This window comes from Carettochelys insculpta, chromosome 2 (genome assembly GCF_033958435.1).
Source record: "Carettochelys insculpta isolate YL-2023 chromosome 2, ASM3395843v1, whole genome shotgun sequence".
NCBI classification, from domain to species: Eukaryota; Metazoa; Chordata; order Testudines; family Carettochelyidae; genus Carettochelys; species Carettochelys insculpta.
The window spans coordinates 273,922,043-273,982,653 of record NC_134138.1 but is presented as its reverse complement, the minus strand read 5'-3'; the positions used below and the strand labels follow the sequence as shown (position 1 = coordinate 273,982,653).

At 46.9% G+C, this 60,611-nt stretch overlaps 2 protein-coding genes across 4 annotated transcripts; one reads left to right on the top strand and one right to left on the bottom strand.

Annotated features, from left to right (window-relative positions):
• Window positions 1-5,262: 5,262 nt before the first annotated feature.
• Window positions 5,263-47,157, bottom strand: LOC142008346 (uncharacterized). The gene is given in 14 exon segments (XM_074985526.1): window positions 5,263-8,307; window positions 8,310-9,383; window positions 11,830-11,943; window positions 12,246-12,353; window positions 12,947-13,028; window positions 13,852-14,250; window positions 23,418-23,667; window positions 28,080-29,178; window positions 30,594-30,707; window positions 31,121-31,180; window positions 31,312-31,425; window positions 33,307-33,433; window positions 36,926-37,306; window positions 47,021-47,157. Coding segments are annotated over 14 exon segments (4,125 nt in total). The 5' UTR covers window positions 47,045-47,157; the 3' UTR covers window positions 5,263-8,128.
• On the top strand, window positions 18,886-60,057 carry LOC142008167 (zinc finger protein 783-like). 3 transcript variants are annotated; one of them, XM_074985215.1, is made up of 5 exons: window positions 18,886-19,017; window positions 51,120-51,704; window positions 55,194-55,314; window positions 56,740-56,841; window positions 58,178-60,057. In XM_074985215.1, exons 2-5 carry the CDS (start codon window positions 51,339-51,341, stop codon window positions 58,708-58,710), a joined length of 1,122 nt encoding a protein of 373 aa, XP_074841316.1. In that variant the 5' UTR covers window positions 18,886-19,017; window positions 51,120-51,338; the 3' UTR covers window positions 58,711-60,057. The 3 variants fall into 3 exon arrangements, 2 of the variants coding, with proteins under 2 accessions (XP_074841316.1, XP_074841315.1); XM_074985214.1 differs by lacking the exon at window positions 18,886-19,017 and adding an exon at window positions 49,659-49,697; XR_012644093.1 differs by lacking the exons at window positions 18,886-19,017; window positions 56,740-56,841 and adding an exon at window positions 49,659-49,697.
• Window positions 60,058-60,611: the final 554 nt, after the last annotated feature.

Genomic DNA, 60,611 nt, shown 5'->3' with positions numbered 1-60,611 from the left:
CACTAGGGAAAGTCTCTTTATGGTTTGAGAATAAGGGCCATTCCATATTTAGCAGCCACCTCTGTCATTTCAGAAAGGAGGATGGTCTCTAAGTCCAAGCTGTCTGAGGAATTGTCCTTATATCTTCTGCATTATATAAAATCCTCTTTGCAGGGCTGGGCATAATAGTAACACTACAACTAGGTGCGTGGAATGGACCACACTGAGAATGTCTCACTCACACACCCAGGGCAGATGGCAAGAGACAGGACAGAAAACACCCCATCCCCAAGAGGTGGTTTTCTCCATAATGAAAGTCCTTAGACCAGTATCAAAAAAGTTTCGGCAGTCCCAGCCTGAATAGCAAGAAGCCAAACATAGTCCCCTTTCGGCATCCTGGCCCTTGGCTGTCACCCAGAAGAACAGGTCTAAAACCCATTTCACCATGTGTGAGGTTCAACTGATCCTAAAGAACTAGACACTTACCTCCAGGTCAAGGTGTCTCTCTGATCTATGTGCCTATCAGGCTACCAGCAAATCCTTAGTAAAGATTTAGAAAAAGGAGAGTTGCTGAATGGCTAAAGAATCACATACATCATATCTATGACTTCTGCTGTCTCTCTCTCCGTCTGTCCAGGCAAGATTCTACCATGTTTCCCCTCCCTCACACTGTGACTGTGTCAGACCCAGCCACTCCCTGGCCAGCATGGGGCCTGGCCTAGGCCCCCCGCCCCCTGCACCATGCCAGCCCCTCCCCCCACCCAGCATGGGGCCGGGCCCCCAACAGAACCCCCCTGCACTGTTCCAGCCCCAGCCCCTCCCCCGGCCCCTCCCCCGGCCAGCGAAGGGCCCAGGCAACCCCAGCTGATGCGACCTCCTGCACTGTGCCAGCCCCTTCCACACCCAGCATGGGTCCTAGCCCGCCTGTAAATGGAGCCCCTCCCCGCCCCCGACCCCATGCCAGTCCCTGCTCCTTCTCCGGCCAGTGTGGACTGCGGCCCAGCACCCGATGGAGCTCCAACCCCAGCCAGCGTGGGGCCTGGCCCATAAATTTTCTCCCTAGAACTTTCTTCCAGCCCAACTTCTGCTTGCAAGTGGAGCTGCAACGGGGCCTGTAGAACGAGTGATCTGCAGTGTTCGCGGCTCAGGACGATAGCAGTGATGTAACAGACTGACGGCCTGCAAAATTGTCTCTCAGGCAGCCGCCAAAAGCTTGGAAGGGCTTCAGTCCATAGCTCAAAACACTCCTCTTACTGGTAAATCTGCACCCCGAGAGCTGGGCAGCTCAGAGGCAAAATGTCTTTTATCTCCTCTGCTGTGTTCCTGGAAAGTTACTCTCCCAAACAAAGCCCTCAGGCCACGTGCACAGGAAGTTACAGGCCCAACATGGAGTCCAAGGTCGCAGGTTTGTGACACATGCTCTTGCCTGGTTTGCTGAATAACAAACTGTCTGAGGCATCCACGGGAAAGGCCTACCGGATGAGGTGAGTTTCTTGAGTGCCCCGTGGTGAGAGTGGAGTGTCCTTAATAACGGCCCATGAACACATAGCCAGGGCAGCTGACAGACTTCACCAGGTGGCTGGGCAGGTCTGGATGCCGAGAAGGGGAAGGGCCTTGGGCAGGGCTGGGGTTAGCCTTCCCCAGCCAGCCCTTCAGCACCACCTGATATGCAGTGATTTAAAGGGCCCTTGGCTCTGTCTTCTGCCATTGCCGTGGTGGTGGTGGCCAGGAGCCCTTTTAAAGAGCTTTTTATTTCCCCGTCCCTCCCTGTTGGTGGGCCCACACAGAGCTGGTGAGCCTCCCTGGAGGGTGTCACCCAGGCACACAACACAGGCTTGAGAGGCAGACAGATAGACAGTATTCCTAACGTCAGGTATGCAAATGATACGTGGGGCTGATCAGGTCAGTCATGATAGACTGTAACTTTTCCAGTGACCTCTTACAGGAGACACTCGGTATAATACTTATCAGTGGGGTTGCCATGTTAGTCTGTATCCACAAAAACAATGAGAAGTCCTGTGGCACCTGAAAGACTAACAGATAGTTTGGAGCATCAGCTTTTGTGGGCAAAGACACACTTCGTCATCTGCCAGCTGTACCCACCAAATCCTCTCCCAGCTGCTGTCTCACCTGCTGACCCCTTGTCATGATCATGAGGGTTAGCCAGCAGTCTGGGAGTAAAAGGGTTAACCTCCTTAGCCAGGTGGGGTTGGCCTAGAGGAATGTAGGTAAGAATTGAATTTTTTGGCTCCTCCCTTTTTCTGTCCTCTGTTGCTTCTTGTTCTTTCCAGCCATGAGGGAGACAGACACAGAATATCTCCCTCCAAGAACAGGCCCTCCAATCTTCTGTAAGTAGGGTAAAGTTTAGATAAGTCCCTTAGGCTTTATTGTTTTATGGTGTGGGAAGTGAGATCTGATGTCTGTGCACTTTTTAGAAATGTTCTTTTACTCTCCTTGTAACTAAGTTCTAACTAAGTTCTAGGCCCATGGTGGAGACTCCCCATGTGTCTTACTTTGTGACTCTTCCATCTAGTCATGAGGCTTGCAACACAAATATTGTTGTAATAATAAAAGTTATCTTTTTCTTTTTGTTAACCTGGTATTGGTTAATGTTTGTGTCCTGTTTTGTTTTTTTTTTACTTTTGGGGCTGAGATTTCCCAAGTAGTCTCTCCCTGGTTTCCTTATTATTACTTGGGTGGTGGCAGCGAATTTTATCCCCAAAATCTAAGGTTTTTAGGATTTTGGGAGGAAGTTTATACTAAAACCTGGTAGATAAGGTTTTGGAGGTACGTTTGCTGGCCCCCACTTCAGGATTTGTCTTGCTAGAGTGGGGAAGGAGCCATGACACCCCTTTTCTGTCAAATCAGGGGCACATCAAGGAGACGCTTCCTTTTATAAAGGTGATGCCCAGACTTGACCTTTCGGTACAAAGGTGATGGGTGCCTTAGAAACACCTGGGACAGACACAGCCTAGAGGAGCTGCGCAGGGGACCCAGGTTGAGCTTATGGGGTGACAAAACCCTGCAGGACAGAACTACCAGTGCAGTGAGCTGGACCTTTGAGCTAACCGAGGTGCAGCCCCTCCTGCCAAGATCTCCAAAGGTGAGAGGGTGTCTCCTGAGCATTTCTCCTGCTCTCATGGGAACTGCATGGGGCACTGGCTTTGGCAAAGGGATGGTTTTCCTCCATCTTGGCTATATCAGCTTCACTTTCTCTACTTGCTATTATTTTGCACACTCAGCTGGGGGGACCCACGCCAGGTAGAGGGGCCCCAGGGTGGCTAGAGGGGCCCCCAGTTCGGCTGGAAGGGAGCCCAGGCATTCAGAAAGGCTGCCCCTGTTTTTTTCCCCTGGGTATCCAGAAGCCTGCAGGGTGGCTCTGCAGAGAGACCCCTGGTGTGCGGGGGTGGCAGAGCTGACTGAAGCGCCTCCCATCGGCAGGGCCATTCTCTGTGTGGCTTCTGCGCTGGCGGGTTAGGTTGGAGACATGGCTGGAGCCTTTCCCAGGCATCCCAGCGGTCGGGCCGCTCCCTGGAGTGGATTTTCTGACACGTGACCAGTTTGAAGCGCTGGCTGAAGCCCTTCTGGCCCCAGGCGCAGGGCCACTCCCATGTGGGGGGTCCACTGGTTTTGGATAAGGTGGGACCACTGGCTGAAGCTCTGCTCACACTGGATGCAGGCATGGGGCTGCTGCCCCAGGTGGGTCCTCCCCCGTGAGTTCTCCAGTGCACCTGCAGCTCCTGTGCAAGCCAGCTGCAGGACAGGGGCAGAGATGCTCACTGGTGTGTGTGCTGTGGCGCCAGGTGAGGGCTAAGTGCCAGCTGAAGTGTTTCTGCACTCCAGGCGGTGGGGGGGGAGGGGGATGCTCCCCCAAGTGTGTACACTACTGCCAGCTCCTGCCTTCTCTACATCTATATGGTCTGCCCTATTGCAGTGAGCTTTGGACATCCCCGGCCTCTCCCACCCCTGGGGCAACCAGCTCATTCCTTGGGGGACCCCCTTGTGTGGGGCTGACCTGGGCAGCCTCTGCCTGGTTGTTCCCTGGCTCTGGGAGGTGCAGCTTACCTGGCTTGAGGTTCTTAAAACCTTCCCAGTGACATCGCTCCTCTGTCCTCCTCGTGCTGACACCAACTGCCAGCTGAAAAGCCACGTCTATGGCAGGGGTCGGCCGATTTACAGTGGTACGGACAGAGGGAGCAGGGGGGATGCGCTCTGGCCCCAGCCCTGTGCCACAGTGAGGGCTCTGGTGGGAGGGGGGGGTGTCTCCAGCCTTGGTCCCATGCTGCAGAGTGGGCTCCACAGGGGAGAGGGCCCTTGTGGCAGGGGCTCTGACCCTGCACTGCAATAGGGGCCCCATACCACGGCAGGGGTTCTGCAGTAGGGGCCCTATCCCTAGCCCTGTGTTGTGGCACTGGCTTTCGTGGCAAGTGTTTTGTCTTCAGCCTCTTCTAGTTCCCGCCCTGTCCCATGCTGCATGGGAGAGGGGGAGCAGGGCCGGAGCCCTGTCAGGTGCCACTCTAAATCCGGTTGCATGCTGTGGGTGCCATGCATGCCAGGGGCTGCCGGCCCCTTCCCTAGACAGATGTGCTCATCCCTGCCCTCCAACTTTGCTCCAGGCAGGGGACAATTTAATCACATAGTGTGGAAAGGAAGTTAAGACCTATTTCGACAGCCATTGGACATCAATGGGCAGCTTTCCACGGGGGGAGGTTCGCTTTTAGCAGAACTTAAGTGCTTCAATGCAGCTAGAGCAGGGAGGGCCAGCTACTCCAGAATGGGACACATGAGTGAAATAAATACATCCTACCTCTGGTCTGAATTGAAAAGTTAATGGGAATTTTGCCAGGACGGACACATTCCAGGTTAAAGCCCCAGTTAATTGTGTAACAAGTCCTTTGTTTTGCTGACCCAGTCGCACTAGAGATTCATGCCCCAGTAATGTTGCCACAGCGAGCTCTTCTTTGCTGGTCTCTAATGAAAGGATGAGAGGAAAACGTGTCACTGCTTTTTCACTTCTTTCTGGGGAGCTGAATTTGAAAATACACTGTCTACATTTGTCTGTTTAAATAATTTATTTAACTTCACTCCCTCAAGTGGGCTTAGATTCCAGCTGTGTATATTAAAACAAGCCTATGGGCCCTACCTGCTAGCATCTGTATGCTCACACAGTCATATAACCCTCCTGGTCTCTGGGGCGCACCCCAGTTGTCTCCTGCTGTCAGATTAGCCATCTGGAGTCAGGATTCCCAACACACAAAATCTGGCACCTGCTCCTTGGTTGCGGAGTTTCAGAGAGGGATTTAAACAGTGTCACACTTCTCCTTTGCAAGAGATTGCAAGAAGCTCTTAAGGTGGGACTGGAGGCAGAGGGCAGCTTGCATTTCCCTCTCCATCTGCAGCCCCTCTCCCCTTCACCATCATGACCCCTCAAGCCAGGATCAAGAGGGTTGTTCCTCATAACTTATTCATAAATGATCTGGAGAAAGGGGTGAGTAGTGAGGTGGGAAAGTTTGCGGACAATACTAAACTGTTCAAAATAGTCAAGATGACAGCAGCCTGTGAAGAACTGCAAAAAGATCTCACCAAATTGAGTGACTGGGCAACAAAATGGCAAATGAAATTTAATGTGGAGAAGTATAAAGTAATGTACATCAGAAAAAATAACCCCCAATATTCAATATGACGGGCTAATTTAGCTACAACTAATCAGGAAAGAGATCTTGGGGTTATCGTGGATAGTTCTCTGAAAACATCCACGCAGTGTGCAGAGGGAGTCAGAAAAGCAAATGGGATGTTAGGAATTATTAAAAAAAGGATAGAAAATAAGACAAAGAATATTTTACTGCCCCTATATAAAACTATGGGACACCCACATGTTGAATACTGCGTTCAGATGTCGTCTCCTCACCTCAAAAAATGTATTTTGGCATTAGAAAAAGTTCTGAAAAGGGCAACTAAAATGACTGGGGGTTTGGAACGGGTCCTGTATGAGGAGAGGTTAAAGAGACTGAGACTTTTCTGTTTAGAAAAGAGGAGGCTGGGGGGGGATATGATAGAGGTCTATAAAATCATGAGCTGTGTGGAGAGGGTGAATAAAGAAAAGTTGTTTACTTGTTCCCATAATACAAGAACTAGAGGACACCAAATGAAATTAATGGGCAGCAAGTTTAAAACTAATAAAAGAAAGTTCTTTTTCACACAGCGCACAGTCAACCTGTGGAACTCCTTGCCCAGAGGAGGCTGTGAAGGCTGGGCCTAGGAGAGAGTTCAAAGAAGAGCTAGGTAACTTCATGGAGGTTAGGTCCATAAAAGCCTATTAGCCAAGGGGTAGGAATGTCACAGGCTGGAGATGGATGGCAGGAGACAAGTTGCTTGATCGCTGTCTTTGGTCCACCCCCTCTGGGGCACCTGGCACTGGCCACTGTTGGCAGAGGATGCTGGGCTAGATGGACCTTTGATCTGACCCAGTAATGGCTGTTCTTATGCCAAGAGCCATGTGGGTGTAAGCCTGGCTTTCCTCCCAGCATTTCTGTAAGCCTCTTGGGCTCGTCCGTAGGAATCTCCACCTCTTGGGCTCTGCTTACTTCTGACGGTTCCACAATACCCACTTTAAACAAATGACCTTGTAAATCAGACCCGTTTAATTTGCAACCAATGACTGTAATTAAAGTCACCCATAAGCCACTCCCCCATTCTGGATGTAATGACCTAGCCCAGAAGCCAGACAAGAGAGGTTGTTGTCACAGCATCGCAAGCATTTGTTTGTATTTTTCCACTTGGGTAAATTGCAGATGAGTGGCCACTGCTAGGGATGGTCACTGAAGAACAGTTACATGCACCCTTCACTTCCCTTTCAAGAAGCTTTCAGCCAGAAGCAGCTGGAATGCTAACCGTGGCTTCAACATGGAGTAGCTCACAAGTTCAACCATTCACTTACCTGAGGCTGACACCACTCTAAGGATCACCTCCATTTTAAAAGGCGGGGGGAAGGAAATGGAGACACAGCTGTGAAGGGATCTGCCCAAGGCCAGGAAGGCAGGGAGAGGGGCTGAAGAAGAACAGGCTTACAACAATGGCTTGTACCCAAGAACCTATTTTCACAGTAGCCGAGCTAGGGCTGGCTCCAGCCCCAAAGGCCATACATGTCCTGTCCTGCCTCTAGAACAGAGGGGGCACAAACGACACCTCACGGCCAGACCTAGCCTGCCAAACCCTTCTGTCTGGTCCCTGAGCTGCTGGCGCTCTGTCACCCCTCTCCTCTGGCCAGGCAGTGCAGCTGCAGTTCTGCCAGCCCTGGTGCTCTAGTCATTGCAGTCAGGGGCGGGAAGCAGTGGTGGTCCCTGGGGGGAAGCACAGGGGATTGACAAAGCCAGGGGACAGCCGGGGGGGGTGGGCGTTGTCTGGGAGGCAGAAAGTCCTGGGGAGGGAGGAACAGGGAGCGAGGGAGGGCTGCACGGGGGCTGAGGTTCCTGAGGGATGGGCCACGTCTGGCTGTTTGGGGAAGACACAGCCTCCCCTTGCCTTTCCTACTTGGCCTTCCATTACAATTTCTGAACCTCAGTGTGGCCCTCAGGCCAAAACTTTTGCCTACCCCTGCTCTGAGAGACATGCACACAGGGCAGTAGCTCATTTACCTTCCATTCTCGCCACAGAGTCCTTAGAGAACCCCAAAAAGGGAACAGGGTACAACCCAAGGAGCTCCTGGCTCAGAGAGAAAGGACAAGCGCCAACCAGAAACCAGGGGGTCATAGCAAACTACATGTAAAACAAATGTGTGACAAGAACTCGCCCAAGACACCAGCTGCGGATGAGAGAGACCCCTGTGCCGTACTGTATTTGCTTTGGTTGTTAGGAGATGCACAGCAGGCTGGAATCTATTTTTTCATTGAGAAACCCAGGCTCCCATCTCTGGGAAAGCCTCTGGGAGACCAAGTTCTGCTCCAGGAGCCCTCTAATGGTCTTTCAACAGCTGCTTATACTGGAAGCGTCTCCTGTATTCGCTGTACCAGGGAGGCCTCCCTTCCTTGCAGACCTGCCAGTGCTTCTGGGGGATCTCCTTCTGGATGATGCTCATCCCACAGTCGACTGCACTGCTGGGGCTGTGTGACCGCAGAGCTACTGGAGGAGACGGTGCTTCTGGATGCAGTTTTTAATCACACTTTAAGGCCTGTCTTGCATGGCCCCGCCGCTGGCAGGTGAGCTGCAACCAGCCTGCGAAGCCCTTCCCACAGTTGCTGCATTCACAGGGCTTCCTTTTGCCGTACTTTCTCCAGTACCTGAAGCCGTTCTCTGTGAGCCAGCTGCTTTGCCTGCCCCTGGAGGGCCTCTGTCGGAGTGGCTCCGCTGGTGGCTCTGCAGGTCCTGCTTCCCCAAGAAGCTCCTCCCGGAGGGGGTGCCCCCATGCGGTCCGTCCTCCCGGTGGAGGCGCTGGTGATTCCGCAGGCGGTATTTCTCGGTGTAGCTTTTCCCGCACTTGCTGCACTGATGCGGCCGTTGCCCTGCATGGACGAGCTGATGCCGGAGGAGGCCGGAGTGGTAGCTATAGTTCTTGCCACACTGGGCGCACGGGTAGGGCTTCTCAGGGCCATGGCTCTTCTGGTGCCGTAAGAAGCTCTCCTTGAGGCGGAAGCTCTTCCCACACTGGAGGCAGCTGTAGGGCTTTTCACCGGTGTGGAGCCGGTAGTGGTCAGCTAGCTTGGCTTTCTCGCCAAAGCCTTTCCCGCATGCCGGGCATTTGTACGGCCACTCACCTGTGTGGATCCGCTGGTGCGAGACGAGCACGAACTTCTGGCTGAAGCTCTTGCCGCAGGCGGCGCACTGGAAGGGCCGCTCCCCGGTGTGGCTGCGCCGGTGGTTCTGGAGGTGCTCCTTGCGGCTGTAGCTTTTGCCGCACTGGTCGCATGGATACGGTCGCTCTCCCCGGTGGATGCGCTGGTGGCGCAAGAGCGCCGAGTGGCACTTGAAGCTCTTCTGGCATTCGTCACACGGATAGGGACGCTCCTTGGCGTGGCATCGCTGGTGCTTGGCGAAGCTCATCTTGAGGGGGAAACTTTTCCCGCAGTCGGCGCATGAGTAGGGCCGCTCGCCTGTGTGGAATCTCTCGTGTGAGAGGAGAATGTCCTTGCGAGTGAAGTTCTTGCCGCATTTAGCGCAGGCGTAGGGGGCTTGTTCGGCATCGCCCTGTGGATGGGCAGCAAGAGTTTTCAGCTCTCTGATGTCGCTTTGATGCTGAGTAAATTCCCCCACGTTACCTGGGGAGCTGACTGAAGTGCAAGGACTCTCTGAGGCTGCTTCCCATTCAGCAGCCTGGAAACTCTCCTCTCCTTGCCCTGGATCAGGTAGCTCTACGTGTCTAAGGTCTTCCTCAGGAGGCTGCTCCTCTGTTTTGATCATGGGCTCAACATCTGCTGGTACAAAAGAGAGAGTCCAGATTTTCATTGGGCTCAGCTGGAGGATGTCTCCAATACATAATGTAGAGAGGGCTGGCTGCAGTGTTAGTCTATAAGGGGAAAGGTAGATGAAAGGACATCTTCCATTACAGGTTAAAAGCAAGACAGAAGTTTTATGGCCAAAACATTTTCCTTTGGGGCTTTTCATCTGGGACCTGACAGCACAAATGTATGTTCCACTGCAAATCTTTGCCCACAGTGCCTCTAATTCCCCATCTCTTTCTGAGCTGATAGACACCTGCTGGCTTACTCACATTTTCCCTCCCACACACATGCAATGGGGAGTCAGGGCAGCCAGGACGTAGTTTGAGATTCAGAGGTCAGCTGTGAAGGTCAGCACAGCAGTGGGAAATCAGGTTTTAAAGGTGGATGAGGGATGGGATTTATCTGTAATATTCTCCTGGCCATTGGCTAGAACACACTTCAGGGTTTGGAAACAGGTCTGCAATCAGTGAGTGCAGGGTGTGCATGTGGGCACTGGGTGTAATGTGACCCCTTGTGTACCCACCACATGCCATACCTGGTGACTGAGCATCTGCCATTTAGCTGCTATTTAATGCTGATACAGGTAAAGTAATACATACGAGGAAACATAATCTGACCCAACTCCTCAGACAAAGTAAATGGGATCAAAATTAGCTGTTACTCCTCAAGAAAGAGACCTTGGCGTCATCATGGACAGTTCTCCAAACACATCTACTCAATGTGCAGCAGCAATCAAAAAAAACTCAGAGACTATTCAGAGTCATTTGGAAATGGATGGAATGTAAGACAGAAAATACCATAAAGCCTCTCTATAAATCCGTGGTACACCACATCTTGAATAATTCATGTAGTTCGGGTCACCCCATCTCAGCAAACACATTAGAATTGGAAAAAGTACAGTGGAATGCAACAAAAATGATTAGGGATCTGGAACAACTTCCATTTGAGGAAAGATTAAAAAGATTAGGACTGTTCAGGTTCATAAAGAGACAATTAAGAGGAGATGCAAAAAAAGGTCTATACAATCATTCTCTTTCTCCACACCAGTCATAAGGACTGGTGCTTATCCCTTCCAACAATACAAGGATTAGCTTGCCTGATTAAACTAATAGCCAGCAGCTTCAAAACAAAGATAAGACTTCCACACAGAAGCACATTATGAATCTGTGGCTCTTGTTGCCAGGATGTTGTGAAGGCCGAAAGTACAACTGAGTTAAAAAAAAAGAATGAGATAAGTTGATGGAGGATAGGCCCAACAATGGCTATTAACCAAGGTCGTCGGCAGCACAACCTTGTACCCTGGTTGTCCCTAAACCTCCGAATGTTAGGGTATGTCTTCACTATGCCAAAGATCGACCTGCTCAGGGGTTCAGTTATGTGTGCCTAAGAGGAACATGCAAAATTGGGCTATCTGGGATGGACAGTGACCCTGTACTCCTCAAAATCATGTGGAGTGAGGGTTGACTATCTAACCTGCTCTTAAATATCTCCAGCAATGGAGACTCCACAACCTCCCTAGGTAACAGTTCAGTGTTTAACTAGGAATAAAGAAGTGTTTCCTAATGTCTAATCTAAACCTCCCTTGCTGCAGTTTAAGCTTACTGCTCCTTGCCCTATCCTCAGGGGCCAAGGAGAACAATTTTTCTCCCTTCTCCTTGTAACCCTCTTTGAGATATTTGAAAACTGCTATCATATTCTGTCTAACTCTTCTATTTTCTAAACTAAACAAACCCAGTTCTTTCAGTCTTCCATCATAGCCCATGTTCTCTAGAACTTTAATTGTTCTTGTTGCTCGTCTTTGGACCTTCTCCAATTTCTCCACATCTTTCTTAAAATGCGGTGCCCAGAACTGGTCACAATACTCCAACTGAGGTCTAATCAGTGCTGAGTAGAACGGAAGAATGACTTCTTCAACACTTTTTGTTTTGTTTTCAACACTTCTGTTAATGTGTCCCAGAATTATGTTTGCTTTTTTTGCAACAGCATCACGCTGTTGACTCATATTTAGCTTGAGGTCCACTATGACCCCTAAATCTCTTTCTGAAGTACTCCTTCCAAGACTGCCACCACTTATTCTATATGTATGAAGCTGATTGTTTCTTCCTAAGTGGAGTACTTTGCATTTGTCCTTATTAAACTGCATATTGTTTATCTCGGACCATTTCTCCAGTTTGTCCAGACCATTTTGAACTATGAGCCTATCCTTCAAAGAAGTTGCATCCCTTCCAGTTCTTGTGTTCTGTGATTCTGTACTGGGCTAGATGGATCCAGCATGGCCATTTTTATATACTCACAAAGGCTAATTACAAAGATATGACAGATGAGCGAAAACAGAACTACAGGAACTCAGGAACGTTTGACTGCATTTCCAGCTCTGCTGATTGTCATTTCCCAGTTGTTTAAATCTATTGCTCACCCATTCTAAGCTCTGCAGGGATCTCTCTCTCCACTGAGTCCTGCTGCTCTTTGATACACAGCTCCTCCTCCTGTTTAATCCAGGATGAAATCTCATGTGCGGGAACCGGAGAATCTGTTCAGGGAAAGAAGAGGGCAGTGTTTTCCCACAGAAAGCTATGCAAAGGGTTTGAAAAGCAACCTCCGTCCAAAACCATTTCTTTCCTGAATAAACGTAAACAGGGTAATAAAGAGGATTCAGAGCAAACTGACAGAGGATCGATAGGCAGAACCATCAGAAAGGGCAGTTATTAGATTTAGAACTTATTGGGGTGGAGAAAACATCTAGGGTTAGAACTGTCCTGAGGATACAAAACCCTGGGACACAATAAATTCTAAGAGCTCACCAGGATGTTGGCGTTTTGACCATCTCCTTACCCATGCTGCGCTCCACGGGGATTTCTGGCTCCTCTGGTTCCTTCCTGACATTTGGCTCCTCTCCTTGTTCAGTCTGGGACAGGATGCTGGGTTTGGAAATCGTAGAGTCTGTCCACAGAGAAGAAGAATGCAGGGTCTTTGGTTTAAAATCCCATTGTGTGTAATGTAATTAAATACCCATCCCTCTGCATCACTGGAGGCAGCTGTGCTTATGAACCAAGTTGCAGAAAAGCATGTGGAACACTGAGATAGCTGGTGATCAGAGTCCCTCTAATTTTTTCCATCCAAGGTCAGAATAAATGTTGTTACATGCACAAAGGCATGTGTGAATGTGCACCACTAAATTGAAACACATGCCACTCAATGTGGGTGCTGTGGGCTCCCTGCAGATCAACTGGGCAGCATCCGAATCTCTTCTGAGCAGCCGTCCAAGCGCTCTGCTGACAGCAAACACTGCTGGAGCTGACATGGACTCCCAGTTGCAAATTCAGGGCTCATCAGATGGAGAAAAAACAACACACTGTGCATAAACATCTGTGGGCAGATCCTCACATGGCGTAAAGTTTCACCTCTCCATTCATTTCAATGGATAGTTTACACCAGTGAGGAGCTGACCCTTGGTAAATAACTGTGGGTTAGCTCTAGCTCAGCCTTTGCCCCATCGCTAAGCCCGTAACAAGGCAGTGAAAAGCGATCCTTACCCAGGGAGATGAGAGTCTCAGAGTTTCTCTTCATCCCATTCTCGTAAATCTCCGTCTGCCAGCGGTCTGCACTCTCCCATCCCTGCTCAATGAAATGCAGAGATGAATCAAACAGTCCCCGGACTGAAATCACAGGTGCTACGTGTTTTCCCCAGGGGCGGAGAAAGGCTCCAGCAGTGGGGAACTACACTGATAAAAATAGCAGTATAGACGAAGAGATGGCACTGCCGGGGTGTGTAGAGAGACTTAGAGATTCTGGCAGGGTGTTACCCAGGGCATCATGAACTGGGCCTCACTGATTAAGTCGCTGTTTATACCCAAGTTGGGCAGCTTTGACACAACCTAGGTGTCCCTAAAGAAGCGATCAAGTAGCTTCACTTCACCCCTCATTGGTAGACACATCTAACAAGCCAACAGCTGAATGTGAACAGAGGAAGAACTATCTCCACCCCTCGGGACTGAAGGCCAGACTCTCGGACTGTGGAATTTCACCGCTTTTAGTAGAGCTACATCAGCAGAGAGTGTGGCCCTCAAAAACAGAGAACATGAGAAAAGACACAGATGGAAGAAAACTTCACTCACAGGTTAGCTCAGTGAATGAAGCGTATAAGGACCCCTCCTAACTCAAGTCTCTGGAAGATGATCCAAAGCCCCAGTATTCTGAATGCAAAGAGTCAGACGATAAAGTCAGAGAGTTACATAAAGGCTAACTGGGGAAACCAGAATTAAAGGGATAGGCAATAGTCTTCCCCCCAAATTTTATTCTTGGGTACAAAAGAATCCATCAACAAGAGATCCAAATCAGCAGTGCCTTAAAAAACCTACCAGACACCAGACACACACACCCCTTTGATATCTGACAATCAGCTTTACTTCTGCTCTTTTGCACCAGTGGACTGTGTTACCTTAGAAACTTCTCCCTTAGAGCCTGGCGGGAGCCTCAGGAGCCAGAAGTTACTGTTGTTCAGCTGGTTCTCCATGTTTTCCAGCCTCCTCTGCAGCAGCCCGTATTCCTGGATCAGAGTTCCCAGCATGGACCATTTACCCTCCAGCTGGTTCCAAAACTCCACTACTGTCTTCTCGCAGCCAGATAGTTTCTTTTCAGCTGCCCCCATTCTCCCCTCCAGATTCAGCAGCTGTGCAGCCTGAGAGTCCACCTTCCTCTCCATGGCTTGAACTGCAGCCACCACCGTCAGAGAAATCTCTGCAGTTTGCAGCTGGGTTTCTCTTGCGGGGGTTTCTTCTGGGACAGTGGATGGCTGCAAAGGCATCTGCCACCACGACTCTGTGTCCCATTCTGGAGCCTATTTGAAGGGACAGAAGCAGAAAGACATCTAGCAAGGCAAACACCACACAAACTGCTCGCATACAAGAGGGCTACTCAGCACTGTCTGAAACTGGATCTTTGGTCTGAGAGAGTCACTTTCCAGATGTGACCAAGTCTGTTGATATTTTCATCCTCAGCTGCATTCTAAGAGGTTTTAACTCTGGCAATTTAACCCACATCAACCTGGAAGTCGACAAACATGAAAAACAAACTCCACCTGCAGTACCATTTCAATTTGCTTAATTAGATTTGGATGTTTTCCCAAAACGCCCCAAATGGATCTCATCAGCAGGTTCACATTTTTTGACCTCTTTTTGGCCAATAACTTCATTTTATGAAACAGGCTTTGTAGATGGTCAATACTCTGACTGCTTGTGGACTTTCCCCTGTATCAAAGCACTAAATCACCACTCTTAGCATCTTTGCTTAAGTTTCTGCATAGAGCATGACAAGGAAGTGCTTCCAACAAAACAGTCTTCTAGATGAGTGACCCCCCTGAGACCCAAAACGGAAGTACAGGCTGAACCTGTCTACTCCAGAACTCTCTTGTCCAGCAACATCCATATTCACTTAGCCGGATAACCACTTATCATGGGCGTGGCAAGTTTCCAGTGGTTCCATAAAGTTTGTTTCTAGCCAGCAGTCCTGGCTGTCAGTGTTCTTTGCCGTAATTTAGTTGAAATTTATCCCTGAATGTCTTTCACGAGCACAGTGCAAGTGTTGGTAATGCTGCTAGACAATACTGAACTCCTGCGGTCTGGCAAATTCTCTCATTCAGCACCAGTCAGGTCCCGAGGATGCCAGACTAGAGAGGTTCAATTGGCAGTACAAGGATGGTTTTATGTTTAAAGCACTGGGCAGGGACTCAGCAGATGTGCAGTTTATTTCCATCTCTGCCAACAATCTCCTGGCATGAAACTGAACAAGTTACTTTTCTTCCTAGCTCAGAGCCCCATTGTAAAAAGCCAGGGGGTGAGAAGAGTTCCTTTCTCCTATCCTTTTTCAGCCTTATCGGTTTGAGGCATGGCCTTTCTCTCATGATGTGCATATACAGTGGCCATCACAACATGGCCCTGATCTCAGCTGGGGACCCCTACCAGAAGTAGTAAGATGCACATCCTAATGTAGGGGTGGTCAAGACATGGCCCACGGGCTGCATCCAGCCCGCCAAGCTGCTGGATCTGTCCTGCAGCCCAGCAGGAACCTCGGGCAGGCAACCTGCCTTCTGTGCCTCACACACTATCCAAAGTGGCTGGCTGTAGGGGTCATGTGTTCATGATACATGGCCAGGGGGCTCCACATGCTGTCCCCGCCCCCAGCACAATCTTGCAGCTGCCATTGGCTGGAACCCAGCCAATGGAAGCTGCCTGCGCCATGCTTGTGGCACAGGCAGTGGGCAAAGTAGCGCCCTTCACCCCGTGGACACGCAGTGTCCACAGACACATGGCACCCGCAGCCAGCCACTGAGCAGCCTGTGGGGAGCAGAAGGCAGGGAGATTGCCTGAGATTCCTGCTGGGCTGCTGGCCAGCAGCTGCCTAGGTAAGCTTGCCTCAGGCACCCCAGCCCCTCCCTGCAACCCTTTGCTCCCCCTCCTGAACTCATACCCCCTCGCAGACCCTGCACCCGAATCCCCTGCAGGTCTGTGTGTGTTTTCTTTGGTGGAACACTTTCACCTCCCAGACATTCCGAAAAGGCTTTAAAGGTAGCCACCCGCTTAGGAAACACAGCAAAACTCGATCACCAAGGGAAACAGCTGAAGTGGAGCGCACTTGCAAATTCAAAACCATACAATTAGGCCACATTAAGGATCTGCATTGGTTAACACTCTCCAGAGGCAACTTTTCCTCAACGGGCATTCGCACCTCCCCATCAGCTACACTGACTGGCCTCGATCACCCTCATTTACAATGGATAGTAACTTTTTGCAGCAATTTTCTTACATATAGATCTGCCTTTGTAGTTTCACTCCTGTCCAACTGATGAAGTGGGTTTTCCCCGTAAAAGCTTAGGCCCTAATATATACGGCATCCTTCTGTCCTGTAATAGGTGGGTCGGTCTCATATTTGGGATACCAAAAAGGCATCCCTACTTATTTTTTCAAAGGGACTAATTGTCCTGTATTTGGACCCTCCCACGGCTGACCTAATCTCCCTGCAGTTGCATAGGCGCAGCTGCTGGTGGGAATCACTTCCCCGAGTCTCCGGGAAGAAGGGGAGTGTGGGTGGTTGCCACATCCCTTCCTGTTTTCTTTGAGCTCACAGGGTGCACTGGGGGCTGCTGCTTCCCTGAGCTCCCAGGGAGGGCTGGCAGCTGCTGCTTTCCCAGGTCTCCAGGGGAACTCTGGGGGCTGCTGCTTCTCCAGGGCTCCCAGAGAGAGCAAGCAGCTGCTGCCTCCTTCCTGGCTCCCCGGGGCTTGGTGGAACTGGGAAGAGCCAGTCCTTCCCCCCATATCTGGCACAGGAAGATATGGTTGCCCTACTAATATATGTCCATTAGTCTCTAAGGTGCTAAAGGATTCCTCATTGTTTTTACAGATACAGACTAACACGGCTACCCCCCTGTGACTCTTCACTCAGTGTGGTTCGTCCAGGCATAACATTTGTTCCCCTTGGGCAATTGGGGTGGGCTGTCTTGTCTGGAGATGCCATCACAAAACTCAACCCGTCCCTTTGTGCTGGTCACCATTGCTCTGAAGGGAGCCGTACCTGGGAGAGTCACAGTAATCTGGGATTTGAGGAGGGGAAGTCAATCAGGGAGGATGACAGGGAGCAGGATTCCTAGTAAGCTGTGCACTCCTGCGTCCACTCAGGGAGAGTCCTATGCTGCCCAGCTAATTTAGCAGAGCGCCTGTGTCTAAGGTTATTGTTTCTGAGGGTGCACATTCACACCAGCCTTGCTGCGCACAAAAAGTGTTATTCCTCACATGGACGGAAAAGATTAGCGGCAACACTGAAGAGCAAGGGGGAAAGAAGAATTCCAAGAATCCAGCCTCCACCGACAGAGTCCTTGCAAGAAAAATTTCCTTCCACCAGCAGCAATCTGTGTTCAGTTCAGGAAATGAGCTGAAATTTAGATCTCTTTCCCCAGTTCTAACTGCAAAATTGTGCAAGCAGGAGCTGAAGAAATGCTTCCCTCACAGCTAGTTGGAAGTGGCGAGATGCTATGGGTGCATCTATGTAAACATAGTTTGTTCCTGTTTTGCTTAGATCTTCTAGATATTCAGCAGTTGGAGAGGTATTTAGCTAATTGTTATCAACTTAATTTGTGACCCAGCACTTGCTATGGCTGTATTTAATACAGGGATAGCTGAAATATGATTACCAATGTTCGTAATTGTTGCGGGAATACAGAAAAGCAGGACTGTACTAAATCTGTTCCAAAGGAAAGGGCTCACAGTTAGCAGAAAGAACCTTGCTAAGCCAGGGCTGGACTTTCAGAGCTCTCTAAGAGTAAGAGGGGTGATGGATAGTTGTTCTGGTCAGAAGGCTACATGTTGTCTGCAGGAGTACTACCTGGACTGGTTTGATTGGTTCCCTGCACTGTTCAAAGACTAGAGCTAAACAGGTGTCATTAGGAGCCTCTGTCTTCTGTTAATTGCTGTGGAGCACTGTTTTAGGCTTACTAAGAGTTGAAATCACTGGGATCCAAAATTGTTTGAGACTGATGGTCAGAGCATGGATGGTGACTAACAGCCAGCAGCGGGATGAAGAACACTGTGAGCGCCCAGCAGGCTGGTGGGGGAGAGCAGCAACCAGGCAGATGGGGAGTGACGAGCAGAATGAGTAGGATGCCTCTTTACCTCCCCCCCGGCCCCCGGAAGGGGAGGTGAACTCTGTGCGTGTGCCTCTGAACTCCAGACCTACAAAGGGGCACTGTCCAACCTACTTGAGGTGGGATTTTTACTCAGGATTTATGTTTATGAACTCTGTTTGCAGCTTTTTCCTAAATTAATGCTAAGTTACTTCCCTCCTTTTTATTAAATGTTTATTTTCTACACTCAGACTCTGTGCTGGCGCTGGGGAAGCAATGCCTCTCAGAGATGCCCAGGGGAGGTACGTGACTTTCCCAGGTTACTGGTTAGGGGGTTCAAGCCAGTTCTGTGTTGGATCGATGAGAAGAAACCCCTAGACACTGAATCTGGTCCTGGCTGCTGCTGGCTCCACTTGTCATAAGGGTGACATATGTTACCAAACTCCCCCTTACCTACACTTAGATAGGTTGAGAACATCAGAACCTACAAACTTTGCCAGGTCTAAAAACTGCATGGCAGAGAACATAGAAGATGGGTCTATTGTCCTGGACCCAGACAATGGGAGTAGGAGAGGGGCAAACAATAGCAATAAGGTAACACTAGAACCTCCATCCTCTTCTTTCCTACCACTCCTTACTCCAGACATCTGGGCCACCTGCTTCCCACTACTCTGAAATTCTGCCCCCCACCCCTGTTAGGGCTCATGGTTGCCTCTAAGATGAGATGGTACTCTCTTCAATCCTGCCTGTCAGAGGTAGGGGCCCAGGCAGAGACAGGTGTATCCTGGAGGTGAATGCTTGGTTGCGTAGATGGTGTCACCAGGAAGGCTTTGGTTTCTTTGACCACGGGATCCTTTTACAGGAAGGACTGCTAGGCAGAGATGGCGTTCACCTTTCGAGGAGGGGGAAGACCATATTCGGACACAGGCTGGCTAACCTAGTGAGGAGGGCTTTAAACTAGGTTCGACGGGGGCAGGGGAGCAAAGCCTGTAGGTAAGTGGAGAGCATGGATACCTGGGAGATGAACTTGAAATGGGAGGGAGTATGGGCTACACTGGGAGAGTAAAAAGAGGGCCAGGGCAAAACTGGGAGGCAAGACCAAATTAATGTCTGAGATGCCTATATACAAATGCAAGAAGTATGGGAAATAAACATGAAGAATTGGAAGTACTAATAAATGAATACAATTATGATATCGTTGGCATTACAGAAACTTGGTGGGATAATACTCATGATTGGAATGTTGGTATTGAAGGGTACAGCCCGCTTAGGAAGGACAGACAGGGAAAGAAGGGAGGAGGTGTTGCCTTGTATATTAAAAATGTATACACCTGGACAGAGGTGGAGATGGACGTAGGAGATGGATGGGTTGAAAGTCTCTGGGTTAGACTCACAGGAGTTAAAAACAAGGATGAGGTCCTACTAGGCATCTACTACAGGCCCCCTAGCCAGGTGGAAGAGGTAGATGAGGCTTTCTTTAAACAGCTAACAAAATCATCCAGGGCCCAGAATTTGGTGGTGATGGGGGACTTCAACTATCCAGGTATATGTTGGGAAACTAATACAGCAGGGGACAGACTGTCCAACAAATTCTTGGATTGCATTGCAGACAACTTTTTATTCCAAAAGGTTGAAAAAGCTACCGGGGGGAAGCTGTTCTAGATTTAATTTTAACAAATAGGAAGGAAATTATTGAGAATTTGAAAGTGGAAGGATGCTTGGGTGAAAGTGATCATGAAATCATAGAGTTCACAATTCTAAGGAAGGGTAGAAGGGAACACAGTACAATAGAGATAATGGATTTCAGGAAGGCAGATTTTGGTAAACTCGGACAGCTGGTAGGTAAGGTCCCATGGGAAGCTAAACTGAGGGGAAAAACGGCTGAGGAGAGTTGGCAGTTTTTCAAAGGGACATTATTAAGGGCCCAAAAGCAAGCTATCCCGCTGGGTAGGAAAGATAGAAAACATGGCAAAAGACTGCCTTGGTTTAACCAGGAGATCTTGCATGATCTCAAACTAAAAAAGGAATCATATAAGAAATGGAAGCTAGGACAAATTACAAAGGATGAGTATAGGGAAACAACACGAGTGTGCAGGAGCAAGATTAGAAAGGCTAAGGCACAAAATGAGCTCAAACTAGCTACAGGCATAAAGGGAAACAAGAAGGCTTTTTACAAATACATTGGTAACAAGAGGAAGACCAAGGAGAGGGTAGGGCCATTGGTCAGTGACGAGGGAGAAACAGTAACAGGGAATTTGGAAATGGCAGAGATGTTTAATGATTTCTTTGTTTCGGTCTTCACTGAGAAATCTGAAGGAATGCCTGACATAGAGAATGCTAGTGAAAAAGGGGTAGGTTTAGAAGTTGAAATACGAAAAGAACAAATTAAAATTTACTTAGAAAAATCAGATGTCTGCAAATCACCAGCGCCTGATGAAATGCATCCTAGAATCCTCAAGGAGCTGATAGAGGAGGTATCTGAGCCTTTAGCAATCATTTTTGGAAAATCATGGGAGACGGGAGAGACTCCAGAAGACTGGAAAAGGGCAAATATAGTACCCACTTATAAAAAGGGGAACAAGAATAACCCGGGAAACTACAGGCCAGTCAGCTTAACTTCTGTGCCAGGAAAGATAATGGAGCAGGTCATTAAAGAAATCATCTGCAAGCAATTGGAAGGTGGTAAGGTGATAGGGACTAGCCAGCATGGTTTTGTTAAAAACAGATCATGTCAAACCAATCTGATAGCTTTCTTTGATAGAATAATGAGCCTTGTGGATAAGGGAGAAGCGGTGGATGTGGTATACCTAGACTTCAGTAAAGTATTTGACACAGCCTCACATAATATACTTATCAATAAACTACTCAAATACAACTTAGATTGGGCTACTATAAGGTGGGTGAACAACTGGCTGCATAACCGTACCCAGAGAGTAGTTATTAATGGCTTTCAATCCTGCTGGAAAAGTATAACTAGTGCGGTTCCACAGGGGTCTGTTTTAGAACCGGTTCTGTTCAATATCTTCATTAACAATTTAGATATTGACATAGAAAGTACACTTATTAAGTTTGCAGATGATACCAAGCTGGGAGGGGTTGCAACTTCTTTGGAGGATAGGGTCATAATTCAAAAGGATCTGGACAAACTGGAGAAATGGGCTGAGGTAAACAGGATGAAGTTTAATAAGGACAAATGCAAAGTGCTCCACTTAGGAAGGAATGATCAGTGTCACACATACAGAATGGGAAAGGACTGCCTAGGAATGAGTACAGCAGAAAGGGATCTAGGGTTATAGTGGACCACAAGTTAAATATGAGTCAACAGTGTGATGCTGTTGCAAAAAAAGCAAACATGATTCTGGGATGCATGAACAGGTGTGTTGTGAACAAAACACAAGAAGTCATTCTCCCACTCTACTCTGTACTCTGCGCTGGTTAGACCTCAGCTGGAGTATTGTGTCCAGTTCTGGGCACCGAGGTTCAGGAAGGATGTGGAGAAATTGGAGAGGGTCCAGAGGAGACCAACGAGAATGATCAAAGGTCTAGAGAACATGACCTATGAAGAAAGGCTGAAAGAATTGGGCTTGTTTAGTTTGGAAAAGAGAAGATTGAGGGGGGACATGACAGCAGTTCTCAGGTATCTAAAAGGGTGTCTTAAGGCAGAGGGAGGGAACTTGTTCTTCCTTGCCTCTGAGGATAGAACAAGAGGCAATGGACTTAAATTGCAGCAGGGGAGGTTCAGGTTGGACATTAGGAAAAAGTTCCTAACTGTCAGGGTGATCAAACACTGGAACGAATTGCCAAGGGAGGTGGTAGAATCTCCATCCCTGGAGATATTTAAGAATAGGTTAGATAGATGGCTTTCAGGGATGGTCTAGAAAGTGCTTGGTCCTGCCATGAGGGCAGGGGGCTGGACTCGATGGCCTCTCGAGGTCCCTTCCAGTCCTACTCTTCTATGATTCTGGGCAGGTGTCTAATAAGAACCATTCAGGGGCGCAGGGCTGCTGCGCACACAGCTGCCCCAGCCAGGAGACAGGCCCTGCTTTCCCAGACAGCAGGTCCCAGCTGGCGCCGGAGGATAGCTGTGCACTCCTCTGACCCCAGCAAAAGGCCGGATTAAGAAAGAGGCTTTTGCAGCTGCCACACAGGCTCCTGGGCTAAGGAGTGTCCCTTTCGCCCTGGGCTGCAGCCCTTAACGCCTGTGTTCTGGGCCAGTTCTTCGTGGCAGCGGCAGGCAGACACATGAGGGTGCTGCTGTTCCTCCCCAGCTGGAGCCACGTCCCCACAGCTCCAACCACTGAGAACAGGGTGGCCATCCATCCTGTTTTGGCTGGGGCAGCCCTGAATTTCAGGCACCAGAAAGGTGTCCCAATTTATTTTGACAAAGGGGCTAACTGCATCCTATTTGTGCCGGGAAGCAGCTGCTGCCCAGTTCCCAGCTCCCTGTGGCTTGGGGAAACTGGGAGCTGGACCAGCTGCAGGAGCCTGTGGACCAGCTTGTGGCTTGGGGAGCTGGACCAGTGCAGCTTTGCCTGGGCCAGGCTCCCTGCCATTCGGGGGAGCCAGGAGGAGCACGAGCATGGGGAGGTCTCCAGTGTGGTCACAGCCCCATTCCCAGTGCCTCAGGCACGAGGCAGCTGGGAGCTGCAGCTGCCCCCACAGCGAGGGAGCCCCTCCCCCTCAGCTGGATGGCTGCCCCCACTGCCTGAATAGGGTGACCATCTGTCCTATTTTGGTCATGACAGTTTCTTGGTTGTCCCGTATTTAGCCTACAGAAATACCATCACCCTAGCTGGGAACTGCAGGAAGGGGAAGCTGCATGAGGAGGAGGGGACACTGCATGGAGCCTGTCTCCCCTGCAGCACCAAACAGGGGCAGCCCCAGGGAAGCACCTTGCACCCCAATCCTGCCCCAAACCTCTGCACAACTCAGCTCCCTGCCAAGCCCTACACCTCAACCCAGAGCCCCTCCCTGAACTGCTCCATCCTCCTGGCTCCCATATCCGGACCCTGAGCTCCCTCCTGCGCCCCAACTCCTGGCCAAACCCCTCCCGCACTCCAAACCCCTCGGGCCCCCTCCTGCCCCCCAACCCCTCCCCCCCAACACTGAGCCCCTCCCGCACTCCCAGTCCCTCGGCCCGACCCCCGCTCCCGTGCACCAGTAGGAGGAAGTGATGCGTTGCACGCCGGATCCGCGCTGGGAGCGAGCGCGCCAGGGCCGCGGGGACAGTGGGGCGGGGTGCGCGCTGCCGGGGCGGATCCCGGCCCACCCCGAGCCACAGGTCCCGCTCCTCGGGCTGGTCCGCTGCACCCCCGGACCTCGGGGGTGGGGGAAAGCTCCCGGGGCGAAGGCTCCAGCCCTGCCCCCTCGGGCAGCCCCCACCGGGCCCTTACCTGGGCTACGGCCCGCTCGGCCATGGCGCCCGGGCGGGGCTGCTCCCGCGGACCGGCCTCGAGCTGCACGGAGCCCCGCTGCCGGAGCAGGGAGGGAGCCGCGGCCTGGCTGCTGGGGGCGGGACGCAGCGGGGCGGGCCCGCCCAAAACGCCGCAGCGCGCAGGGCCCGCGGGCTTTGAACCCCGGGCTGCCGCGGCGCACTGGGGAGCGCACGAACTCCGGCGGGCCCGGGCGGGAGGGAAGCAGGCGCTTAGCGCAGGCCAGAGCAGCCCTGGCGGTGCCCTGCCCAGTGCCCGCTCCTGCCTGGAGGTGCCCCCCCCCAGACGACAATCTGCGGCCTTTGGGAATGACCTGCTCCCACGCAGGCTCGCCTCCTCCGCAGGGAACACGGACCTGTTCTTAGCGTCAGCGGCTGTGGAAGTAAAAGGGGGAATCTGAACATCAGGCGCTAGTCTCCCAACCGATAGCTACCTCCCCCCATTACTGCATCTCACCCCTAAATGTACATGGTAACCGACCCATTGCTGCTCGGACTTGGCACCTGCAGACCTCCAGAATACCGAGCCCGGGGTTATTGATAAGTGAATCCTCACAGTGTCTCAGAGGGCGGAGAGAAGTGCAGGGTGCACAGCTGCTTTTCCAACTCTGTGATCTTACACTGCTCACTCTTAACACATCCCCAAATTAAGGCCTTCACAACACCCTGAAACCTCATTACTTGCAATAGCTTTGTATTGGTGTCAGAAATTAGAGTGTAGTAAACCATGTTGTCCATGAGGCACGTGAAGGAAAGATCACCAGCTCCCTCTCTTTTAACTGCCTCGGTTCTCCAGACTCAAAGAGGGGGAGCAGAAGCAAAGCTACACAGGTGCACACCTCTTAGAGCTGTAAGACCTCTGGTGGCCATCTACTCTAGCCCCTTGCCCTCTTAGGAGGGCAAAGCACTATCCCTCATATCTATTTGCCCCAATCTTTAAATAGCCTCCTCAAGGATTGAACTTACAACCCTGGGTTTAACAGATCAATGCTCAAACCACTGAGCCAGCTCCCCTGTCACACTTATTTCTCTTATTGAATTCAGGAGCTAAAGTTCTCAGTACAGAAAAGATTTGACTAACAAGTTACTAGTGCACTAATCCCCTGGTATGCGCTCTTTCAATTTGCGCTTAACTTGCAAATAGAAAGTGCTCCAGCCCCTGGGGAGACAGACAGCCACTGCAGGTGGGCTTCTTCCCTACTTCCCCCAGCTGCCCTCCCCCACAACTTATGCAACATTCAAGTAATGCAAAGGTGCACAGGAGTGCAACCCTCACATAACTCAGAAGCTATTGTACTGTCAATTTCACTTTTCAAGGTAGAATCTGACCCTCCCGAGTCTTCCTAAATCATTTTAAGCAGCTAAAATGGTACAAAAACATGGCTAAAAATAATGTCTAATTCTTATAAACAGCTACTTTCCACAATGGTGAGGGTAAAGTGTATTTACATTGTCAACTTGAACAATTTTTATACTGTGCCAAATTAAATACTATTTAAAGCTACAGACCTCATGAAAGGGTTGAAAGATTAATAGTGTGGCACACTCATACCAGGACCTTGTTGCATTTGAGGTGCTACAAACAAAACAAAATGCAATCCACGGCCCAAAGCGCTTCCAGAGGAAGTAAACATGTATTTTTTGTTGTTGCTGTTCTTTCCCATGTTGCAGCTTGCCCTTTACCAATTCATAAGGATTCCTTTAACTCGCTGCAGTGTGTTTGAAATGGCAGGAAAGCAGAGTTGACCACCAAAGGGGGAAAAAAAGGCTGCGGGAGAGTCTATCCATCTTGGGTCATTGGCTCATGCTTCCGATGACCTTGTTTTACATTAGACTGACAAAATCTCTATTCTAGTGCGTTAAAACACAGCAGACAGGAAATCAGATAGTAGCATTTATTGGTCCATAAAAATTCACACACAAGCTTTCATGCCAAAGATGTTACAAGTGCTGGCACTTTATACAAAAGCAGGGATTTTACATAAAAGGTTATACTGATGTGTTCACAGTGAATTAAATTAACAAAATGGCATTGATTATATATCAAAGATGCGGGATGATTACACCACAGGCTGCTGAAAGGTATTCTCTGCGTCCTCAACTATTTTCTAGAGCAGATCAACTGAGAATAGCAGTAATCAGGAATGGATGTACATGTTCACGTAAGTTGAGGTTTAGAGAAAATGTTGCATAGTGACTACTGGGGGAACACAGCGCCTGAAACTGCAGAGTGAATGGAGAGTTACCCATTAGAAGTAATTCCTTTTCACTCAAATGATCAATAAGCCATATCCTGAGAGGACTGGACATTGCACCTGTTTCAAAGCTCCTAAGCCAGAGCCTCACATTCTCTTGAAACTAAGATCCGCATCTAGCAAACTATCTTTACAAAGATGTTTTTGACTTGATGCAAAGTGACTGCAGTGCATTCAAGTCCACAGGGGCAGATTCTTCTCGGATGCTAAACACTTCTTAGCAGCCAGTTGCTATTAACCTACATGGGAAAACAAATCTGATTTTTTAGTTTCTCTCCCTCACAAATTGTGTTGTATTCAGAGACCGAATCATTCTGACTATGGTGGAGGATACCTACTAGATTTATTTTTGCAGTTTTTTCTTCAGGACTTTGGTTGCAGGGTAGGTAGGAAGCCTAATAGCAGCAGCAAAGCTAAAAATGAACAAAAGCCCCCCGATAACCCCCAGCTACTTTATTCTAAATGCCTTCAACTGGTGTGTCATTGGACCCCATGCTGAGTTTTGTTTTTTTTTTAGTATTTCAGCACGTTGGCAGCCCACTCCAAAGTCCACTGAAGCCAATGGGAAAAAAAAATGACTGGGTGCAGGGGAAATTGCATCAGGATATTGGTACATATAAAGTCAAATTTAGGCCCCAATCCTACAACTTCCTGCATGTGGGCAGTTGTTCCCCCACGGAGCCTCAGTGTCCTCAGCTGGGCTGTACGCAAATGAGCAGTCTGTTCAGTCTCATGAAGTTAAACGATCAGAGCCTTAACTTGGTGCTGGGGTAGCAAAAGAGCAAAATCATTTTCACTTTGAAAATGTGACTAAGTCACACAATAAAAACAGACACATTCCCATTACAGACACCCATACATCAATGTTTAAACCATGGAGAACCAAGTGACAGAAGAATTACATTCTTGACCAGCCAAAGAGAAATGTTCTTCTGGGTTGTAGGGCCTCTAAATATTCCTGTACAGAGATCTTGTTAGTGGAACCACCATAGTACATTATTTCAATTGCATATCTGAGAACAAAAACATCTAAAACAAAGTTAATAATCTTTTATGTAGTTTTCCTGTTTCCCATATTTACAGAAAAGTCCCATTTTTGTTTCCAGTCATAAGACCTATAAAAACTGAGGAATTATTAAAAAAAAAAAAGTCTCGAGTGAGGGAAACCCCTCTCCCCAAACACTTAGGCTACATCCGCAATAGCTCCTTCTTTTCGAAAGGGGCATGGTAATGAGCAAGGTTGGAATATGGTAATGAGGCGCTCCAGGAATATGCAGAGCCTCTTTGGCAATAACGGCAGCCATGGCAATTCAAAAGCACCGCTTTCAAATTGTGTGCCACCCGTGTAGATGGGGGCCTTTCGAAAGGACCCCCGTAATCTTCAAAAGCCCCTTATTCCTATTTGGTTTGAGGACTAATGGGCTTTTGAAGTCTGGAGGGTCCGTTCGAAGGCCCCCGTCCACATGGGTGGTGCATGATTCGAAAGCAGCACTTTTGAATTGCCACGGCTGCTATTATGCTAATGAGGTGCTGCATATTCATGGCAGTGACTTATTAGCATCTGCCAACCTCACTCATTACCATGCCCCTTTTGAAAAGAAGGGGCTAGTGTAGACATAGCCTTAATGAATAAATGCCTGGTTATCAATACTGGTCTTATACTTAATACTGGCAGTGTTACACATGCAAACCCCACTTGACTATCTTATAAAAACTATAGTTATTAACTCTGCTTCATTTTTTTTTCCCCACTGTTGCATTCTCAGAAGTGATCACTTTACACTCAAGTTTTCCAAGACATGGTTTATATTGATGAGGTTCTTTGGAGAGTATTTAATCTGTAAAACATTGCAAGACCCTAAATGTATAGCTTTTAAAAACCAGATTTGTTTTTTTAATTAAAAAATGTTCTCACCTGGGTCATGTCTAGCCTCTTGTTCCTGTTGGATTTCTCTAAAATAAATTCAGCAACTGAAGACAAGCACTGACTGCTCAAATGAAAAATTACATTTTTATATAGTGTGTGTCTGCATGTAACAGACTGACCTACACAGCAAGGTAAGCTTTAACAAGAAAGATCTTCACACAGGAGTGAGTGACACTAAGGTAAAACTCATCTCACTAATGAGTTTGACAGATGTAGAGCCAAGGTTCATGCTCTTTCTTCCCCTTTGTTGCGTTCACGAGTTCACTGAGTGGACTCTCTTCTCAAGGGCTCATGGATTTAGAAGCTCATGAGCATGTTCTTCCAAGACAGAGAAGTTTGAATGGCTGATTTTACTTACCTTTAGGATGCGATAACATCCTCTTCCAATTTGCAGGAGCTGATATACTTTCATTAGGCAGCCGGTTATTTACAATCATGCTACCAGGTATTTTCTATTTTAACATCAAGGAGCCCAGTCTCTATTTCCTGCAAAAGGCCCTGAGAAATTTCCGGCTGCCCCTGTTCCACACTGTGAATTCTCAGGTGGTCTTTGAGCGACTGTTTATACCTAAAGCTCTTCCCACACTCGGCACACTGGTAGGGCCGCTCCCCAGTGTGGATCCGCTGGTGCTTCAGAAGGTGATGCTTCCGAATGAAGCTCTTGCCGCACACTGTGCATTGGTAAGGCCTCTCCCCTGTGTGCAGGCGCTGGTGGTTCAAAAGATGCTCCTTCCGCATGAAGCCTTTCCCACAGTCTGCACATTTGTAGGGCCGCTCCCCGGTGTGAATCATCTGGTGCCTGATGAGTCCCGAGTGACAATTGAAGTTTAAGTTGCACTCAGTGCATTCATAAGGCCTTTCCTTAGAGTGGTTTCTCTGGTGGATTATAAGGCTTATCTTCAGACTGAAGCTCTTCCCGCACTCAGCACAGGTGTGCGGCCTCTCACCGGTGTGGATCCGATAGTGGTTTGTGAGTTTAGATTGCTCAGCGAAGCCCTTGCCACACTCGGCGCACATGTAGGGCCGCTCTCCTGTATGGACTCTGGAGTGGTAGGTGAGCCTGGACTGGTGGATGAAGCTCTTTCCGCACTGCGTACACACGTAAAGCCTCTCGCCTGTGTGGAGCCGGAAGTGGTTGTTCAGATTGGATTGCTGGGTAAACTTTTTCCCACACTCCGAACATGAGAAGGGTTTCTCGCCAGTGTGGGTTCTCTGGTGTGCCAGGAAGATGTCCCTCCGACTGAAGCACCTCCCACACTCACTGCACAAGTATGGTCCCTCTCCCGCCTGACTGCCCTGCTGGGCCGTGACGTTTGGAAGATGACCAACTTCTGTTTCTCCTTGAGTGGATTCCCCTAGGCTGTTTGCTGGAGGGGTTGTGTTTGAAATAAGCTGCAGATTTGAGTTAGGCTGACTTTCACAGCTGGCTCCCTGGAAAACACATGCTTCTGATCTTCCTGCTAAGGCCACAGACAGTTCCTGGTTTACAGGACCTCTGTCCTCAGGAGGTGCCTCATGTTTGACCATGATCCTATCATCTGCTAGAAAGATGGGGAAGGGAAGAGAGTTACTGATGTATCATTTTGGAATAAAGAAACCTCTGAAGATTTGGAGGTTTCTGTTTTATAATGGAACCCCATGAAGTTGGATTTCTCTTCTGCATGTGCTACAAAAGTGCTAAGAGTGGTCTGCTGAGACCATGCCAGGAAAAACACTAAGTCAGTGGGTCCTCAGAAATTACCCATATCCAGCTATGTACATAGAGATCTCCAATAAATTAGCTCCTCACCCAAAATGGCCACGTTCCATCATTTTTCACCAAAATTACAACATGGCTACTCCTGGACCTCATTTATTACATGGTCACAGAAGGTGCTGGAGAAAAGTGAAAATCTTCCACTTTTTCCTAGTACATTATAGCAAGAAGAAATCTCGAGCTGAGTCCTTTTGTGATGCATGTTTAATAAAATTCTAAATCCAAAGCTTCAGAATTAAGGAGCTGTAATACATACCTCTAAATTTGCATTAATTCTGCATTTTTGTACACAGTTCCACGTTTGTAAGTTCATCTTTCATGATAAAGAGACTGCACTACAGTACTTGTATTTGGAAAATTGAAAAATACTTTGTTTATTATAGTGCAAGTATTTGTAATCAAAAATAAATATAAAGTGAGCACTGTACACTTTGCATTCTGTTATAATTGAAATCTATATATATGAAAACGTGGAAAGCATCCAAAATATTTAAATGGTATTCTATTATTGTTTAATCACATGATTTAATTGTTTGACAGTCCTAATGAATATTCATTTTATCTGGCCAAGTGATATAAGAAGGTAGTTACTGGGCAGAAACGGATAAATACTGAATAAGCAACTACTGGTTCTTTTATGAATAATGCACCTTTAGAATTTTAAAAAATTCAAAACTGAATTTTGCAGGGCCTCCAAACCCAACACTAGAGGAAATCCATCATACTGCAGTCTGCCTCCTGGTTCTCCACACTCTATTTTGCCTTTCTGGGACGTTCTAGCTAACAAAAACTGAAGAGCAAGTCCAGTTTTGTGGAGCTCAGTCACAAGAGAAGGGCACTCTTTCCAAAAGGAGAAGGAAAAAAATTCATATCCCCACTCTGTTTGAGCAGCTGGGATTCCTAACCCACATAGTTGCTGAAAACTTTGCCCTCAAATGAATTCTTCATTTCCTCCCCACAGGAAGTCTATAAGCTGCCCCTTTCACCTGACTCATTATCAAAGCCCTGCCTCCATCTTTCCATTGGAGCTGCATCTGCGGTGAATGTCATGCCTCCAAGATGATACTTTATGAACCCAAGATGTCTGGATAAATGGCTCTGCCTAGGCCTCCCAACAAATCCAAAGGACCAGCTACAACAGGAAAGAAACTCTCAGGCAATTTACTCACTGCTCCTTAGTCATTTCAGTCCTGTACTTACTGGTGCAGGTACGTCTATGCGTTTCTTGTTCTTTAGCACTCTCTTGAGCCCGTATGCTCTGCTCCTCTTCTTGTTTAATCCATGAGATAATGTCCGTGGTAGAAATGGGAGATTCTGTTCAAAGAAAAGACGGTGACATCACAAGTTGTCTACAATCCACTGAATAGGTTATTCAGTATTTGAGAGCTGATCTGAAACCAACACTATGGACCACAGTTGGAGCAACCTGGCATGACTCTGCTGACTTCAGTGGAGAGTTGCATTACCATTTACCGGTGGGGGTGAGCATGACTATTTCTGTGCTTGAAAAGATGCATGTTCTGATGGGGTGCATATGTTAAAATGGAACTTAAAAAACACGGGATTAATATGCCAAATGATCAGAATGCTCTGAAGAGCCAGGATAAGAAGAAATTGGTACAAAAGCATAAGAACCTCCTGCTCACAGAAATTTAAGCTATCACTACATCAGCAGGATTCCCAATGTTAACTGCCATTCAGTATTTCAAGTGGATTTTCTGTATTACCTGTGCTGGGACCAGCAGAGCCAGAAGTAACTGGAACAGGTGGAAAGTCATGAACAACGTCTGCAATATGGTAAGAAAACTGTCAGTTAAAACATATCAAGCTCAGGTGTTTTTTCTTGTATATTTCCAGTCTTCAGTTCAATTCCCGGCTTTCAACTGCACTTACTTTTCCATTTCAGTCTATTACTCACCTGTGCTAGACTCCGTAGGGATCACTCTCACATCCAAGTCCTGTGGCTCCCCGACACACAGCGCTTCCCCTTGTTCAATCCGCGATAAAATATCAGGCTTGGCAATTGCATGGTCTGTTCAGGGCAAAGAGGTGCTGAAGATATAGTGAATACTGATTTTAGTTTTAAAGCGGTGTTTGTGGGGGGCTCTGCTGGTTTTAAGACAACCTCTTTGACTCTCTAGAAGAGGCCAATAATCTGCACAGATGTAAAGAAAGGTAAACAAAGATCATGCAGAAGAGCAAATGGCTACTAGGGGGTGGGCACTCCATGTAAGTTGCATATTGGGATCCACCGCACAACCTCAGGGTGCAGACTGCTGGGCTTTACTCTGAGAGGCATCCCAGCATGCTCTGTGCTGCTGGAGATAAAGGTATTCTCAAGGAACTGGCAGGTCTCTAAACGTGTTAATCGCTTTTCCAAAACTCATCATCATTGCACTTTAAAGGAGAAAAAGAAGCTGCCACTCATGAGTAGCTATTTATCTGCACAGGAAGATAGGCAGACAAGTCAAGAATACCTCAAAGCTGGAAGTATCACATGCATCTGGCAGGTCTAGAAGAATCACAATAGACATTTGGATCTTTATTCCTTGTCAGGAAGAGATCACTGACCAAGATGCCAATCCAAAAGCAAAGGTGCCTGTGTTGAAATTTCCTAGGCTTCTCCAGATATTGCCAGTGTTACCTTACTATAATCCTTATCATAAAAAGAGAGGGATTCAAGATAAAACAACAGTCCATACAAAGGGATGGTTTCCAGAGCCAGTACGTTGTAATCATTTCCTCAAGACTTGCTGGTACTCTCAGGTTTGCATAAATGAACAGCACCTCTATCCTCCCCAGTTTCAGGTGGCTCAAGGCTGTATACAAACCCATGTCAAAGTCCTATTGTTTAAAATGTGCGTTTCTCATGTTTCATGAGCTGAAGCCTTGAGACAGCTATTACAGGAGATGATCTTGCAATGCCTTCACCCAGTGAATAGGTCAGGTTTCTGGATGTGGCCTGAGCTTACAGCTACAAAATTAAACTACCAGAAAACACATGAGGAGGAGTGATTTAGGACCATCATTTGTATTCTGAAATCTCTGTAAGATGGGCAGATTTGTGTAGCTGGTTTATCACACAGGGGCTACGTCTACACGTGCACCCAACTTCGAAATAGCTTATTTCGATGTTGCGACATCGAAATAGACTATTTCGATGAATAACGTCTACACGTCCTCCAGGGCTGGCAACGTCGATGTTCAACTTCGACGTTGCTCAGCCCAACATCGAAATAGGCACAGCGAGGGAACGTCTACACGCCAAAGTAGCACACATCGAAATAAGGGAGCCAGGCACAGCTGCAGACAGGGTCACGGGGCGGACTCAACAGCAAGTCGCTCCCTTAAAGGGCCCCTCCCAGACACACTTTCATTAAACAGTGCAAGATACACAGAGCCAACAACTAGTTGCAGACCCTGTATATGCAGCACGGACCCCCAGCTGCAGCAGCAGCAGCCAGAAGCCCTGGGCTAAGGGCTGCTGCCCACGGTGACCACAGAGCCCCGCAAGGGCTGGAGAGAGAGTATCTCTCAACCCCCCAGCTGATGGCCGCCATGGAGGACCCCTCTATTTCGATGTTGCGGGACGCGGATCGTCTACACGTCCCTACTTCGATGTTGAACGTCGAAGTAGGGCGCTATTCCCATCCCCTCATGGGGTTAGCGACTTCGACGTCTCGCCGCCTAACGTCGATTTCAACTTCGAAATAGCGCCCAACACGTGTAGACGTGACGGGCGCTATTTCGAAGTTACTGCAGCTACTTCGAAGTAGCGTGCACGTGTAGACGCAGCTAGGTTATTATAGGGGCTGACCATCAGAAATCACAGGAAGTTGACAACAGCCATGAGAAAGAAGAAATCCAGCAAGTCAGATTGCAAAACCCCCAAAAAGTGAAAACTGCTCTTTACCTAGTGAGATCAAAGACTCATAGTTGCCCTTCATCACATTCTTGTAAAGCTCTTTCTGCCATTCTTCTAAATTCTCCCACTTCTCCCGGGCAATTTGGATTGAGACATCATCAAACGTCATTGGGATCTGAAATCACAAACGTTACAAACTCAGCACCTTCTGCGTCTATCACCTCCTAACATCAGCTATCCTTTCACTTTTGTAATACAAAAATGAGTTGGAAACAGCAGAAATTTAGCTCTTGATAACTTCCTATTGGTCATTATGATGGTGGATGGGTCACTGTCCCATGTCCTATCCACAGATGTCTGCACCAGAATACGCACCATGAAAACTGGCAGCAAACAACAGCCTTGCTAGAAGTCTCTGTGTTGAGAAAGGATGAGATGAGTTTGGAGAATTAACTACTTGCTCACCCCTGGAGGTGGTTTCTCCAGATAGGTACCGTATGTGCAACAATGACACCTAGAGCTGGGAGGCAGAGGGGATGAATTAGTCATGGTTCTATGGAAACCATTTCAAATAGTATTCCCACAGAAACTTTAAGGTTGATTTGCAATCTAGAAAAACAGACCAGGTGATTTAGAAGTCAGCAGTATGTAGTTATGGCCTTTGATTTCAAGAGGATTTGTATACATTTATTGGCTATTTAAGGTACTATTTAACAATGCCATTCACTTCTGCTTTCTAACCATTCCCTGAGTGCTGACACTGCTGCATATCACAAACCTGCTTTATCCAGGATTGAAGAACACTGCATATACTATGATGACACTTGTCTTTTGAGAATGTATACCATACAAGCATGACACTGGAATCCAAGCCCCCTTGATAACATTACTTCATGATCCTTCTTATCTAATTATCCATAAATCCTTTATGAAACACACATTACTCCTAACTGGGTAATTTAACATGAATCACTCAGTTTAAGTGCTGGAGAGGGTAGGGACCAAGAGGTGACTGACTGTGCATGGTGAGTTTGCCCTATTTTTGACAATGGAATAATACTTGAGTCTAGAACTTATTGTTCTCAGATACTGTACTGGAATGAATTATAGCTCAAACACCATGCTTACTAGGCACTTGTAGAAAGACAACTGGTAAAAGCTGTAGACTGGAAGCCATCCCAAACACAGTGGTTTTTCATAGTCCAGGACCTGGGGGCAGATCCTACTTTCACATGTAGCAGAATCTGGAGTAGCCAGTGAAGTCAATGAAGTCATTCCAGTTTTACAACAAAAAGTGGCCCCTCAGCTCTCCCTGTAGAAAGTGACATGCCTCTGAAGACAGCATCATGATGATTACCTTCTATAAACAATTCAGAAAATTACAATAAAACATAAGATTTTATAAAACCAAAATGAACAGATTTCCCCCTCTTGATTTTTTATTTTAAAAAGGATGAACACCTGGCTGTAGATCATACTGTTTCATAACACATCATATTCATTGTCATCCATCCTTTGCTTGATTAATATGCCTACTTCAGTTAAAAAAATTTAAACTTACTAGAAATTGTTTAGATGGTCCCGATACAAAAAGTTCATGTTTGGGAGATATATGTATTACAGGTTGAACCGCTCTTGTCTAGTGCCTTCAGAACCTGACTGGTGCTGACCGAGAGAATTTGCAAGACCATGGGAGTTCATGTTGTCTAGCGTATTACCAGCACCTCCACTGCATACTGGGCTCTTAGAAGGTATTGAGGGATAAATTACAGTAAATAAAGCACACAACACTGACAGCCAGGACAGGTGACTGTCAACAGTTTATGGGACCACAGGAGACTTGGCCATATCCATTGAAAGGCCAAGATCCCGCTATTGTATTATGCTGGATTCTGGCCACATTCAACAATGTTTAACAAAGTTACACAAAACAGGCCCCATACCTTTCATCCTAAGTGAACAAGGTATCGCAGATTCTCACACACAGGCTCTTTTTAATTACTCAGTATTAAAAAGTGCTAATTCAGTGTAAACCTTGGGTGTGAACACAGTAATTGGAGCTAATCTTGAATTACAGCATTGTAATTCACTGGAAGGGGTCTGTGAGTCTCGTCTTGAGTGGAAGAAAGAAACATAATGATTCTTTCTCAGGCCAGTTCAAGGAAAGGTCTAATATGTCAGCATGAGTGATGGTGTAGACCCTTTGCAGATGCCAATCTGAGCTCAGAAATGGGGGGTAGCATTTGTCATTGTACCAGTGTATGTATCGCTCATTTGTTCTTTTATGTCTCAAGACAATATAGGAATTTACCTACATTAACACCTACCAGAAGGTACCACCTGACATTCCAAAGTGACACTCTGCCACTTGTATATAATAAAGGCCTTGTACTTGAATCCACACTGAGTCAAACTTCTGTTCTTTCAACCATGATAAGTGGCCATCCGGTTAACTAAAACCATGCCAGATCACAGATGATGCCAGATGAAAGAGTTTCAACCTGTATTTTTTTATATTTTGCAAGCATCCAATATCCCACAAAAAAAAGCTTGGTTTAAAAGCTATGTTTGCAAGGGTAGACTCTGAGATGAAAGAGAGCCTAGAAGCAAACACAGCTTGGCAGGCACCATCTGCCACTGGAGCGATGGCGTGCTCTCACAGCAGTAGTAGCAACATGCCTTCAATGGCCAACAGGTGGTCACAAACTTCACCTGGATGACGCAGGAGCAACTGATAAGATGAAGAAGGTGGAAGAGGTAGAGCACTCCCCTTTCTGCACACAGTGTGGCAGGCCAAATAGAATAAGCTGGCAGGCTGCATGTGTCCCATGGGCTGCCAGTTGCCTATCCCTTTTCTGGCCCAGTGGGCAGGGCCCCCTGAGACAGAAGGCCTGTGAGAGTACACATTAGTTAATCTGGGCCTGGCTACCTGTCAATAATTTTGAAATAGGCTTAAAATGGAGGGCTTTTGGAGCAAATCCATTCTGAATGCAAATTACTGGAGGTGGGCACATCGTAATAACAGAGGTGAACTCAAAAGGGGTTCACAGCATGAGAAAGTCTCGGATAACACCTATCTTCTCTTGCTCGATGAATAGTAACAGAGATAGCCGTGTGAGTCTGTATTCCAACAAAACAAATGCTACATAACTGCTATTTTGTTCTATTGTATGAGGCAGGGCTGCAGGATCTCACTGAAAAAAATAACCTATATTCATGCATATCTAGGGTTTGTATTGTAATAAACTATAGGCAAAGAAGCAGAGTTTGATTTGGGGAAGCAAATGATTTAGGCATTTCTGGACTTAACTGTTTCACTGTGGATGCATAACATTATTGTAACATAGGGGTTTTTATACGGAATTTTTCAGTCTTTTAAAATGAGACTCCTTCCTTTTATTTATATTGAAGTGTTTGCAAGATTGTAGCAAATGCTCGTTCCTCATGACACACGTGAGTGGGGCAGTGCAATTTAAGTACATAAGTCATAATTGTTTTACTGTATCTTATGGATTGGATACTAGCTCAATAAACATCACAGCTACCAGCTAGTAAGGCAGCTCCCTCCAGTTAAGCTACGTTACGACGGCGATTTAACGGGACATAAAATTTGTCTTACACAGTATGCACTTGTTTTACAGTAAAGTATTAAGTGGGTTACTGTTACCTTTGGGTCTTCTCTATTATCCGGAGGAATTCTTACGATCCAGAAGTTCCTGTTCTTCAGCAGGTTCTCCATGTTCTCCAGCCTCCTCTGCAGCAGCCCATACTCCTGGATCAGAGTTCCCAGCACGGCCCATTTACTTTCTATTTGGTTTCCAAACTCTACCACTGTTTTCTCGCAGTCCACAAATTTCTTCTCAGCTGTACCTGATCTCCGCTCCAGATTCAGCAACCGCATAGCATGAGACTCCACTTTCCTCTCCACAGCTTGAACAGCAGCTACCACAGTCCACAAGGAAATGGCTGCAGTCTGCAGTTGAGTTTCCTTCACAAAATTTACATCTGGGATAAGGGGAGCTTGTACCTCTGTGTCCCATTCAGACGCCTGTTTGCACGGACAAAAATTTAAGAGAGCTGAGTTCATGATCTCATCTATCAAAATAAGCTACAAAAAGAAACAAAATAAAAGTAGCTCATGGGCTACACAGCAGGAGTCAGTAACCCCCAGCATAAATGCCAAGAGTGGCACACGAGTTGATTTTCCATCGACACACAAGGCAGGAACGCAACCCCACCCCTCCTCCTGCATGCCGCTTATAGATTAACAAAAGACTAGCTAATATTACAAACCACCATCACCTTAACGGTAAAGTTCTGCATCTTCACTTATTTATTAATGAAGCTGTTGTAAGTACGACTATTAGTAATTTTTAAAAGTATCACCGGTCTTCAGCCCGTGCATAGAGGCCAAAAGGTGAAATTTCTGCACTCCGCCTTGGAAAGGTTGATGACCCTCTTGGCTACAGGCTGCTGAAACCTTCTTGTGATTAGACCAGTGCTGCCTATTGGTGGCATGGGGTCCATCAGGGTTCTGTGTGTGGCCCAGAAAACATTTTGTTTACTATTGCCCATATATGGGATTGCCAAATTTCGCTGGTTTCTGTCCACGTAGTCTTTTTCCTGCTGGTATTACTAACATGACATGCACGTAAAGCCAGGGCACGCGAAGTGAGGCACATGCTGATTGCACACAACACTGAAAGCCATGTGATCCCTTCGCATCCAATCAAAATGCTGCTACAGTGCATTCATCATACTGGGCAAATTCTCGGTACACAAGCACAATTAGCAAAACCACGCTATCTTGGAACATCAACTTGTTTACGACATATGAGGCCCACTGCAGTGAAGGAGAGCCAACTGTGTAGCCCACTCATTAACCTAGGTTGCCCACTGCTGGAGTAGATCTTTGTTTTTAACAAGGTCTAATTTAAAGTAATGCAAAACAGTCCCAACAAAACCAATACTGATCTAATAGGCAGGTAGTCAGCAGGCCTGGCTTCTAATTCTTGCCACTGATTCGCACTGTAACAGGCAGCATGCAATTTCACCTCTCTATGCCACCTTCTTGCCTATATGCTAAGCTTTTCAGAGCAATGATTGTCTTTTACTAAAGGTTTAGATAGGATGAGTACATTGAAGGTCTGATCTTGGTTGGGGCCTTTGGACTTTATTGCAATACAAATAAAAAACAAATCAACTCAGCCGTTCTGCGATTATTACAAACTGAAAACTCACATGCACTACCAAGATTCATAAGCCTTGCTAACACACCTGGGACAGTTTGCAACACAGTGAAGCAAAACTCTGCTTGCTGCTGAGATTTGATTTGGGATTTGCGAAGTGGACACAGAGCTGCAGACAGGGGAGTCTGGGAGGAAGTTTGACAGAGAGAGGCCTACAATGGTTAGGAAGACCCGTAACACCTGTGCCAGCACTACTACCGTCTCCTCCACCTGTGCCTGTAGCAGACAGACTGTCTGACCATGGATGTCTCTACCAGATCCTGGTGTGGATTTGCAGGGACTCTGGCTTGCAATTCCCATTCACTGATATCCAGGCTGGGTGGACCATCCAGTGCGAAAGGTGCCTGCTGGTGGAATCTCTCAGGCGGCAGGCGGGAGAGTTACAGGAGGAGGTAACCAGGTTGAGTATCATCCAACTCCACGAGCAGGTCCTGGATAGTATTCATGTGGAGACAGCTGAAGTAACTGTCCCAGTACACAGGACAGCTGATAAACCACTGGTGGAGGAGGAGATAGATCAGGGAGGACACTGGCAGCTTGTTACTTCTGGCAGTAAGCAATGTTCCACCCCTGCTCAGAACCCTCCCACCGTGGTACTAGGAAACCGTTACGCTGTACTTGATACAGGAGACAAAGGATCACCCCGTACAGCAGAGGAGAAGCCTCGTAACCCCAAGGCTGGGAAGTCTGCTGCCACCACTGCGAGGAGGAAACATAGAGTAGTGGTGGTCAGGGACTCTCTTCTGAGTGGGACGGAGGCGCCCATCTGTCGCCCTGACATTTCATCTTGGGAGGTATGCTGCCTGCTGGGGGCCCGTATCCGAAACGTTACGGAGGCATTGTCGAGGATTATCCAGCCCTCTGACTACTATGCCATGCTTCTCATCCATGTGGGCATTAGTGATACTGCAAGGTGTGATGCTGAGCAAGTCAAGAGTGATTTCAGGGCTCTGGGGGCACGGGTGAGGGAGTTTGGGGTGCAGGTGGTATTCTCCTCAATCCTGTCTGTCAGTGGTAGAGGCCCAGGCAGAGACAGGTACATCCTAGAGGTGAATGCCTGGCTTCGAAGATGGTGTCGCCAGGAAGGTTTTGGCTTCCTTGACCACGGGATGCTATTCCAGAAAGGACTGCTAGGCAGAGATGGTGTTCACCTTTCGAGGAGGGAAAAGACCATATTTGGACACAAACTGGCTAACCTAGTGAGGAGGGCTTTAAACTAGGTTCGACGGGGGCAGGGGAACAAAGCCCACAGGTAAGTGGAGAACATGGAAATCTGGTAGATGGGTCAGAAATGGGAGGCAGCCTGGGCAACAACGTCAGAGTAAAAGGAGGGTCAGGGCAAAACAGGGAGGCAAGATCAAATCAATATCTTAGATGCCTATATACAAATGCAAGAAATATGGGTAATAAGCAGGAAGAACTGGAAGTGCTAATAAATAAATACAACTACAACATCATTGGTATCACGGAAACTTGGTGGGATAATACACATGATTGGAATGTTGGTATTGAAGGGTACAGCCTGCTTAGGGAGGATAGACAGGGAAGAAAGTGGGGAGGTGTTGCCTTATATATTAAAAATGTACACAGTTGGACTGAGGTGGAGATGGACGTAGGAGATGGATGTGTTGAGAGTCTCTGGGTTAGACTAAGAGGGGTAAAACACAAGGGTGATGTCCTGCTAGGAGTCTACTACAGGCCGCCTACCCAGGTGGAAGAGGTGGATGAGGCTTTTTTTTTTTACACAACTAACAAAGTCATGCAGGGCCCTGGATTTGGTGGTGATGGGGGCCTTCAACTACCCAGATATATGTTGGGAAACTAATACAGCAGGGGACAGACTGTCCAATAAATTCTTGGATTGTACTGGAGACAATTTTTTATTCCAAAAGGTTGAAAAAGCTATGAGGAGAGAAGCTGTTCTAGATTTGATTTTAACAAATAGGGAGGAATTGGTAGAGAACTTGAAAGTGGAAGGCAGCTTGAGTGAAAGTGATCATGAAATCATAGAGTTCACAATTCTAAGGAAGGGAAGAAGGGAAAACAGCAACATAGAGATAATGGATTTCAGGAGGGCAGATTTTGGTAAACTTGGAGAGCTGGTAGGTAAGGTTCTATGGGAAGCAAAACTTAGGGGAAAAACAGCTGAGAAGAGTTGGCAGCTTTTCAAAGGGACATTATTAAGGGCCCAAAAGCAAGCTATCCCGCTGCATAGGAAAGATAGAAAATATGGCAAAAGACTGCCTTGGCTTAACCAGGAGATGATCTCAAAATAAAAAAGGAATTGTATAAAAAATGGAAACAAGGACAAATTACAAAGGATGACTAAAAGCAAACAACACAAGAATGCAGGAGGAAGATTAGAAGGGCTACGGCACAAAATGAGCTCAAACTAGCAACAGGCATAAAGGGAAACAAGAGGAAGACCAGGGACAGGGTAGGGCCATTGCTCAGTGAGGAGGGAGAAACAGTAACAGGGAACTTGGAAATGGCAGAGATGCTTAACGACTTCTTTGTTTCGGTATTCACTGAGAAGTCTGATGAAGGAATGCCCAACATAGTGAATGCTAGTGGGAAAGGGGTAGGGTTAGAAGTGGAAATAAAAAAAGAACAAGTTAAAAATCACTTAGGAAAATTAGATGTCTGCAAGTCACCAGGGCCTGATAAAATGCATCCTAGAATACTCAAGGAGCTGATAGAGGAGGTATCTGAGCCTTTATCTATCATCTTTGGAAAATCATGGGAGACAGGAGAGATTCCAGAAGACTGGAAAAGGACAAATATAGTGCCCATCTATAAAAAGGGGAATAAGAATAACCCAGGAAACTACAGGCCAGTCAACTTAACTTCAATACCAGGAAAGATAATGGAGCAGGTAATTAAAGAAATTATCTGCAAGCACTTGGAAGGTGGTAAGGTGATAGGGAACAGCCAGCATGGATTTGTAAAGAACAAATCATGTCAAACTAATCTGATAGCTTTCTTTGATAGGATAACGAGCCTTGTGGACAGGGGAGAAGTGGTAGATGTGGTATACCTAGACTTTAGTAAAGCATTTGACACAGTCTCACATGATATTCTTATCAAAAAACTAGGCAAATACAATTTAGGTGAGGCTACTATAAGGTGGGTGCATAACTGGATGGATAACCTTACCCAGAGAGTAGTTCTTAATGCTTCTCAATCCTGCTGGAAAAGTATAACAAGTGGGGTTCTGCAGGGGTCTGTGTTAGGACCGGTTCTGTTCAATATCTTCATCAATGATTTAGATATTGGCATAGAAAGTACGCTTATTAAGTTTGCAGATGATACGAAGCTGGGAGGGGTTGCAACTTCTTTGGAGGATAGGGTCATAATTCAAAAGGATCTGGACAAATTGGAGAAATAGTCTGAGGTAAACAGGATGAAGTTTAATAAGAACAAATGCAAAGTGCTCCACTTGAGAAAGAATAATCAGTTTCAAACATACAGAATGGGAGGGACTGTCTAGGAATGAGTACAGCAGAAAAGGATCTAGGGGATATAGTGGACCACAAGCTAAATATGAGTCAACAGTGTGATGCTGTTGCAAAAAAAGCAAACATGATTCTGGGATGCATTAACCAGTGTGTTGTGAACAAAACACGAGAAGTCATTCTCCCGCTCTACTCTGCGCTGGTTAGGCCTCAGCTGGAGTATTGTGTCCAGTTCTGGGCACCGCAGTTCAAGAAAGATGTGGAGAAATTAGAGACGGTCCAGAAAAGAGCGACAAGAATGATTAAAGGTCTAGAGAATGTGACCTATGAAGAAAGGCTGAAAGAATTGGGCTTGTCTGGTTTGGAAAAGAGAAGATTGAGGGGAGACATGATAGCGGTTTTCAGGTATCTAAAAGGGTGTCATAAGGAGGAGGGAGAAAACTTGTTCTTTTTGGCCTCTGAAGATAGAACAAGAGGCACTGGACTTAAACTGAAGCAAGGGAGGTTTAGGTTGGACATTAGGAAAAAGTTCCTAACTGTCAGGGGCCGTGTCTACACAAGCTCCAAACTTCGAAATGGCCACGCAAATGGCCATTTCGAAGTTTACTAACGAAGCGCTGAAATGCATATTCAGCGCTTCATTAGCACGCGGGCGGCTGCGGCACTTCGAAATTGACGCGCCTTGCCGCCGCGTGGCTCGTCCCGACCGGGCTCCTTTTCGAAAGGACCCCGCCTACTTCGAAGTCCCCTTATTCCCATTTGCTCATGGGAATAAGGGGACTTCGAAGTAGGCGGGGTCCTTTCGAAAAGGAGCCCCATTGGGACGAGCCACGCGGCGGCGAGGCGCGTCAATTTTGCAGTGCCGCGGCCGCCCGCGTGCTAATGAAGTGCTGAATATGCATTTCAGCGCTTCGTTAGTAAACTTCGAAATGGCCATTTGCGTGGCCATTTCGAAGTTTGGAGCTTGTGTAGACATAGCCAGGGTGGTCAAACAGTGGAATACATTGCCAAGGGAGATTGTGGAATCTCCATCGCTGGAGAGATTTAAGAACAGGCTAGATAGATGTCTATCAGGGATGGTTTAGACAGTACTTGGTCCTGCCGTTGGGGCAGGGGGCTGGACTTGATGGCCTCTCGAGGTCCTTCCAATCCTAATGTTCTATGATTCTATGATTCTAGGGTTTGTTCAAATCTCAAAACAAGAACGATGATGGAAATTTTATATAGGTAATGCAAAAGAAAATCTTCACACAAACCCTATTAAGGCAAATTTCTGATCACTTCGCAGCTCTAGCCAGGATAGAACAATTGAAGTCTTAAAATTTTCACTGTATATAATGTTTAGAGGTTTATAATACAGTGGTCTGGAACATGGCCCACAGTTATGTCCACAGAGGTGCTGCTCATTTTCTAAATTCATTAAAGCAGTCCTGCTATTTAATATTCTGGTCTGATCCACTCTTGTCTGCCAAGCTGCAACACACACTCCATTCAAACCTCTCCTTAAGACTCTCTTCTTTCACAGTGCCCACAAATAAACTCAATACTAGTAATAAATTTAAAGCTTAACTGAACCATCAGAATATGCAGATGTCCAAAGCCCAGACCATGAAGGCTGCTGTGTGTAGGCAGAACCCTGGGCACTGATCCACTGAAATAAAAAAAAAAAACTAGGGATGAGTACAGGAAATCTGCCAGCAAAAAACAATGTGCAGCAATAAAGCTTAAGTGGCTGGCCCATAATCATATTGTTATAAAATTATTTTTTTCTTCTGAGTCATAGGCTACGTCTACACATGAAGCCTACATCGAAGTAGCTTATTTCGATGTAGCAACATCGAAATAGGCTATTTCGATGAATAACGTCTACACGTCCTCCAGGGCTGGCAACGTCGATGTTCAACTTCGACGTTGCGCAGCACCACATCGAAATAGGCGCTGCGAGGGAACGTCGACACGCCAAAGTAGCACACATCGAAATAAGGGTGCCAGGCACAGCTGCAGACAGGGTCACAAGGCGGACTCAACAGCAAGCCGCTCCCTTAAAGGGCCCCTCCCAGACACAGTTGCACTAAACAACACAAGATACACAGAGCCGACAACTGGTTGCAGACCCTGTGCCTACAGCATGGATCCCCAGCTGCCGCAGCAGCAGCCAGAAGCCCTGGGCTAAGGGCTGCTGCCCACGGTGACCATAGAGCCCTGCAGGGGCTGGAGAGAGAGCGTCTCTCAACCCCTCAGCTGATGGCCGCCATGGCGGACCCCACTATTTCAAAGTTGCGGGACGCGCAATGACTACACGGTCCCTACTTCAACGTTGAACGTTGAAGTAGGGCGCTATCCCCATCTCCTGATGAGGATAGCAACTTCGACGTCTCGCCACCTAACGTCGAAGTTAACTTCGAAATAGCGCCCGATGTGTGTAGCCGTGACGGGCGCTATTTCGAAGTTAGTGCTGCTACTTCGAAGTAGCGTGCACGTGTAGACACGGCTATACAGTCATTCCCTCCTACTAGTTCCATGCACTAAACATTATAAAACTTAACTATTAAGCCCACCGTTGCACCCTCTTATTGGAAATACCGGGGAGTGGGCAGGCTACGACTAAAAGGCCCCTCTCACAGCGAGGGGGGGACTACTAAAAACACCCGGTCCCAAATGAATTCGGGGGACAACGAAGGAGAAAAACAGGGATGGGAGCGAGGGCAGAGGTTTAAAATAAGGGAACCGGAAGGGGATACCGAGCAGAGGAACCTGGACAGCGCCCACCGCTGCCCGAAGGTGTCCAGGGAGTTGGTGGATGCCGCCCAGAGGAACTCTGCTCAGATTCGTGAACGGAGGGAGGAACGGAAGTAGGCCCCACAGTCGCAGGTCGCCCCCTCTGCCAGCCTCCTCTCCCTGGTTTTGTAAATGGCCATTTTGGCCATGGCCAGGAGGAGGCTGACGAGGAGGTCCTGCGGCTTTGTGGGGCCGCGGATAGGGTGTGACAGAATGAGGAGGTGTGGGGAAAAGTGCAGCCAGAAACTCAAGAGGAGGTTCTGGAGGAGCCGGAAGAGGGGCTGCAGCCTGGCGCAGTCAACGTAGATGTGCGCCAGGTTTTCCCTCATGCCGCAAAAGGTGCAGGTGTCTGGGATGGGGTGAACTGCGCCAGGTAGACGCCCGTGCTCACTGCTCCGTGGAGGATCCTCCAGCTAACGTCCCCAACAGGCCGCGGAACCAAGGTGGAGTAGAGGCTGGCCCACAGGGGCTCCCCACCCTCCGACGGTGGTAAAAGGTCCCGCCATTTGTGGTCGGGGCGGGACACGAGGGTGGGGAAGTGGAGCGTGTGAAGCAAGAGCGCATACATAAGATGTCTAGGTACAGTTCGGAAGGGGACCGGCTGCAAGGTATGCAGCCGGCTGAGATGGTGAGAGGGAGGGGGGCGGGCAGGATCGCAAAGCTGGGGGCCCACGGAGAGGTCTGGAGGGCTAGGAGTGAGAGGGGGGCAGAGTGCACCCTCTCACAGGACCCGACCAAGGTAGATATGAGCAGTGGGCGGCAGGTCGGCCTTCACCTCTACGAGTACGCACCGGGGGGAGCGCAGGGTGGAGAGCCCTATGTGCCAGGCCCTCCATCCAGTCCCCCCAGTCGTAGTCCAGGAGGTCTCCGACCCTGGTGATTCCACCTAGGACCAACCTCCGGCGCACCGCGGGAGACTCCGCCGCCTGCACACGAAGGTGGGGGTTGTGTAGCAGGGACTCCGCGAGGAGGTCTTCCCCCACGGTGGCTCCTAAGGACCTGGAGGCTGCGAGCAGCAGCCACCCTTGCACCTTGGTGGGGAGGCAGTCTTCAGGGGAACTCTAAGGCTCGCAAAGCAGCAGCAGCAACTCCCTAGGTTCAGAAGCTTCTGACCAAGCCCTGGATTTATACTGTCCAGTGGAGCACCCAGCACCCCCCCCAGGGCCATTATAAACTCTAAAGCAGTGGTTCCCAAACTTTTCGAGATGGTGATCCATTTTGACAATTCAGTAAAACTCTGTGGCCCAAGGCAGTTCAAAACTGAGAGGAGTGGGGACCAGAGGTTCTCCCCTGGGGGAAAAAAATATAAAATTTGACTGCCCCCCCACGTTGCCAGGCTTAAACCCCTCGCAGCTCCAAACCACCTCCCGCCCCCGGGTTTAAACCCCTCGCAGCTCCAAACCACCTCCCGCCCCCGGGTTTAAACCCCTCGCAGCTCCAAACCACCTCCCGCCCCTGGGTTTAAACCCCTCACAGCCCTAAACCACCACACCTCCTACCTCACACAACCACCACTGCTGCCCCCACAGCTCCTTCGCAGGACCATCGCCCCTCTCTTCCTCCATCTGCAGCTTGGGCAGTTCCCTGCCCAGCCACACTGAAATGAGACTCAATTTAATTGGTTTAAGGGCCGGATCCCTCCTTCCAGCTGTTAAACCAATTAAACTGAGTTCCATTTCAGCACAGCAGGGCAGGGACTGGGAGCTGGCTCAGAGCCCTCCAGCTGGCAGTGCTTGGATAATCTAATGACAACCCATAGGTTGGGAATCCCTGCAAGGCTCAGAGGAGTGGCTGTAGCTGTAAAGCTACAGACTATCAGTCCTGGAGCACCGTAAAGACTAACCAATGCATTAAGTCATGAGCTTTCGTGGGCAGGACTCACTTCTTCAGATAGAGCTCAACACCTAACACCTAATTAGTCTTTAAGGCGCTCGAGGACTGAGCGCTACTTGCTATAAGGGGTTCCAGTTCGACAGCGGGAGCACAGGCCACAGAAACCTGCGGGGCTGCTCAGGAACCGATTCGCCCCGCCCCCAAGGCTCCGTATTCCCCAAGGAAAGCCAAGCCCGGGCAGGATATGGCGCAAGCCCGCTCCAAGGCCCGTGTGCCCCGCGGCGGCATCGGCCCGTGCGGCTGGGGAAACACCCAAGTCCCTGCTCGCCGTGCCCGCGAGAGCCGCCGCAGCGGGGCCGGTCAGCTCCGCGCTCTAGGGGGAAGTGGCCGGGCCAGGCCGGGCGGCGAGAAGCTCCCGGGGCCGAGGCTGCCCCGCCGGGCTCTTACCTGGGCAGAGGCCCGCTCGGCCATGGCCCCCCTCCCCCGATGGGGCTGCTCCCGCGGCCCGGCCGAGCTGCGCTCCCGCTGCGGGCTGGGCGGAGTCCCGGCGCCGCCTCACTAGGTGAGCAGCCTGGGCCCCGCGGCCATGCTGGGCAGGCAGAGTGCATGCCGGGAGCCCGCGCCCCGCTCCGAGGCGGAGAACTGCTCAGCGGCGGGACCCCGCGCGCGGACAGCGCCACCTAGCGCGGGCGGAGCAGCGCTTTCCCCCGGGGCCGCCAGGCTCGCGCACTGCGGCAGCTGCTGTCGGTGCAGTGCCCGAGGAAAAGTCTTGGGAAGTCCAGGTGCCGGCAGCTTCTTTGGGCAACTAGACCTGCACTGGGGCAGCTGCGAGCCGTTGCCTCTCGGCCGGGCAGCCAGCCCCTTGTAATACCGGGTGAGAAGCACGGTTCTTTGAAACAAGCGCCACTCAGCCTTTGCAGTGAAGTGATTGGCTATGGCGTTTTTAACAATGCTAGTATAAATCAGAGTCACTTATTTGCCACAATCCCTAAATAGCCTCTGTAAGGATTGAGCTCACAACGCTAGGTCTAGCAGGCCAATGCGCGAACCTCTGGGTTACTGTGCCATTTGTAGGAGATGAGTTTGTTTTGTAGAAGTTGGGTTGGTTTGTACACCAAGTTACACCTCCCTTAAAATCTCCTTGCTTACAACAACATGCAAAATATCCCAGCAGATGGCTCCGGAAAACTTGCTGACTTTCTACCATCTGATCGTCAAATAAATTAATTAGAATAGAACTATTGTACTTACATTTCAGTGTACGATCCGAAGCAGTAGAAACAGCAGAGAGGTAGCAGTGTTAGTCTGTTACTCCAACAAACCAAAGCAGCAGAAATGTAGCATTTTAAAGACTTACCAAATGATTTATTTGGTAATGAGCTTTCATTGGTCAGGCCCACTTCATCAAATCAATTTCATTTCCAGTATAGTAGAAACAGGTCATTGTCTCAATGAACTTTTAGGTTGTACTGACTTTACTCTTCTTTTTTTTTTATGTAGCCTGTTGTAAAACTAGGCAAATATCTAGACGAGTTGATATAGGGCAGCAGTTCCCAAACTTTTTCCAGTCGTAGAACACTTGGACGTAAAGGTGCTCTCTGCAGAACGCTTTATTTTACATCATCATACTAACAATGAGGAGCATTACTAATGGAAAATATCTCATAATTATTATTGTAAGGTTAACGCAACTCCACAAATAATAAAGAAACCAGACACTAACAAAACAAATATAGCAGGGATGACAGAGAACAGCCCAAAATTTATTTATTTTCACTGAGAATAGGGAAGAGACCGCCATTACTCAATTTCTATGGTGGAACACTTTGCCACAGCTTTTAGAACACCAGTGTTCCACCAGAACTTAATTTGAGTGTTGTACTGAAAAGTACTGCACAGGATCTTTTCAGGGGAAAAGGCAAAATGCCACATTTATTGGTAATACACATACAGCAATCAACACTTATCATATGCATGTGATATATTACACTCACACATACACATATGCCGTGTCTACACTAGCCAAAAACTTCAAAATTGCCACGTAAATGGCCATTTTGAAGTTTACTAATGAAGTGCTGAAATACATATTCAGTGCCTCCTTAGCATGCAGGCGGCGGTGGCACTTCGAAATTGACGTGGCTCGCTACCGCGTGGCTCGTCCAGATGGGGCTCCTTTTCCAAAGGACCCCGGCTACTTCGAAGTCCTCTTATTCCCATGTGCTCATAGGAATAATGGCAGTTGCACGCACATAGATGGCGGCCTTTCAAAAGGAACCCCCGGACTTCAAAAGCCCCTTCTTCCTAAAACCAAATAGGAAAAAGGGTTATTTGACAATGGGGTTTCTTTTTGAAAGAGCTACCTCTACACTGCTTTTTCTTTTGAAAAAGTATGCAAATAAGGCACCAGATACATAAATCTGCACCTCATTTGCATGTTTTGATTTCCTCATTTGCATACCTCTTTCAAAAGATGAAGGCAAGTGTAGACACAGCAGCTGGGTCTACACCTTCCCCTTCCTTTTGAAAGGGGCATGTTAACGACCAGGTTCAAAATATGCTAATGAGGCAGTGCAAATTAGCATATGGCGGCCCTGGCGATTCGAAAGTGCAGCTTTTCGAATCGCGCGCCGCCCGTGGAGACGGGACCTTCCGAAAGGCCCCCCCCAGTTTTCGAAAGCCCTTCTTCTGAGGCGTTGCATATTCATTACAGTGCCTCATTAGCATATTTCGAACCTGCTCATTAACATGCCCCTTTCGAAAGGAAGGGGAACGTGTAGACCCAGCCACCCTGACTGCAGTGGGTGTGAAAACTGCTGCTTTTTTAAGATAACATTGTCATTTCTCGGTCCAGGGAGGCTGGAAGGCGGCCTTCGTCGCAGGGCGCCAAGCGCCCCCGTTGTCCTCCGGCCGCCGCTTCTGATTGGTCGCTGTCTTCGCGGCCTCCCATCCGCTTTCCCTGCGAGCGTCACGGACGCTCGGTCGCCTCCCATTGGTGGGCCGGGGGCGGAAACCAGTGGAGCGCGCGAGGCGGGGCGTTACAGCAAGAGGGCTGCTGCTGCGCGCGGGAAGCCGGGAGATGGGGGAGGAATTGCGCGGGGAAGATGGCTGCTGAGCTGCGCAGGTGAGAGAGTCTCGTGGAGCTCCTGTGGGAGGGGTCGGATTCCCGTGGTGCCCTAGTGGGAGGGCGTGGGGGTTCCCCCGCCCGCAGGATGCCCTGGGGGGAGGGAATAGGGGCACCCCTCCCAGTTCCGTATGGACCCTCGGAGCGGGTGTTGCCCATCCGTAGCGCTGTGCGCTTGCTCCGCGTTCATGCCCTGGGGGCGGTGGGTTGTGTGTAACGGCCGCACAATGCACAGGGGTGTCGGCGTGTCCCAGCCGTGTAAGGCATCCAGGCGTTGAACCTGGCTGCACCTGCTCCTCGTCCCTTAGATCCTGCTGGCTGATCAAGGCTGCATAACCCTATGAACCAGTGTGGAGGGGTCGGTATCCCCCTTCTCCCTCTATTGCTTGGCGGAGCGGCCTGCACTTTCCCCAGCGTGATGGACTGGTACTTCCCCTTCCCAGAGCACGTTGTGATAGTGGTGTTTGTGTGATCAGGTTGAGTAAGGCACTCCAGACCCTTTTGGATAAGGTGGCAATGTTCAAGAGAGATATTCCAGGGAAAGGATGTAAACACCCCAGAACTGGCTCAGTTTGTTTGCCTCATGCATTCCCAACACTTTCCATGCTAGAGTTCCTTCTCTTGACATTGGCTTTTTCTTCACGTGTCTTTTATCATCAGCAACCATGGGCTCAGTGCCCTTTGGTGTGTGATGCCTCTCTCACTATTTCCTTCCATCTTTCCCTGTCCAGTGCAGAGTGGCTTAGTTTCCATAGACTAGCTACCCACTAATCTACTGTATCATCTACACACGTCTTTGGCCCAATTTGAAATGTAGGAACATATATGATGTGTTGACTGCAGCCCCCTGTGTGTCAGCATATACTCATGTTCCAGTGTGATAACATGCTGCGTCTGCGAGCTCTTTCTTGCCACTGGTCATCCTGTAAGTAGGGCCCTGTACGGATACAAATTGTTATTGATGTCTGCAGAAATTATTCATGGATGCAGATATGCATGGATATTAAATGGATATCTGCAGATTTTCAGGGCTTTACCTATATATCTGTCCATGCTCTCAGACATCTTCAATGTGCAACCAAAATCATCTACTCTTCCTGATAAGTGTAAAGCCTCAATTTCTTACATGAGTTATTACTGGGGCGGGGGGCGGCAATCGTGCATCACCCTTCCGTCTAACCCTAGGACTTTTTGCTCTGGAATATGGCAAAGTTCAAAGAAAATATCCTGATAGGTATATTTGTGTGTATTCGTAATGTAGGGATGTTTAATACTTGGGAGAGGTACGTAGTAATGTTAAATTGTTGTTTTAAGAGGAACATTTTAGTTTGAGGGTCGTAAGTAGGTACTTGGTGTATATAGTTTTAAGACTGGTATGTAATGTGAAAAAGCAGGAGCCTGAGTTTTTTCTGTGTTTTACAGATATCAACTATGCTGAGGTCCACATCTCATAAATTGAAGTCTAGCTCCACGACTACATTTTGCTTCACTGAGAACTTAATCTTCTCCTGTATTTTATAGCACTGTATGTTGTTGAGCTGCATATATCTATTGCTCTTAATATAAAAGCAGTAGTTGATTTATAAACCCTTCTTGGCATCTTACTACTGTTTTAGTTTTGGTTCTTCTACTCATATTACAATGGTTTATTGCTCAGCTTTGAACTGTCAAAATGCTACGAGTGGGGTATATAAGAACAATACAGTTACTTTCTATGGTTTTCCTTTACACAACAAACCTCTCTTGAAGCAGTGGATTCACAATATGGGTCGGGAAATGGGAACTCCGTCAAAACATCAGCGACTGTGCTCTAAACATTTTGAAGACAGTTCCTTTGAAATAGATCCTCTAAAAATTAGGAAAAACCGGCGCCTGCTGAAAGAAGCAGTTCCTAGAAAATTCATTTTGGGTGAAGATGGAAACTGGCTTGTTGGAACACCTAAAAGTTTCTGTGGTGGAATAAGTAATAAAACTCGAAAACGAATCCGGAATCCTGAACATATGAAGGTAATTTTACTATCTAATATTCTATTTGTTGCTCTTAATTTAAGAGAGCATAATAAAAGAACTTGAATGAGAGTTGTCCAGGGGAGCCCTTCAGTGCTGCAGAAAATAATAGCAAATGTAAATGATTCAGTAGGTTGAACTTTTCCCGTTGCTTGATCATTGTGCACCATGGCATGGGAAGGTACATGGTTGCTGAACTCTTGTGTACATAGAAGACACCTTGATACTTTTCTCTTGGTCTTGTTTCAGCTTGTGTAATTACCATTCTGCCCACGTAAAAATATCTGGCATTTTAGTTGGATAGCATACTCTTGTTTAGTTCCTGCTCTAAGATGGAGTGTGATCTTGCAGACTTGTGCTCATATGAATGAGAAGTCCTTACTCATGTGAATAATCTCATTTGCCTTTGACTATTTTGTATTGTAGAGCTTATACTGTACTAGTATTCTTGTAGCACTGTTGGAGTGGTTTCAGAATATTAGGAAAAAACTGAGACTTTTTTTTTTTTTGGACCAATTGCTTATGTTGGTGAAAGGGGACACTTGTGAGCAACACAGACCTCTTCTTCAGATCTGGCCAGGTTTTGTTGGAGACTCTTACACTGTGTCAAAGGTTCAGTTAGGTATCTTGTAAAGCAGTTTGATCTGTATGAGACCATATCTTAAAAACCCTCATCTGAGTAGTGCTTACTTATGAAATAGTTTGCTAATGTAAAAGTGAATACTCCTGTGACTAAACATTTGTAGACCTTGGTCTATAAGCTTGTGCAATCAATAAAATTTAGTGAAACACTTGGATACACATTATCATGAAAGGCAGTATGTAAAGGCAGAGTGTTCACTTACATTTTACCATGTGGATAAAAGCTGCCTGGCAACAAGTATACTCATCAGGGAAGCAGTCATACAATTTTACATATAATCTGTGTCCTTTTAATATTAAAATTAATTGAGAGGGAGACCTACAGACTAGATATGAAATTAGTGTTCTTGGATATATTTTTCACAAGCATTTCATTGATGTTTTATTTTACTCCCTAAGTTTTATGCTTATAATGGGAGGTGCAAAAATGTTGTTAGATTGTGGGAATTGCATAAGATTTAAGGCTAAAAGAAACATGTCCTATCTGGGATATGTAAGAGGAAGTGGACTTAAGAAATTGCAGCTATAATACAATACTGCACTCTGCTCTGGTCACCTCAAATCATAAGAATCTAGATGAGTTGGAGGAAATTTAAAAATGAACAACAAAATAAGTTAAAGGGCTGGAGGATTTCATATATAAAAGAAGATGTTTATAAAAACAAAACAAAACCCAACTTTAAAAATATGTAATGGTGAAGAAGTGATATAACAGTCTGTCAGTACTTGAAAGGTATAAATGCTAAAAAGAGAGAGGAATTGTTCAATGTGGCGCCAGGCAGTATAACTAGAAGTAAGGGATTGTAAATGAGCAAAGGAAGAATTTTAGGATGACTTTCTGGGAAAATAAATCCTGACAGTGAGATCAATTAAACCATGGCGTTTGTTTCATAGCTTGAATAATTTAAAATACATTGGAGAAGAAAGCACTGAATAAGGCAGTGACGAGAGCTGCTTTGACTTTGAGGTTTGCCAAGATGACTTTCAGTTTTTACGTATATCCTTTTTGATTTTTTTGCCTTGGAGGTCATGAGAGCAACACAGAAATAGCAGTATCCAAGTTCCTCTTTGTACAGGCAATACACAGTAGCATGAGTGCCATCAGAAACACCCAACAAATTACTGTTCATTTAATATGTTCAGTGGGACACTTGTCAATGACTGGAAGATAGCTAATGTAACGCCAATATTTAAAAAGGGCTCTAGAGGCAATCCCTGCAATTACAGACCAGAAAGTCTAATGTCAGTACTGTGCAAATTAGTTGAAACCATAGTCAAGAATAAAATTGTCAGACACATAGATGAACATAATTTGTTGGGTGAAAGTCAGCATGGCTTCTGTAAAGGGAAATCATGTCTTACATATCTCTTAGTTCTTTGAAGGGGCCAACAAACGTGGGTAAGAGGGATCCAGTAGATATAGTGTACTTGGATTTCCAGAAAGCCTTTGACAAGATGCCTTACCAAAGGCTCTTACGTAAATTAAGTTGTTGTGGGATAAGAGGGAAGATCCTTGCATGGATTGAGAAGTGGTTAAAAGGCAGGAAACAGAGGCTAGGAATAAATGGTAAATTTTCAGAATGGAGAGAGGTAACTAGTGGTGTTCCCCAAGGAATGGTCCTAGGACCGTTGCTATTCAACTTACTCATAAATGATCTGGAGAAGGGAGTAAACTGTGAGGTGGCAAAGTTTGCAGATGACACTAAGGTGCTCAAAATAGTTAAGAGCAAAGCAGATTGTGAAGAACTTCAAAGGGATCTCACAATACTGAGTGATTGGGCAACAAAAGGGCAAATGAAATTTAATGTGGATAAATGTAAAGTAATGCGCATTTGGAAAAAATAACCCCAACTATACATACAGTATGATGGGAGGCTAATTTAGCTATAACTCATCAGGAAAGAGATCTTGGAGTCATGGATAGCTCTCTGAAAACATCCACACAGTGTTCAGCAGCGGTCAAAAAAGCAAACGATGTTAGGAATCATTAAAAAAAGGGATAGTCTCTGTCTTACTCTCTATCTTATTGTCCTTATATAAAACCATGGTATGCCCACATCTTGAATATTGCATACAGGTGTGGTCCCCTCATCTCAAAAAAGATATACTGGAGTTAGAAAAGGTTCAGAAAAGGGGCAACTAAAACGATTAGGGTTTTGGAATGGGTTCCATATGAAGAGAGAGAGAAAAAAGATTAGGACTCTTCATCATAGAAAAGAGGAGACTAAGAGGGATATGATAGTTATATGAAATTGAGGGGTTTGGAGAAATGAACAGGGAAAAATTATTTACTTGTTCCCATGATATCAGAACTAGAGAACACCAAATGAAATTAATGGGCAGCATGTTTAAACCAAATCAAAGGAAGCTGTTCTTCCACAGCACACAGTCAACATGTGGAACTCCTTGCCAGAGGAGGCTGTGAAGGCTACGACTATAACAGGGTTGAAAAAAGAGCTAGATAAATTCATGGAGATTAGGTCTGTTAATGGATATTAGCCAGCATGGGTGAGGAATGTTGTCCCTAGCTGCTTTTTGTCAGAAGCTGGAGATGGACGACAGGAGAGAAATTGTTTGATACCTACTCGGTCCACTCCCTCTGGGACACCTGGTATTGGCCACTGTCAGCAGACAGGATACTGGGCAGGATGGACCCAGTATTGCTGTTCTTATGTCAGGATGTAGTCAGTGATACTAAGTCTGAGAGGTAGCTGTATTAGTCTGTATCTTCACAAAACAGAAAAAAAGCAGTCTTGTAGCACCTTAAAGACTAAAAATATTATTTATTGGGTGATCTTTTGTGGGACAGACCCAATGAAACTAAATATTTAATGTTTTCTATTTCAGGTCCCAGGGACGTTTGAGACCATTGCAGTTCCGGAAAGGAATAATTTAGAAGAGTGGCAGAAGGAGCTTTACAAAAAAGTGATAAAGGACAATTATAAATCTTTACTCTCGCTGAGTAAAGGTCAGTTTACACTCATTCTCTGGGAGTTGTGTACAGTTACTGGGCTGGCTTCCATCACAGTTTTCTTAAATCCTTTGCTGATGGAGCAGTGCTTAGATGCTTCAGAACCTTTGTAATTAAAAAAAAAAATCAACTCCATACATCCCCTATGGTAAAAATATTGATATACACAGTCCTGTTTCTAATATCCTCTACATTCATATTCACTATCTTCTTGCATTGAATGCTTATATAAATGCACAGATGCTCTCTTCATGTGTGATGTGCATGAAATACTCCTTCAGTAAAGGATGTGTCAAGAATCAAGTATTCAAGAAATTATCTGTGACTGTATTTCTAGTCCATATGTCAACTCCAATACAAGGAAAAAATGGCAGTGGAAAAGATTAGGTGTATTTTCTTCTGCTTGAAGGGGATCTGGACTTTCAGCTGACTTTTATAAACTGGGGATGCAGCATGTGTGAGCACATGCTGGCAACTGTGGGGAATGAGCAGTAGGAAGCCACTCTGGCCCTGCTACTCTGCCAGTGGAGATGCCCAGACTGTTTAACTTGTCCGGGGTTAGTGGGGTGGAGGCAAAGCACATGGGGGCAGCACATGGGCAGCGGTGCCTGGTGACCTCCCCCCGCCATTCCTCTCAAGAGGGTGCTCACTGTAATCATGACAACCCCCATTCCCCCCTGCCCCACAGCTCCTTGTGCACTCCATTTCTTCCCAAAGTATGCATCCCTCCCCCACCCAAACCACCTCTCGGCCTTAGGCTGTGGGAGGTGGGGGGTAGGAGAGTTTGAGTGGGGGAAGTGTAAGCATTCTAGGCAACCCTAGAATTTCTGTAAATCTGCTGCCATGGCTCTTCATCTCCTTTTCTCCTTACTTCCTGCATTCGAATCAGGGAGCCATATCCTTCTCCACCTAAGTGTCTGCTTTCAGTGCTCCTGCTGCTAAGAGTCTCCCTGCTCTTGATCTTAGTTTCTGATATTACAGTGGCCTCCCAGCATGTAGGAGGAGCTATTGCAGGGGAGGTCCTCAGCCCATGCATCCATGGGCTAGAGCTTGTTCAGATGCTCTGTCGGGATGATCCATATGCCATTTGACTGTATGTAGGAGTAATGTGGGGATGGAGAGAAAAATGCTTTTTGCTGCTGCAAGGTGTGGAGTGTAAATTCCAGTCACTTTGGTTTTCCTGGACAGGTCAAAGCCACTGCTTTGTTACTCATGAAAACAGGGATTTTGACGGAAGTCAACAAGTAGATCAAAAGTCTCCTAAATTGAAAATGTTGAACAAGCTCAAATGCTGCTTCTGTCATTTTACCTACCATAAGAGCAGTGCAGACATCTTAGTTTCAGATAATGTGATGTTTGTTGATTTTTTTTTTTTTAAATCAGTTTAAAAATATTAAGATGTGGACATTTAATTTTGTCCAGACTGTTCAGTCTTCAAACATGATATGCAGTCAAGAGAAGAGCTACATATCAAGGCTCAGCAGTGCTTGGAGAAAAAACAAATGTCTATGAATCCTAGCATAGGTGAGTAATGAGTCTAGATACTTCCAGAAGAGTGACTTGACGCTGGCAAGAAAAACCATCATGATGAGCTCCTATAGTTCTATCTTTAGTCATATATTGCTATTTTATAGCTAGAACTTGAGTCCATTGTAGATATGGCAACTAATGAACTTTCTGGTCTGAAACAGTTTCTCTCCTTTCATTCATTCTATTTCTGAATGTTTGGATGACATGTTTTTCTGTGTGTAATGTCGTGTAAATATAACTTTTACAGTAGTAAATAAGGCTAGTAATATTATATATGAAAAAATCACATGCTGATTTACATAACCCCTACTAAACAAATAGTATGACACAGGCCCTCCTCTACAGACGATGTGGTCTAAGATGAAACATCTCTCTTTGGTGCTTATAGTCACCATTATTGACCAAGTTGTTGAGTGACATGGAAATGCAATTTAGGACAGCTGGAGGAGGTGAAGAATTATTAATAAGAAGCATGAAGGAGGGACAATTCCACTGGGTGCTTTAACAAAAAGTTTGAAGGAGACAAAAGTGGGTGCTTGGTGAAAAAGGGATGATGCCCCAAACGAGGGGAGTTCAAATGAACAATACTAAAGGAGAAGGGAGCAGTGAAGTGAGAGAATAGGGAAGAGTAAGAGAAATTTAGACAGGGAGTTGGGGGAAAATGACAGCAGAATTGTTGGAGACAGGATGATTTATGCTTTGAAAGTAAGGACACGTTTATATTTAATGCAACAAAAAAAAAGGAAGCTCGTGAATGGGGTCATGTGATTCAATTTGACAAGAAGATAGATGACATTAACAGCTTTTTGTGTAGAGTGGAAGGGGTCAGAATCAAGACAGCTACAGAGATTACAAAAATCAAGAAACGAGATGGGAATGGTTTTGACAAGGGTTTTGTCTGTAGCAATAGTGAGGCAAAGGGGAATTTCGAAGGTATTAAAGTTATAGAATCATCATCATTACTAGTGATGTTCATGTCTTCTACAAACGATGGTTTAAAAGTCAGATCTACCTATTTTTTTTTAAATGTGTGGAGACAGATTAGATGCCATAGTGTGGAGTTATTTTACTCTAAATTATTTATATGTCTGGAATGTGACAATTTCTGAAAGGCATTTTATATGCGAAAGTTTGAATGACGTGCACTGTTTACTGGTCCAATAAGTTATCACTTTTTCTGTTTGTTTTTTTTTTTTTTTTCACCCATACCCTCCCCAAGGAGCAATATGCTCCTACAAACATTTTGTGCGTCATAAAGCAGGAATGTTTTATGCTTAGATTTCCTTTTCTAAACCAGGTGAAATGAATGTTTGGATTTGTTTTATTCCAGTGGATGATGGGATTGTGATTAAAACTGAAGTGCAAGATAATGAGGAAGTTCCAGAAAATATGGAACTGCATGGATCACTTCCAAGAAGATCAGCAGACCTGGTTTTCCAGACTCCTGACAGGGGAATGCCTCGTGACAGTCATTGGAACACAAAAACAGAGCTGAGGAATCTTACTGAGAGCAGAACTGGTAACTCTGCTCTTGGTGAAGGAGATTGCAATAAATTCAAAGGTATCCTTTTCTACCAAGAGACACCCACAGGAGAGAGACTATACCTATGTACAGAATGTAATAAAAGCTTTAAGTTGAAGATAGGGTTTTTAAAACACAAGCAAATTCATGCAAAAAAGAGTATGGTATCCTCATACATATGTACAGACTGTGGAAAAAGCTTTGGTCGCCATGCAGATCTTATTAGACACCAGAGAACTCACACAGGAGAGAGACCTTATAAGTGTACAGCATGTGAGAAAAGCTTTACTGAGAAACCAAGACTTACCAATCACTTACGAACTCATAACATCTGCATGTAACTACCACGGAAAAGGCTTTGAGAACTGATTTTCCACTCAGTCATCAACAAATTAATCTGAGAAAATGGACCACACATGTATTGACTAGAAGAAAAAGCTTTTGTGTAAGCAGACTTTTCATAACACTGAATTGAACTCATGCATGATCCAGACCTGTCATTGTAGCTCCTTTGTAGAGCCCTGCAAATCTACAAAGCTAAGATGTGAACACAAATTCTGTAACTAAAACCATACAATTTTGCAGATTTGTTTTATATCTTCAGGTATTTACATTGATGGGTGTCCACACCCATGATCTCATTTTTGCAGAAATGGATGCAGATGCACATACAAATTTTGTACCTGCACAGGGCTTTACTCAGCTGTTTCAACCTTGAGCAGGAACTGAATGTATTAGCTATTAAAATGATTCTTGGAAGGGAGGAATGGTCATATATTTACCATATAAAAAATTCATGAAAAATTCTAAAACACCAACTAACTTACACTAGAGAGACTGTAGCACTGCAGAAAACAGAAGCTTGAAATGAGGAATCTTTGACCACTTCACTAGAGAATTTAGGGAACAGAGCATGACTTTTCACATAAATTTATGTTGAAACTGGAGCTTCCAAGAGCCCTAGATCAGATGTGGAGATTGGGTTTCTTGATGTAAAAATGGGAAATAAAACACCTAAGCACAATCAAAAGCAAGAAGTGCCAGCAGTGAAAGCACCAGCTTGTGTTAGTTAGGCAAAAGAGAATGCATTTCAGTCTGCCTCAGTTAGAGCAATTTACAGCATATGCGACACAGATAGTGTTCCCTCTAAACTGCGTACCTGGGCAGCCACCCAGGAAATGTTAAAATGTCACCCAGGTGATTAGCAGAGCGCCTACAGTTGGTAGCATGTCTTTTGGTGGTGCACACCCACACATGCCTTGATGCACATAACAAAATTTATTCTGCACATGGCTAAAAAAATAGAGGGCACACTGGATGCAGTTTTCATTTTTGAGCTCCTGGAAGAGAAAACAGAAATGAATAATGTTTTCCTTTGTCAGTTCTGTGCGACATGAACGATCAGGGGCAAAATTATGTGGCATTATTCTTCTCTCTCTAAAGCAAAAGCCACCCTGACTCCAACGCAGAGAAAGTGTCAACAAATGGAAACAGGACAAATAACAAAGGATTCATCTGCTCAAAAACATTATCACACCGGTTAAAAGATCTTAGCAAACCTGTGTGTATTGTTAAATGCCTTGCTTGAAGGTGGCCTGCAGAGGATTCAACAACACCTGGTTTGTGCCTTTTTTTAAACTGTATGATGTTGACTTTCTTGCCAAGGGGTTGGGATTAAAATTATCCAAATGCTGTAAGGTGTTGATTTTTAATACTGCTAAATTGTTCCTACATATGAGACACTAGGAAGAACTAAAGGGGCAGGGGTAGGGGAGAGTAAAACTTGATTTTGTATGATCAGCTGTTACAGGGAAGAGTACTGTGTTAAGTGGGGTGGCCAGATGCATGGTATTTGACTGGAAAATCCAGTTGAAAAGGAGACCTGTCAGCAGCTGGTCAGAGCTGCTGACCAGACACCCAAAGTCTGGTCACTGAAGGTGGTGTGGCACCTGGTGACTAACCTGTGCTAGGCTCTGCTTAGCTGGGGCTGCTTCCTGCCTGTCTTGGGCAGCTGCAGCTCCTAGCCTGGCTGTACAGACAAGTCCCTCATTACCAAGGCAGAGGTGTGGAGATGGGGAAAGCTGCAAATGAGGATGAGACCTTAGGTGCAGAGTCAGGACCTTGGAGGACAGGAGCAGGGCCTCAGGATGCAAGCTCATGGTGGTTCCAACTGGAATGTCTGTTCTTCAAATCTTACCCAGTTGGCAACTCTACCGGTAACTGATTGGGAGGTCTGCCAAGA

Coding starts and splice junctions, on each gene's coding strand:
- LOC142008167 (XM_074985215.1), top strand. CDS start 51,339: ATGGTTTATTGCTCAGCTTTGAACTGTCAAAATGCTACGAGTGGGGTA. Junction 55,315..56,739: donor TTTACTCTCGCTGAGTAAAG/GTCAGTTTACAC, acceptor AATTTTGTCCAG/ACTGTTCAGTCTTCAAACAT. Junction 56,842..58,177: donor GTCTATGAATCCTAGCATAG/GTGAGTAATGAG, acceptor GTTTTATTCCAG/TGGATGATGGGATTGTGATT.